Raw genomic sequence first — 72,089 nt, 5'->3', positions numbered from 1 at the left:
AGTAGGTTGTAGTTTTGGTACGATCTGAATCTTCAGATCCTCTCACACATCATTATTCAACTCCCAATGAGTTCTGAAATATCGTGTACATTGTCCAACATTAAAGGGAATCAAAGACTATTGTAATTTATCAAGCCAGAGCACTAGGAACTGGGTTTGGTTTAAGGACATCCTGAGATATCAACATTAAGGTCAGAATTTCTAAATCCAAATCTGTTTTAAGGTAATTCTTGGGTTGTACTATTGTTAGCTCCATCATACTGGATGGAAGCAGGGGCTACATGATTTCAGGTGTGCACAGGTAAGTTTTGACATTAAATACCACCATGTGCTATGGTTCCCATTAGAAATATAAATTGAACACTTGGTCTCTTTTGCATCTTTGAGCATATCAATCCATTTTTAAAAACTCATGCGTTTTACTGGAAGCCTCAGACTATCACTAACTTTTCAGTAGAAATGACAGCAAAATCTGGGATTTTGTGGATGCAAGCAACATAGTCTGAGTTTGCTGTTTATTGTCTTTAGAATGGACAGCATGCCTGTCTCAATAAAGCTGAAATAAAATGGATTTTAGATTCCCACTAGTGATTTAGAATCCATTTCTTTAGAATCCAGTGACTTTAATGAATTTCCAATGACTTTAATAAACTTTTCTGTTCTTCAGTCCATTTTTTAAAAAGTAGACAAATATTTACTTCATAGTATTTTAAGATGAGTAAAGAGGCATGTATAGGTATAAAAGCACAGGGTAAGTATTCTTATTAGAACTTTGCTATTAGCATGTAGCACCGCGCAGTCTGGTGGTAGAGATGTTAACCAAATATCAGCGGTGCAAACCCACCAGTAAATAACAAAGAATAAAGATGTCACAGTCTGCTTCCATAAAGATGAACAGCTTTGGAAATGAGCAGTCTCTTGTGAGGAAGTAGGGTAGTGGAACTGCCTTTGAGAGTCACACAGTGTCCTCAGGGTAAGGGGAGGCTGACATCACAGTTCAGAGTCACACTGGGCGACATGAGATGGCGTGCATTAGTTTCCTATGGAACAGTGGTATGCAGTTACTGGAGAAAGGATGGAAGATACTGAGAAGGCAAAAATAACACGTCCTCTGTAACATAAATATTTAATGTTTTTGTAAAACAATACCTTGGAAAATGTTATGTGACCCATTTCTCTCCTCTTGATAAAGGATAGTTTATGCAATAGTTGTCCTAGGAAGAAAGCATGCTGCTCGCTTTTTATGCTTGGCCTAGGATGAAGATAGCTGGCCCGACGGACACTCAGAAAATGTTAAATTTCCAGTTACCAGAAATCCTGTGGAAATGCAGCCAGCTCCTCAATGGCCCCTCTTCTCTGGCCCACTATGTGCGAGAGTTCATATATTTTCGGAACATTCTTCTAATGGCCGCCTTCACTTCCTTGTTCTGGAGGCTGTAGATGAGAGGATTCAGCATGGGCGTGACCACACTGTACTGTAAAGGGAAGATCATCTCCAGTGGGGTCCCTGAGTTGGGCAAGAGATAGCTGAGGAAGCCAGAGCCATAGAACAAGATCACAGTGGTGAGGTGGGAAGAACAGGTGGAGAAGGCCTTGCTTCGGCCGGAGGTGGAGCTGATGCTCATGATGGTGGAGACAATGCGGGTGTAAGAGGACACAATCAAAACGAAGGTTCCAAAGAAATGCCAGACGGAGGAGCAGAGCAGGAGCGTGAAGTTGACGGAGGTATCAGAGCAAGACAGCGGGAAGAGAGAAGACAGCTCGCAGCTGAAGTGGGGTATAGTTTGGTCCTCACAAAAATCTAGATTGGCAGCCAGGAGAATATTGATGAGAGCATCCACAAAGGCCAGGCCCCAGCAGCCCCATACCAGCCTGACGCAGAGCTGGCTGCTCATCACCTGGCCATAGAGCAAAGGAGAGCTGATGGCCACATAGCGATCATAGGCCATCACTGCCAGCAGACAGGCTTCAGTGCCCCCTGTGGTGAACACAAAGAAGGCCTGAGCCAGGCAGCTCTCCACAAAGATGGTTTTTCTTTCAGAGAGTAGGTTCTCCAGCATCTTGGGAACTGTGACAGAGGAGTGGCAGAGGTCCAGGAAGGACAGCTGTCCCAAAAAGAAGTACATGGGTGTGTGAAGGTGAGGATCAAGCCTGATCACTAGCAGCATTATCAGGTTCCCCATCAGGGTCAACAGGTAAATCACCAGAAACAGCACAAAGAGAAGAACCTGGCTCTGCAGGTTGGAAGACAGGCCGAGGAGGATGAATTCACTGAACATGCTGTGATTTCCCATCGTGATAAAAAGCAGCTTTGTCCTAGGAAGGCAAGAAAGAAGAGAAGTCAAAAGTCCCTTTTATACTCCTGGTGTGCACAGTGTGTTAGTTTCTAGTCCAAGAACATTGTGTTATGACTGTGCATAATCGCCATGATTACTTGCTAGCCTTGAATGACACTGCCCCTCCATCTAGTCCCTATGTAATTTTGTGGACAATTGTCTTATACTTTTAGGCATTTCTGTATTTTTATTTTAAGATGGATAGTAATTTAAGAATATTATACAGGCTTAACAGGAGTGGAGAATATAGGAAGTAATAGCAGAAACAAACTTCTTAAGAGGTGGAAAATTAATAGAATCCAGAGCATAGTGGAGTTTTATCCTTAGAGATAAGAGGAAGGATCCTTTATTTTATATATATATATATATATATATACATACATATAGTATATTTTATTATATATACTCTATATTATACATAATACCCTTTATTATACATATTATATATAGTAATGTGTACATTGCAGGTAACGGGAAGCACTGCATATTTTATGACTGGAGTTTCAGAGATATTCCAAGTGATTGCTCAAAATTTTTTTTAATAAAGTGTGAAGTGAAATCAAAAATAAACTTTCTCCATCTATAACTGCCTCCTAAACTTGGTGTAAGATTTATGGGTGGCTCATGTGGTGAACTATCAAAAGGTTGGATGTTTGAATCCATCCAGTGGCTTCCTGAAGGAAGGCCTGGCAATTTGCTTCCAGGAATTTACTCCCCAACCAGCTCTATGGAGTAGTGTTCTATGGCACAGGTGGGGTCACCATGATGTTGGATCTGCTTGAAAGCAAGTACAAACGGACCCAGCCTCTCTCCAAGCTTGTGGTGCAAGCATTCCTGGAAGTCCTGGTGAGAAACTCTGATGACCCAGGGAGACAAACTTAGTATTGGAAACGGAAGCCTAGTGGACAAAAAAAGGCAGTTGGATTAATGTTTTGCTCATTTCAGATTTGGGGACTAATCCAAACAAGTAGCCGACTAACCTCAGTAACACGTTGCAGCATAAATGCAAGTGCGGAGCAGGCAGAGGCTTGGTTTTAGCTGGGTTGGGGCTTTGCTAGGCATGAGGAGTGACAGAGAGAAGGAGAGATCAGCAAGTTGAGCAGGTGTGCAGAGTGAATGAATCTCAGAAACAAGGCTGGGCAAGGAACAAAATTGCAGAAGATAGGAAATGATTGGCAGAGTCTTTGGTTTGGGTGAGAAGAATTGCTTCTGTAGATATGGCAAACAATTAAAAAAATTAGGAGAGAGTGGGGTGGAATATTTAGTCCCTGATATGATGGAGAACAAAAAATTTACAGTTTTGAGTTAGGTTGGTGTGTATTTTCCCTGCTTTAAAAAAAATTTTATTCTATTTACTTCAAATTTAGGACAAAACAGATTTTAATCTAAGATAATCAGTTGAATGAGAACCCATTTATACTATTGGAAGATATACCCACCTGCACTTGTCCAGAGTAGCTCTTCCAGGATGACGTCTGCAGCAGGCTATCTGGGCACATGCTCCATGGCCAGCTTAACCCCTTTGAATAGTTTTGTGGTTAGCATACGTTCCTGTCAATATCTCAGCTACGGTTGAAGTCCTCATGTCAGTACAAAAGGCATTTTCACCCCAAACACACCGATATTTAAATACTTGTTCTGAAAACCAGTGATGTATAGGCTAACCCTTGATAAGGTAACTCTTCTACAATTTGCCCAAGTCTTGCGCATTTGACCTTCCTATTCTGATTAAAGCAAGTCTGTTCATTTAAGAAAAGGACACCGAGTTTCTCTTCCCTTCATCGTATGAAATGTGCAAATCCGGTTACCTGTCTGAATCACCAGTGGCATCAGGTGTGACAACAATATTTTCAGGTCCAGGCACAGTTATTCTGTTTGTGCAGTTCCTTTAAGAATCCTGTGTTTGAACAGAATTGGGAAGAACTGCTGAAAGTCAATGCTGCAGTGAACTATATGGAAACATATAAGAAATAATTGTGTTATTTTTTAAATGCCCATGGCTTTCTTTCTAATTATTTAAAGAATGGGTTATGAAAATAAGAGTTAAAACTTTCTCATTTCACTTTGGTTTTGATCAGACCGCTGTGTCCATTGGAGCTCCAGGCACTCAGTTCACATCATTATACTCAGAAAATATGGGAAAGGCAGGAGGTAGGGATTGAATGATCAAATTTTTTAAGTCCGGTAGAAGGTGTGCATTGTTTAGGGGTGTGGAAGGGGATGGGGTACCTCTGTCACATGATTTCAAGGAGATACTAAGAAACCTTTGTTACTTCCCACCTCTAAATATATTCCTATTTATGAGCTCCAAAAGCTTGTATGACTTCTGGGTAGAGTTATATCTTTATAACAAAGTGAAAGATAAATGTTCATAGTATATTTATACACAATAGTATAATACTAGGAAAAATTTTCAACCAAGGACTTGACTTTCATTAAAGCGGATAACTAGATTTCTTTTTAAGGCATTTGTAAATTTCTAGAAGGACTCTCTTTATATAAATAAATAGAAACATACCTTTTATCATGAGCGATGCATATATTGTCACCAGGTGATTTTTATTTTCTAGTGTTGCTAAGCATAAAACATCAATACTTCAGAAACATAAAACATTTCTAAGCATAAAACATCAACACTTCAGAAAGTCTAAAGCAGTAAATGTGTGGCCAGATATTTATATTAAAAACTGAGAGAGTTGATTGGATCCTGCCCAAAGGAAAAACAGCTCACGAGTGTTCATTGCTGAATAAAATAAGACTTTGTTTCATAATGTTGATCAGAAAGCATTATCAGAGAATGTGAACAAGCCTCTGATTGTAGGGGAATCCAAACAAGAAAGTATTTTACTTATTTGGCGAGCTAGGCCTAATCAGAAAGAATTTAAAGCTCTAGTTTTCTTAAGAGATCCCTGGAATTAAGAAAAATAAATACTGTCTGTGAAATAGATAAAATAGAAATAACCTTTAAAATAGCCACCAGGGTTGGGGCGGGGGAAGAAATATTAAAGTCAGAGTTAGAGGGTGCTCGAGATAAGCATCAAATATTATATATATATTTTTCAGATTACACCTTCATCTGACTCCATCTGCCTGGGTTGATTTTTATTGCCAATAAAGCAACTCTCTGAAAGTCTAAAGGTGTAGTTGATTTGGACAGAGAGCAAGGAGTGGAAAATCCTCCGGTGACACTAAATTTTCATCTGTGTTGATATCAGATATGAACAAAAGACTTCTAGGATAAAATTCAGACTTTATGATTGAGATTCAAGAAGTGCAGCTGAGTGTTAGCTATAATTCTACAATTTAGAGATACATATATCATTTAATTATGTCACTGATTAGCTGTTTGACTTTTGTCATCTCTTTGGCCTTTTAAAACTGTTTTAATTATAATTACCCTCCCTGTAAATTGAGTATCCGTGTGGGGAATAATGCATATCTTACAAATTTTGAAGAACTACATTACATAGCTTGCACACACAGAGATAGAAAAAAAGTGATGACCGACAGCAATTACTGAGGCTTCCCAGGGAGGGAAAGGAGCGTTTGGGGGGAGCAGAGGCAAGCATGGTAAGAAAGAGTTAAGAGGAGGCTGGTATCTCTCTAAAAACCTGGAGAGTAAAGTGGAGGAGGGCTTCAGAAGAAACCTCGATTTTTATAAAGCCAAAGAGAGATGGAGTCAGCGCAGGGAAGAAGGAAGAGCATGCAGACGCATGTTAGGAGGAAACAAGATATCAGAGCATTCAGGAGGACATTGTCAACCTCTTGGCTGCGTGGTGAGGACAGTATACTGGAGCTTTAAGGTGAGAGGTGAGTACATGAGGCATCATACAGTTGTCATTAAAAGAGGATGCACAACAGCTCCCTGATTGTAGCTATAGGCACACTGTTCTTTTGTGGAGGCTAGGGGTACAGGGGGTGGGGGATTCCAGATTCTAAAAAGCACTTTACCTAGAGAGAAAATCTTTGGCCTCTTATTTGAGCTCTTCCCAACCATGGCTTTGAAGCAAGGAAACATCTTGAAATTTCAAGTTCTCGTCAGATGATTTTTGAGCATTTTCTTCCATCCTGCCACAAGCTGGATCTGCATCTGTAGGTTGAACATACATCACTGGTTCTCACAATTTCCTCTATGACTCTAAATATTTTTATTGTAGCATCCTGATGTCTAGCCAATCATGGGGACGGTTTGAAGTAAGGAACACAAGGGATTGGCTCAATATTTTATATTCCTTAGAGTTACGGTCAGAAGCTGAGTTTTAGATTTGTTTGCTTAAAAAAACAAACAGGCTAAATAGTCATGTGGGAATTTTTGGTGTGAGACCTTAACTTGTGAATTGAAGCACTCAATTTAAACTCCTAGATGAGCTTGCTAGATGAGTCTGTTGGGAACTGAAGAGAAGCAGAGTAGGAGAAGGGAATATGGAACCTATGGAGAAAGCCAATTTTTATCTCTTGGGAATTTACAGGCCATATGGACACTTAAAGGATTCATTTGGGATGTGAACATTCACAGCTAACTCCTAGACCATATTTTCATGTGTGTGTGAGCTGGGTTTAAAAATAAATTCATTTAATATTAGGGTAATTACGTGAAGCTAATACTCAATTTTATTTATTTATTTATTTGTTATACAGTAAGTCAACACTCAAGTTAAAATGTGCAAGCAGAACACAAGGCTAAAGAGCTCCCATGGATATTGTAAAAGAGTAAAAAAACACCTGTAGAAAATGGTATAGTGCTTCTTGTCAGTTGGAAGCATTAATATCATAGGATCCAACAGCCTTAATAACAAACATATATCCTAGAAAAGTAAGAACCACCGGATATCTGCATACGCATGCTCATTGAAGCATTATTTGCAATAGCAAAATGATGGAAACAACTTAAGTGCTCATCGCTGGGTGAACAGATCAATTATGGTACAAACACAAAACGTTTGGTTCCTATTCCTGAGTCCGGTGGCCAGTCCCTCAGAAGGGAAAAGCCTATTTCTTCTTCATAGAAGAATTGATGCATTTAAGTTACGGTGTTGGCGAAGAATGCTCAAAGTACCGTGGACTGACCGAGGAACAAAACCATCTGTCTGTCTTGGAAGAAGTACATCCTCAATACTGCTTAGCCGTGAGGAAAGGGAGATTGTCTCTCATACGTGGGACATGTTGTCAGGAGAGGGCGGTCCCTGGGAAAACCTGTGGATAGTTTGCAACCGTGGCGTCTGTACACAGACAAATGCCCTCTGACAAACCTTTCTCTACTTGTGGGTATTCTCCTGCTCCTGCTCCCACACAGGTGCCACCTGCATGTCAACCCACAGTATTTGCTCGGCCATCACCCCTATTGCGGGATTGTGTACAGAACAGCAATTGCCTCAATTGTCCTGCACTCTTCCAAACCTCCCAGTGCTGTCCAACTTCCACCATTTTTTTGTCAAGTTTCTTCTTACTGTGCATTCCCTTCCCTTCACCCACATGATGGCTCTATCCCCTGACTGCCCCTCCCTCTGGCCCTTCTGCCCTTGGCAAACATCAAAGAATGTGTGCAAATCTTTTCTTTTTCAGTGTGCAAATCTTTTCTTTTTCAACTTTTTGTTGTCGTGATTTTGTGTAGTATTTGTCCTTTTGTGATTGAATCATTTACTTAGCATAATGCCGTCAGGCTCATGTGTGCTATGGGGTGTTTTGCAGATTCATCATTATCCTTTAACAGTGCAGCGCATTCCGCTGTGTGCATGTACCAACGATTATTTCTTCCATTGTGTGCAGACTATTGTTTGTATCCACCAACTGATGAACATATACGTTGTCGTCATCTTTTTGATGTTAGGAATTGTGCGGCCATGAGTGTGGGTGTGCAAATATCTCTTTGCACCGTGGCTCCCCGTTCTCTGGGGCGTGCGCATAGTAGAGGGATTGCAGGGTCCTGTGGATTTCTGGTTCAAGCACTCAGCGCAAGTGCTGTTCCGCTTTCCACAGGGCTCGCACCACTTTACTGTCCCACCAGCAGTGTGTGAGAGTCCCCGGCTCCGCACTCCGTCACCAGCATTTGTCACTTTCCCTTTTCCTATGATTTTGCTATCAGTGCTAGGGCGGAGTTAAACGACATTGCTGTTTTGATTTGTGTCTATCAAATGGCTAATAATAAAAAACATTTTCTTCATATGTTTGCTGCTTGAATGCCTTCTCATTTTTTTTCACTAGCATCTTTAATTTTGTTAAAGGACAAAATCACAAGGAAATAGGAAATGCAGGCATTTGGGTTATCAGAAAAAAATGACAGGTATCAGAAACCCACTCCTATACCATATGAAGATGGACATTAAATCCACTTGTTTGCATTATTGTCTGCACATTCTCTTCTTTTCCTATCTAGTTACATGACCTACTAGCAGAAATAAGCTGGTATATATCTCCCTAAAAATAAAATGAAATGTCCTCTTTTGTGAAGTGTGTATTCATGTCTTCTGTCCATTTTAAATGGTCATATTTGTCTTTCTTGTTGAGCTGTTGGAGTTTTCTATACATTTTAGACACTAGTTCCTCATCCAATATGGCATTGTCAAATTTCCCCCAGACTGTGTTCGCTTTTTATTCTTTTGGTGGAATCTTTTGATGCACACACACGTCTCCTTTTACAAAGGCACAGTCATCTATTTGTCCTCTCTTGTTACTGTGTTTTCATTAGGTTTTTTTTTTCTTTTTTTTATTTTAACAATTTATTGGGGCTCATATAATTCTTTTCACAGTTCATACATATACATACATCAATTGTATAAAGCACATCTGTACAGTCTTTGCCCTAATCATTTTTTTCTCTTTTCTTCTTTTACATTTTATTAGGGACTCAAACAACTCTAACCACAATCCATACATATACATACATCAATTGTATAAAGCACATCCATACATTCCCTGCCCCAATCATTCTCAAGGCATTTGCTCTCCACTTAAGCCCCTTGCATCAGGTCCTCTTTTTTTTCCCCTCCCTCCCCATTCCCCCCTCCCTCATATGCCCTTGGTAATTTATACATCGTTATTTTGTCATATCTTGCCCTATCCGGAGTCTCCCTTCCCCCCTTCTCTGCTGTCCCTCTCCCAGGGAAGCGGTCACATGTGGATCCTTGTAATCAGTTCCCCCTTTCCAACCCACTCACCCTCCACTCTCCCAGCATCGTCCCTCACACCCTTGGTCCTGAAGGTATCATCCACCCTGGATTCCCTGTACCTCCAACCCTCATATGCACCAGTGTACAGCCTCTGTCCTATCCAGCCCTGCAAGGTAGAATTCGGATCATGGTAGTTGTGGGGAGGAAGCATCCAGGATCTGGGGGAAAGCTGTGTTCTTCATCGATACTACCTCACACCCTAATTAACCCATCTCCTCTCCTAAACCCCTCTATGAGGGGATCTCCATTGGTCGACACTTGGGCCTTGGGTCTCCACTCTGCACTTCCCCCTTCATTTAATATGATATATATATATACATACATATATATATATACACATACATACACACACTTATATCTTTTTTTTTTGCATGATGCCTTATACCTGGTCCCTTGGGCACCTCGTGATCGCACTGGCCGGTGTGCTTCTTCCATGTGGGCTTATTTGCTTCTGAGCTAGATGGCCGCTTGTTCACCTTCAAGCCTTTAAGACCCCAGACACTATCTCTTTTGATAGCTGGGCACCATCAGCTTTCTTCACCACATTTGGTTTTATACCGTAGTTATGAATATGTTAGGGCTTGTTCAGTTGTGTCTATTTTTTACTGAAAATCTTTAAAGTTCTAGGTCTTGCATCGAGGTCAATGTCCCCTCTTCAGGCCCTTCTGTGTGTGTGGTGTCAGATATGTGTCTTTCTTGATTCTTCTGCAAGGGAATATCAAGTTTGCCATCATCATTGGCTAAAGATTAGCTCATGCCCACGTAGTGTGTTTCAGACCTTTGTCAAAGATCAGTTGTCTGTCGGTGAGTGGACTTACTTCCAAGTTCTCTATTTTGTTGAGTTTAGATGTTGGTTTGGTACTTTTTAATGTTATAAACTTTCCTCTGAGCACTGCTATGTCTCAAAGATTTTGCTATATTATTTTTTCAATATCACCTATATAATAAATCCCTTTCTTTTTTATAAATCATTTTATTGGAGGCTCTTACAACTCTTATAACAATCTATACATAAATTATATCAAGCACATGTACATATGTTACCATTATAATTTTCAAAACTTTTTTTTCTACTTGATCCCTAGGTATCAGCTCCTCTTTTTACCCTCCATCCCTCACCCTCCCACCTCATAACCCCTTGTTAAATTATAAATTATCATTGCTTTCATATCTTACACCATCCACTGTCTCCCTTCACTCACGTTTCTGTTGTTCATGCCCCGTGGTGGAGAGATTATACCTCAATCATTTTGATAGGTTCCTTCTTTCTCCTCTTTCTCCCCCCACCTTCCCCTATCCTCATGGTATCGCTACTCCCACTCTTGTTCCTGGGGAGTTTATCTGTCTTGAATTCCATATGTTGAGAGCTCTTATCTGTACCGGTGTACATGCTCCGGTCTAGTCAGATTCCTAAGGTATAACTGGGGTCACGAAAGGTGGGAGGTGGTGGGGGGAAGCATTTAAAAACTAGAGCACTGTTGTGTATTTTGTTGGTGCTATTCTGCACCCTATCTGACTCATCCCTTCCTTGTGACCCTTTTATGAGGGGATGTCCAGTGGTCTACAGATGGGCTTTGGGTCCACTCGGCCCACCCTCATTTGCATCAATATAATTGTTTGTTTGGGGTCCTCTGATGTTTGATACCTGATCCCGTTGCCACTTCATGATCACACATGCTGGTGGGCTTTTTCCATGTGGGCTTTTTTGCTTCCCTGCTAAATGGCCACTTATTTAACTTCAAGGCTTTAAGACCTCAGGCTTTAAGACCTCAGATGCTATAATTTTTAATAGCCAGGCTCCATCAGCTTTCTTCACCACATTTGCTTATACATCCACTTTGTCTTCAGTTATTGTGTTGGGACAGTGAGTGTCACAGAATGCCTAGTTGCTAGAACAAAGTGTTCTTCTGTTGAGGGAGGAATTGAGTAGAGGCCTAATGTCCATCTGCTTCCTTAATACTTAACATATAAATATATGTACATTGGCCTATATTTCTATTGTTATATATTAATATATTTCCATGTATAAATGCCTATATTTATCCCTTTATAAATGCCTTTTGCCTCCTAGTTCTATCCTCTATTTCCTTTTACATTCCTCTTGTCCCACTATCATGTTCTACCTTCAATTAGATCTCAGTAATTCCTCTCGGCTACATTGCACTTGATCTAACTCCACCAGACATTCTACATCCTCCTCTTCATCAATTTTATATCTGTTTTTGTTCCCTTGTCCTTGGGTTTGTTGGCTCCCTATCCCCCCTCCTCCCCTGTTCCCTTGGAACCATTTGTCACTTTGTTTTCTCCTTGGGATTGTTTATCTTACCTACCATATAAATAGACATGAAAAAAAAGGAGGAGGAGGAGGAAGAGGAAGACAAGGAGGACAAGGACAAGGAGAAGAAAGGGGCCAATAAATAGTTCCAAGTCTGTCCGCTGACCCTTACACATGTTTTCTGATAGAGTTTTATGAGGTGACAATCTCTGGCCTCTGAGTCTGAAGTCTATTCTTCAGATTCCTCAGGGACTTCTTGCTTTGCTCCCGTTACTGCTCTGTTGCACTCCCTTTGTGTTTCTCCATGGTGTGTGTGTGGGGGGCGGGGGGGAGGGGGGAGGGGGAGAGTCAGACTGGGCACAATACCTGCACTGTGTCTCCTGTGTTGTACCTGCAGCGCTGTGGGTCAGTGAGGGGAAGTCATGTCTCATGGTGGGGCAGGCCTTCTGGTCCTCTCCGTGCTTTGGCTGCACTGAGTATGAGTGTCATCTTCAGGGGTTCTCTTTCTCTCTCTCTCACTGTAGTGCACTCTTCTGGGGAGGGGGTCAACCTAGTGAAGATTGGGTCTTGTCCTTCATACCTCTCTGTTAGTTCACTGCTTTATGCCAGTATGTTGCCCTCAAGACTTGGCTACCAGTTTGAGGTCTGGTCTCTCTCCCTTCCCTGTGGAGACATAAACAATACCCTCCCTGTGGGTGGATTAGTGCCCTGTTCCCCCACTATTCACATTCTCCCCCCACCCCCCACTTTTAGTGGACTGCCATATGCATCCCTGGGTTGGGTCTGACTCCTCCCACAGTATGTGGGCCTCACCCGGGAAGTTAGGCATTTAGTGGCTTTTCCCCTATGTCTCCTGTGCTTCTTAAGCTTACCTCAGTGGACTCTTGTTGTATTTGTCCTTTTGTGCTTGGCTTACTTCACATAAATTCCTCCAACTCTTCCCATGAGTCGATGTGCTACATTCTACCATCAGTACTTTTCAGTGATGCGTAGTACTCCATTGTGTGTATGTGCCAGAGTTTTCTAATTCCATTCATCTATTGATGGAAATTTAGTTTTTTCCCAATTCTTTGCGATTGTGAATTGTGCCTCAATAAACATTGGACGGCAGACCACTGACCTTGGTCTACTTATTACCTATTTTGGGTATATGCCAGTAGAGGGATTGCTGGGTCATAAGATAACTCATATTCCATTTGCTTTGAATATCACCAGATGGATTTCCTCAGCAGCTGTCTGTATCTACATGACCATCAGCTGTGGAGGAGAGTTCCTGTCTCGCCACATTTTCTCTAACATTTGTTGGAGAACTTACCACCTTTCTGTACAATCCTTCTTAGCTCTTTTATTCTTTCCCCTGAAACTCCCGTTAGAGTTCCTGGATGGTGACTTAACTGATGACATAAAGTGTGTCAAGAAGATTCTGGAAAGTGAAGGGATTGGCTACTGGTAAATCCCATTTTATTTTTACCACCCTCTGCCCTCCTCTTCCTCACCCCTTTAGCACTGGCATCATTCACCTTTTTCTTTCTTTCAGTCTGTCCTTTGTTCTAGAATAAAGTCTCCAAAAGAGAACTCATTGAATAGAATTATATCTTCCTCATTGGGCCTCCACTCAAGTACTCCCTCAATGCAAAAAATACTTTGTTCAATTAAATTGACATTCCATGATGCTCACCTTCCCAACATAATCGCTGAAGACAAAGCGGGTGTATAAGCAAATGTGGTGAAGAAAGCTAATGGAACCAGGCTATCAAAAGATATAGCATCTAAGGTCTTAAAGACTTGAAGGTAATCAAGTGGCCATCTAGCTCATAAGCAACAAAGCCCACATGGAAGAAGCACAACAACCTGTGTGATCGTGAGGTATTGAAGGCATCAGGTACCAGTCATCAAAGAACAGAAAATCATATCATTGTGATTGAGGGGGAGTGTGGAGTGGAGACGCAAAGCACCTCTGTAGGCAACTGGACATCCCCTTACAGAAGGGTCACCAGGAGGAGACAAGACAGTCAGGGTGCCGTGTAGCAACAATGAAACATACAACTTTCCTCTAATTCTTAAATGCTTCCTTCCCCCACCCCCAACCCCACTTTCATGATCTCAGTTCTACCTTACAAATCTGGCTAGACCAGAGAATGTACACTGGTACAGAAAAGAACTGGAAACACAGGGAATTCAGGACAGATGATCCCTTCAGGACCAGTGGTGAGAGTGGCGATAACAGGAGGGTAATGGGAGGGTAGGGTAGAATGGGGGAACCAATTATAGGGATCTACATATAACCTCTTCCCTAGGGGACGGACAACAGAAAAGTGAGTGAAGGGAGATGTTGGGCAGTGTGAGATATTACAAAATAATAATTTATAAATGATCAAGGGTTCATGAGGGAGGGTGGAGTGGGAAGGGAGGAGGGAAAATGAGGAGCTGATGCCACGTACTTAAGTGGAGAGCAAATGTTTTTAATGAGGGCAACGAATGTACAAATGTGCTTTCCACAATTGATGTATGTATAGTGATAAGAGTTGTTTGATACCCCAATAAAATGATTTAAAAAAAGAATGATGTCTTCCTGTTTTCTTTTTAAAATGTAATTCATTTTATTGGGGGCTCTTGCAGATATTATAACAATCCACAATCAATTATATCAAGAAAACATGTACATATGTTGCTATCATCATTTTCAAAGCATTATCTTTCTACTTGAGTCCTTAATATCAAGATCTTTCTTCCTAAGTCTGCGCAGAACTCTTCTTGTCTAGGGACATTCTTAATAAGGGGTGTAGGAGGTGGTCGGCTGGTCAAGGTGTTTCTTGGTGGGTAAGGAATTAGTCCCCTGTACCTCTGCAACAACAAGCATTGTGAGATAACTCAGTTATTTATGAACTCTTTAAGATTCTTTTGAACCCTGCATGTCCTTGTGCTTATCTTAGAATACAGTGCTTTTACTATTCAAGTGTTTAGATAGTAAAGTAATGTTTGCATAGATAAGAGGTTCAGAATGTTTTTTAAAGCAAGTTCTTTGATGTTTGTTTTGTAACCATTCCCTTGTAAGAAGAGTATAAAAACCAAGCTTTGAATATGCTCGGCACTTCAGTCCATCAGACCATTGTCCTCCCAATCCCATGCTTTGTACATGTCTCTTTTTTTCCTTTCACCCACACACCTCATTTCAGATGCAGCTTGATGCGGCATAGCTGGTCTATCACCCGCAAAGGGTTCCCTAATGGAGGACTGGTATCCAGTTCTCTCTTCACCTGACCTTGAAAGTTTAATTCCACTTGTTTGGTTCTACACCCTGAAATAATCACACTTAAAAAAAAAATCCCTACAATTTTATTGACTTGAGTGTATGCCTATCACATTAGGTAAATCAAAGTCTCTTTATCATTTGTCTGGGAAAGTTTTTCTGTAATTTTTTCCCACACTCTGACCCACCTCCACCCCTAGTTCTCCAGGTGGCAAACATCGATGGAAGTTTGAGTTCAATGTCAGAGCCAACTAGTTTTGTCTCCTTTTCTGTGAATATGCCGAATGATAAACCTCTCTGCTCGGACAACTCGGAACAGTGGCTCTGCAAGTCAGAACGTCTGCTGCCCTGACTGCTGCTCTTGGACTTTATCTCTACCTCCCCAAAGCAGACTTGTTTCTGAGCCTTAGGCCCTATAGTGCCACCACTGGCCTTTGAGGACTCTTCTCCCGGGACTTAGGACTGGTGCAAGGGGGTTTAGGTCCTTCATCAAGGCCTTTGATGGAACTTTGTCTGCAGAAATGGATTCCACTCAAGATCTGAATAAAAGGTCTGATTTTGAGGGGCTGGCTGTATTTATTTATGAATTTATTTTCTGGAGGCAAAGTGAGTAAACAGAATGTATGAGTGGACACTGGGGCCATAGGTCATAGTCACCTCTTCTCTCTGCTGGAGGGAAAGTTGCTTTAATTATAATAGAAAATGGGAACTACTTTCACGAAAAAAATTAGTTTAACAAACTTTTAATGATCTTTTAATATAATAAGCAAAAAAAAAAATCAAGGAAAATCCAGTCAGCTAAAAGAGTCTCTTAAAAATTAGTAGTAAAAATAAACATTAATAGCTATTAGATAAGGAAGCTTTGTCCTTGAAAGAGGTTAAAAATGTGCCCTGCTCATTTGGAAGAGGAAAGGCCACTCACCTGTGGCATGCCGTGGGTGAAAGGGACCACAGAAGGCCCTCTGAAAGGGATGGTGGCACTTAACCCAGGTTTGGAAGGTGGGAGTTGGAAACAACTCTTGGGCAGGGCCCCCAAGGACTGAAATGAGTGACTAATGTGGGTGGAGAGATTTCTCTTACTTTTCTATAAGGTTATACCCTTTAACAAGGCGCTAGGAAAGGTACTATCCTGAAACCAGATATACGAGGGGGATTCTGCAGTTCCTTCAGCAATTTTCATGACTCTCAGAACCTCGGTCTTTGGATTGGGACCCTCAACTACATTCCTTCACCGTGGTGCTTTGCTTGTTTGAACAGGGAAGTTTGTGGGATTTTACTTATTTTAATGATTATTGGATATCAGAAAGCAGAAGAACCAGGATCGTTGTGTCCTAAAGTCTATTTCTGAGGGCATCTGTGTCCTTGCTTCAATTTACTCATCTTAAAATATGAGCTTTGGTCTACAAGATTCTCTGAGATCTCTCTCTTTCTCTTTGTTTTATTTTTTTAATGTAATTTATAGTCCAGAGGAGCTATCACTAGCCTGAAAGACAGGGGAAAAGGAATTAAAAAAATAGGTTTATTGGCATATAATTAAAATGTCATACAATTCAATAGCCTGTTCACATTAAAAAGACTTGTACAATCATCATCACAATCAGTTTTAGAACATTTTTTCTTTCTTGTACTCATTATTGTTAGCTCTCCATTTCCTCCAAACCTCCTCTGCCATACCCCCACGGATCCATTAATCCAGTCACTGTCTCTGTAGAGGTATCTATCCTGGCTTCATATACAGAAAAACATATCAACAACAACAAACACCAACAACAATAACAAATAAAACAGAAAAATCCCAATTAAAAAGAAAGCAGAAAATATTAAACATTAGAACACATTAAAATTGGTCAAAGTGAGATTTATTGATACGTTGTTAAAATTTAACTTAACTACATCTGCAACAATGCACTTTCCAACGCACTCTGCATGATAGAAAGGCTATTCATGTTCCTGGTCTATGGTGAGAGGGAATTCACCAGAAACTTAATCCACATGTATTTTCCCTGCATGGAAACAACTTTTAATGGAAATAACTTTAAAATGGGTCAGAGGAGTGATCAAATGATAGGGCATTACATACTTAGCTCAACGACACCTGCTGTAATCAAAATGAAGACGCCCTCTGCCTGATAAAGTTCTTCACATCCCTCGACTGTGGTCAGAGGGAATTCATCGGAGGCGTGATCTATGTTTGGATGCTCTAGAGGGATTTGGGGCTTCCACCATCATCCATAGCCTTCTGCAAAGAGTGTTCACTATTTAATTTCTGATACCATTCCCTTCTTCGGATTTGGATTACATTATTTACAGGCTGGTGTGCTTCATCCATGTGGACTTAGTTGACACCTTACTTAGATGGATGCTTGTTTAAAGATGAGCCTTTAAGAGCCCAGATGCTATTCTTTCAGATAGCTGAACACTATCTAGTTTCTTGACTTTGCAATAGCACCCATATCTTCAATGATCTCCTGATGAGGGTGAGCTCCAGCAGACCCATGTCAAAGAACTAATTGTTCTTAGATTGAGGCTAGAATTAAGCGTAAACCCCCAAACCATTCATATATCTATGGTTTATATATGTCTCTGGTTTCACATTAAAGACATCATTATACTTTTATGTTAGAGAACATAAATCATCCTCCTTGGGCATAAGAAATTATTGATAGTGTCATCAATTTAGTCTATGGTATAGAATTTAAAACTCTATTGAGAAGGAGATTGTACAAGTATAGATTGGCTAGGAAGCTGAATACAATGAGTTTTGGCCTTATACAGATGAAATCCTCAAGTGGCTGGGCACTATTTACACAAAAAAGGAGTGTTGGTGATAGGACAAAACATTCAATAACACTCTTTCTCAAATACCCTACCAAGTTAATGCATGTCATAATAAATCCAGGAGAACATTAAAATAGTAAGTATATGATAGTTTGGGATCACCATTCATTCGGTACCCTCAAAGCATGAGATCTGGACCAAAGCCCAATGACCTAAAGTTTTATAACCTTAGGATAGCCGTCATCTGCTCTGAGTTCTCTTTTTGCTCTAATGATTTATCATTCCAAAACTACAATTTAATTTATTAAATTTTAAAATTAATGGGGAATTAAATTTGCATCTTCTTTCTGACTTCCCTTGCTTCATAAGAGGTCTAATATTGTGAATCATACTCATCCCTCAAAACCACTGGTACTTTAAGTAGACAGACCAGGTTTCCCCCTCTTAAGAACCAGTGGCTCCCAAATGAGGCCTTATACATAGTGAAAATAAGCTCTCATGAAATAACATGGCATTAGTCATTACAATTTTGTGAAAATTTAAACACAATTTGATGCTTCTATCAGGGGTGTTGCATGTTGTTCCCTTCCTCATTATGAGACAAGAATATTTTCTTCAAGAGAGGTCACGACTGGATGATAATTCCTCCCACTGAACTCACACACATCTGTATCTTACCCATGAGCCTGCCTTCAGCTCTATGCCAGAGGAATCTGATGATAAGAGAGTATTTGTCGAGGTGATCTTAGTCTGAGGGGCAGAGGATCAAGAACAGAGAGAAGCCAAATTGCTGGCATAGAAGTTGTTTGACCAATGCAGATACCTTGGCTTTGAGTAGCAGCAGTACAAAGAACTGCTGTTGGTCTGTTTCTAAGGACTGTCTTGGGATCTGAGCTGTAGGTGGGGTGATAGCTGGAATTTCTCAGTTTTCTCCAACTCTTTCCCTCTATGCTTGAAACTACAAGTGGTCCAGGCAAAGATGAGAGGTGGGGAGGCTCAGGGTAGGAACAACTCATCCACTGAGTCCCATATGAGGAGAAGCCAGGACTGCTCCGTATTACGGATTCTCTTTCTATCGTACCCTGACTTCTGCCTTCTACTTGCCTCTGACTTGTTCCAAAGGCAGCAATTTTACATTATAAAATGAAAATGATCATTTTATACATTTCTATTTCCATTCTTTTGTTCTTACTTATTATTATTTTTAATTGAACTCTAACTGACAGCCTACTATGTTGTACTGTGTTAGACACGAGGGATACAGAAGCAATTACAGACACATGTTTTACTCTTAAAATGGTATTGTATCTTAGAATGGGATACTCACAATATTCCATTTCTTACGACCATTCAGGGGAAAGGATTCCTTTGATAAATCCATCATTTCTTCCTTCACTCCTTATTTTCTCAAAATATTTTTGAGGATTCATTAATTGATAGTTTTTACATTAGAAGATGGTTCTTAAGAATGAAGATAAATTGAAATATACTTAGTTTCTTTCTAAATTACTATGGAGCTGTGGATCTTCTGAGATGGGAACAAAGTCTTACAGTGACCAAGATGAGTCTTGTAGTGATCAAGCTGAGATTTTCCCAGAATGAGTGGGATATTTTATCTAAACTTTGTGCAAGTTCATAGACAAAATTGAAAAAGGAGAGAGAATGGTAGAAAGGGAGAAGTAGAAAAAAACACGGAGGAACAATCAATAGATGTAGAAAATGTTATTAAGTTGTAAAAAATCAAGTAAACATTTTCAAACTTAAAGAAACATTCTTTAATGATCTTATGAGTGGGATGGGAAGAGAGGGTTATTTACTGGCTATACTGTAAATACACTTTAACTAGGGTGAAGAGGAAAGCATCATACAATAAAGGGATCAGCCGAAGAGAATGGAAGTAGGGGAAGACAGTGGGAGGAGTGCCAGAGGCAACAGAGGTAAATACTGTTATACATAATTCAGTAGCGTGGTGATTCATGAGTAGGTGTATGGACAGGCACCCCGGCTGAGTGGGTATGGGAGGGAGAGAGTATAGCTCCTAAAGGTGTAGGTTGGACAGAGGTTATTCGTACAAGGCCATTTACCTTTGTGGTAAATAGATCCATAAATATGTGGAGCACATAGAGGGCAGGTTATGAAAACTTCTTAGACTCGACCAAACACCTGAGGGAATGACCTGCTGGACCTGGGAACCCAGAATTATAGTCTCAGGTGACACCAAGGTCAACTGGCAAAGCCATCCATAAAGACAATGTTCTACGTTCTACTGTGGTGAGGAGCAACAGGGGTCTTAAAAACAAATGAGTGGCCCTGTAAGGGGCAATTACTGGTCTCTCCCTATTCAGGGGAAAGGAGAGTGATGAAAATTAAAGAAAAAAACCCCACATTAAAACAATTAGTCAAATGGACTAAGGGACCACTTGAACAGCAGGCTCCACAACCCTAATTTCAGAATAACTAGGTGGTGCCTGGTAATCAATCAGGGATCGCATTAGACAGTCCTCGATAGAGTGGGAGAACAAAATGTGAAGAAAAAAAAACCCCTCACAAAATGACCAGGGCTACTGTTTGGATAGACCTGGTAGAACCTCAAGGATTCTGGTTTTATTCATCTTTCAGACCAAGAAGTGAGTTCACCTCTATGGCTCAATTTTTAGCCAAACAATAGCTCTATAAGCCGATACTAATACTAGGAAGCTCTGCACATCTTAGGCTAATGAAGCCTTTGAGGTCAAAAGGGCAGCATTTCCCCAAGGACAACATTCAGAAGGGTTAGGAAAGGAGGAAACAGGAAACACAGGGAGGAAGTGGGATAAAAGATATTGCTTTATGGAGACTGGAATCAAAGGCATGAAGTCAAATGTTTGTGAATTGTTGAATAGAAAACTAGTCTACTCTATGACCTCTCACCCAATTCACAACAAAGACTTTTTTAAAAATTAAAAGAAATATCCAGTGAGACCCCCGCCCCCACCCTCCATCGAGGTTTTCTTGTGTAGTGACTCTCAGCACCCTCTTGAGTGTCACTGGTTCTGTGGAAATTTACTCAGGGGACACTGGAAGCAGAGACATTACGGCTACAGTTTTTGGATAGGGATGGATGCTGAGACAGCGGAACGGTGATATCTCTTTTGCTTCATCTCCTCAGGACTTTTCTTCCTGGTAAGGCAATGTAACCTGATTTAGACGGTAGACCTGAACTTCCTGACCACCATCCTCCTCAGAGCTGCCTTCACTTCTTGGTTCTTCAGGCTGTAGATGAGGGGGTTTAGCATCGGGGTCACCACACTGTACTGCACAGAGACTACTTGCTCCAGGACTGAGCCAGACGATGGAGTCATGTACCTTGAAGGGAAGTGCACAGAGGGGCAAGCCAAGCTCAGGACAACAGCCACGATACTATTGCAGCAGTAGGCCATCCTACTTTGGAGACTCTAATAAGGGGGCCTCCAAACAGAGTCAGTTATCACTAGGGAATGTAGAAATGACCGACCAGTGAGAAGTCGTTATTTCTGCCTTTAAATTGCCTCCCAACACGAGTGACCTAATGCAGAAAGTGATAGAAATAACCCTGGGAAAGTGGAGCAGTGGGTTATGCATTGCGCTACTAACCACAAGGCCACTGGTCAGAACACACCCACGTCTCCGAAGTAGAAAGGCAAGGCTGCCGTCCTCTGTAAAGGTTTAAAGTTTGGAAGCCCTAATAAGCTGTTCTAATCTGCTCAATAGGGTTGCTATGAGTCAAATTTGACTCAATGGTAGTGAGAGAGTTAGCAAGGTATCAAAAGTTACACTTTAGAATAGGACTACCAGTAATTTACTGAATAGTTGTAACATTTCAGGAAGCTGACTTGAGCTACTAACAGCAAGGTCATCATTTTTAATCTACCAGCTGTTCCGGGGGGCAAGATGAGTCTGTCTGTCCCTGTAAAGACTTACAGCCTCGGAAACTAAGGAGCAGCTCTGCTCTATCTTTGAAGATCCCTCTGAGTTGGGATCAATTTTATTACAGTGGGGTTTGAAAATCATACTCTTCAAAGCATCTTTTCATAAATAGTTATAATGGTGATATGGGAATTCCCTGTTGTCACCCCATTACACAACCATACAGCGACATTGTGTCTTAAATTGTGATTATTATTCCTTGTAAATTTATATAATTGGTTTATTGATAATGCCATTGTCTCAAATATGTTGGCTCTAAAAATTACCTTAGAGTGATACTACATTACTTCTCAAATTCATACAAAGACCAATATTTGTTCTCTTATTTGGTTTGGTAAAGATCAATGATCATTTCAAGACTTTGATCAAACAATAATTTTTTGATCAAATGATAATTGATCAAAGCTGAAGTAAATTGGGAGCTAAAAGTGTGTTATACAAGATAAGACTCTAAAATCATGAGATAAATTTTTTTCATATTTTGTCAAGTCCCACAGAAAGTATTTAATAAAGAAGCATTATATCCTTGCAAGTATATTGTATTATATACTTGAAATTATGCCACAATCACTGGGAAAAATACAGACCCACCTCAGAATACTCCTTGGAGATTTGGGCATTTGGGGTCCAAAGAGATACTTATTTTACTCACATTCTTTATTATAAAATCTACTCTACTAGCATTTCTATGAAGCAGGTAGAAGCAATCTTATTGTCTTCTAATGACATATAAGGGAACTGAGACCAAGAGTGATGCAGAGAGTATTTGTGCCTGGGGAACTCTTCTCCCACGAAGCTTGGGTCATTTCTTACCAGCTCTTTCCACCTTCTGATGTCCCTCCTAGTCATCTTCCTATGATTGTTATGATGATAGTATGGAGACTTTTATCTCCCCTCCACACACATAACTAATGAAGGTGAGAACAATATTGAGCAGTTTATGCAAATCCACCTCTAGTTCACTAGTGGAGAGCAGAGCCATTAATTATCCACTCTCCTAGTTGGGAAGACTATTTAGCTAGAACTGTTTATGTCTGGGGAGAAAGATGAGGCCTTCTACTTCGTGATGATTTACAGCCTCAGTAACCCACAGGGGCAGTCCCACTCTGTCCTGTAGAGTCAGTGTGACTTAGAATTTACTCGATAGCAATGAGTTTGAGTTTATGTTTGAAGAAGTGTTTCCTCAAAGGACATGAGCTTTGAAGTAGGTGAGAACTTGGTTCAAATACTGATTTCATTACTGGCTTGTTGTGGGACCTTTGAGAAATTCCTGGACTCGTCTGAACCCCAAGTTTCTTACATGAAAATGGGGTTAATACTATCTCTTTTGTGTGTATTGCATACTAAACTTGAGCTTGACTGTGCAAAGCAGCTGGCATATGGTAGTTGCCTAATAAACAGTTATTACATAAATAAGCATTGGAGACATTATCTTCTAGTGGGAAATAAAGATGGCATTTCTTTCAAATGGTATATTTTATGTTTAACATTGAACAAAAATGTACTAAGAGGACTCTGATTTTCTCTTGAACTCACAAATCATAGGTTAAATTTGAGCAGACAACTACAACTGAGGAAGACAATAGAGTTGTTAATGGTCACACAGGTAGTTCATAGTTGAGCCAGGACTAGAATCCAAATGTTCTGAATTCCGGGATAATTGCAGTTGTTTTTAATGCTAGTTTGTAGTCCTCTTGTTTTAAAGATCAAGATAACTTTAGGGCAAAAAATACCTTACATTTACATTCGCGAAGTGTAGTATGACATACCTGAAAAATCCTGAACCATAAAAGATGGTGATCACAAGGAAATGAGACGAGCAGGTGGAGAAGATCTTGCTCCGACCCTTGGCAGAGTTGATCCCCAGAGCTGTCATGATGATGCGAGTGTAGGACCCCAGCAGTGGGACAAGGGTGGCCATACCCATGACCACCATGGTGGTCAAGATACAGGCAATGCTAGTGTAAGGGTCAGAACAGGTCAACAGGAGCATTGGGGGAAGCTCACAGGCAAAACTGCGAACAAGGTTGGGGCCACAGAAGTACTGCTGAGCCAAGAGGAGAGTGTTAATCAGGCTGATTCCTATTCCTAAGGCCCAGCATAGCCCAACCAGGCCAGTACATACCTTCTTGTTCATAGCCACAGTATACAGCAGTGGGTGACACACTGCCTGGAACCGGTCATAGGCCATGACTGAAAGCAGGCAAGATTCAGCAGTCCCAGAAAATATGACCAAGGAAATCTGGGCAAAACACTCAAGGAAAGACACGGTCTTCCACCTAAAAAGAAGGTTCTCCAGCAGTTTAGGTACAATGGTTGTGGAATAGAAAGTATCCAGGAAGGAGAGGTGACTCAAGAAGAAATACATGGGAGTGTGGAGGTGGGAATCAGTGTTGATCACCAGTATCATCATCAGGTTCCCGGTGAGGGTCAAAAGGTAAATTACCAGGAAGAGCCCAAAGAGTAGTACCTGGATTTGAGGGTTGTTGGATAGTCCCAGGAGAACAAAGGCAGTGACTGTGGTCACGTTTCTGACTTCCATGTAGGAGCCAAGCTTCCCCTTACTAGAACTGAGAGGCACATTTAACTGGGTCCCTCAATGCTTGGAGATGAGGCATCGTAAGTAAAGCTTCAGGTCTGACCCAGGCCAGTTTCTGTAGCAGAGGCACAATGTCACATCTCAACAGCCCTTCCTAGCTTAGGACAGCAATCTATTGGCCAAGCTGGAGAAGGTGGGCAGAGAGAGTGGAGAGAATGAGACCTAGAAAGCAAGAGAAAAGGACAGGGGTTATTGAGACTAAAGTAGGAAAGAAAGGAGTTGGGAATGAACTCCACAACAAAGAAAAGTGATGCTCTCCAGTTCTACATGGAAGTGACCGGAAAGCACAGCATCACAGATGATCAATACACTCTGGTCGGCTCTCTGGTAGATAGACCCTGGTGTTCAATGAAGGTTTGAATAATTGGTCGGAGAATTTATCGAGACATTTGATGGGGGTACAGGTCCTTTTCTGCCCTGTATGCCAGTGAGTAAGTCATTTGACCCTCTTATTTGTAGTGATCTCATTAAATAAACCTGGGCAATATAGATGATTTTAAAGCCTATTTTAACCTAACAATTCTAACTATGGGGGAACGTTTTCTCTGGCTATGTCTCATTCTACATAGCAACCCATTCTTTTTTTTCTGGCAGAAGTAGCACATGAGTCTGCGGTCTATGGAAGTGAGGCAGGGAAAGCCCTCAGTCTGAAGGTGAGGGGTGTGAACAATACAGTCATTCCAAGGTCATCTCCTTGGAATTTTTGAATCTCTGATGGGTTAATGAATCTCTGATGTCCACTGGTGTTTTTTTTTTTCCTAACCAACCTCCCCTATTAGGACGCCTGCAAGTGCCTGGGTCACTTCAGCCTAGAGTTATGCCCACACCATCCTGATCTGCAAACTCTCAGGTGGGCGGAAAGCCCGAGTTGTGTTTGCAAGAGCTGGCCTATAGGGAGCCTGATGCACTCATTTTGGATGAGCCAAGCAATAAGCTGGATATAGGGGCTCCTGATGATCTGGGGGAGACCATCAATGAATACAAGGTCGCTGTGATTGTTGTCAGGCACGATGCATGTCTCATCACAGAAACCAACTGCCATCTGTCGGTGCTGGAGGAGCAGAGGGTCAGCCAGATTGACGGCGACTTCGAGGACTACAAACAGGAGGTGCTGGAGGCCCTGGGCGAGGTCAACCAACCCCAGGATTGAGCTGCCCACTCATTTTATTATAATCTCAAGACCTAGCATGAGAGTCTATAAAACATCAATCTGGAAACGCTAGGTTGATTTAAGGCCCATTCCAGATTGGGAATTCTAAGAATGGGAGAAATGAACACAATGGATTATGCTCTGAATTGGGCTCAGGGGATTTGGATAAAATCAAGTAAGACTTGGATCTCTGCTGTGCACCCAGAGGGATATTAAAAGCCAGAATAGCAAGAAGAAGAAGAAGAAGAAGAAGAAGAAGAAGAAGAAGAAGAAGAAGAAGAAGAAGAAGAAGAAGAAGAAGAAGAAGAAGAAGAAGAAGAAGAAGAAAACACTTGGTAAAGTGCACGGATGTAGAGGAAGGTAAAGTAGTTATTGCTCCTGGATGGGTAGCCAAAAAAGATTATACAGGAGGATCTGATCTCAGTTCATGGCTTGTGTACTTACAGGTTCCCAGAGTGGATCATTTTGGGAAAGGATGCATTTGAATGAGAAGATTGGTCTTCATCTAGTTCCTTGGGCAACAAAAGATGTCCTCAGGGTGGGTTCCTTTATGGCATCCTTTCTAAAGCTGAGGCAAAAGGTACAGGTGGGGTTCTGTGGGCTTCCCCTGACTGTCCTTATTTTAGAAGATGCACGGGTGGAATTGCTGAGGGAGGGAATATTCTTATATCTTTTCGGTCCAAGGGGAAACTTTCTTTACTCAGCCTTCCAAATAACAATGACCAGAGGGACTTGCTCCCAGCTCTAGACCTTGGAGAGTAACGAAGGCCCCTGGAGAGGCCCTTAAGAGGGTGGCCTGTTCTAATGTAGAATGAGTTCTCCAGAGCCAACACCTCCTCCCCTCTATCATTCTTATTTTGGTGGTTGCATCATACAGCAAGAATCTTATAGTGGCTCATAATTTCCAAAGATAAAAATAAAAATTCAATTGTTTCTTAGTTCTAAAACTTGAAATGCTTTTCCCTTTCCCCCTGTCCTTTATGTTTTGTTGTATTTTATATCTCTGTTATGATGATATAATAGAAAAAATATATAGTAATACAAAAAAGGAAAAATATTTTCATTATGAAATTGAATGAATTCATTTGTTTAATGCACTTTAAGTTAAAATTGAAGTAAGTGAAAAATCTTTTTATTATGGAAAAATTTAAAGATATAGACAGATGTGTAAAGGACAGTATAATAAACCATTTTTTAGTTAATTATGGTTCTCTATGTGTTGACTCCCTTTATTATAGAGTATAACCGCACTCAAAGGTTTTTCATAGCTATGATCTTTCTGAATCAGATCTTCTGAGACACCTATAGGTGGGTACGAACTAATAGCCTTTTCTTTCATGGCTACCTGCTTAATTGATTTTGTCATCCAAGAAACCATGAAAACATTCACATAAGTATAAATAACAGCATAACAACCCCTCTGTGTCCATCATGCAGCTTCAACACTGATTAGGTCATTTGCTGTTACCTAGTTTAGACAACATGAGTTTTGGAAATGTAATATCTCTACATTATATGAACATCTTCATGTCTAAAATGTGGTAAAATTCTATTACTGAGAGGTAGAAGGGAAGGATGTACACTAGAGGGTAACTAATCTGTCTTTGCTCTGTAAGAGGATAGCATGGTAATTGAGTAAAAAAGCTCGTGGGAAATCACAAATAAGAATATTGAAGAAATTTGTGCTTTTCATTCTTACTAGCCACTTTTCTCTCATTTAAGAGCAGAACAAAATTTTATTTTGCTTGATTCACTCTATTTTTGGATCTTGTCCATTAGCAACTTCGTCTTCACCTTCCAAACCAGATCTGATTCATCTAGCTTGCTTATAACCCCCATACAAAGAATAAGTTTACAATAAATTTTCATACAGATTCCCTTAGGAAACTATACGATAATTTCTCATAAATTAGGAACCTATATGAAATATTATCTCATTTGATAAATGCATTGGTTGTACTTGTTTTCCCTATTAACATATGTACTTATGGGTTCCCTATGACTAAATACCCATAATAACTTAATATTTTGTTGCTTTCATGTGTGATAAGATTTTTTGCTGTTTCTATTTTAATTTACTTATGCTTAATAACTAATAAGTTTGAACATCTATATATAGAGAGAGACTGAGTTCTCCTTTCTATCCATTATTACTCCATATATTCTCCGTGTTTTGTTACTGATCTCCTAGCCCCCTGTTGTTTTGAAGGAGTTCCTTACACATTCTAGATTTAAAGAACTCATAACCATCGTGTTGGTGCCAACTCAAAACAACCCTACAGTTTCTGAGACTGTAACCCACAGATATATGTATACCTTAATAACAGTCTTATTGAAACACAATTTATATAATATACAATTCAATAGTTCAATCATATCAAGGAAAATTGTGCAATCATTACTATATCAATTTTAGAACACCCCCATGGTTATATTGCTGTAAAATTAGTTGTGCAATCACAGTCAGTTATAGTACCCCCACCCCTTCCTGCCTTTATTTTTCATTCCTGAAATCCCCTTTCCTTCCTATCCCCTACCCCTGTATTCCTATCAACCTTGCATTAGTTTATTATCACTATGCATCCACTCCTCCTGTGCATCACAAACTGGGAAACCCAACTGAAACAATAAAAAACAAACTCGAAATAGGGTGGTAGGGATAAAATAATAATAATATAAAGACCAAAATACAAATGAATAAGAAAGGAAAGACTCCAATCAACATTCAAAAGGCCAGGGAAGAAATTTCTGTAATGGAACAAGTAAGAGATACTTGCACCCAGAACAAATAAAGGTCGGGTCTATACAGAGGTCAACTGGCCAAGTATTGAGTATATTCATGATTCAGCATATTCACAATTACAGTGCCAGATAGTAAGGCTGCTTGAGACTCTTGCCTGTGCCCAGACTGGATCTGCTAACAGCTCATTCTGACTGGTTGCTCTGCAGATGGGTTTGGGGCTCCCACTGTTCCCTGTAGCCTTCTATAAACTGGATGTTCATAATTTTAGCTCTGCTCCTTTTCCCTTCACTATATTCAAAATTTTTCATTGTCATCATTGAATCACACAAGCTTGTGTGCTTCTTCCATGGGAACTTAGTTGACTCCTTGATTAGATGGCTGCTTGTTTGAATAAAAGCTTTAAAGACCCCCAAACACTATTCCAATTGATAGCTGGGCACCATCTACTTTCTTCACCACTTGTGGTAGTTACATAATCTGTTGTCAACTTGTGAAGGGGTGGAATCTAGCCTGTCAATCAGGTCACAGCTTAATGACATCATTTGGAGGCACCACGGAGATAAATAGTTCACTGTAGGTTAGAAACATAGACTCTCTGCTTGTCTCTCTGTGAGACATTCCTGTAGACTAGACTCATGCAGACACACTGATGGAGCCAGAGCCCTGGAGCTGGTGGAGCCATGTGGAGACCCCATGGAGTGCTGAGATGCTTCCACTGTCACTGGATCCACAAGACTTTACTATCATAAAGAGTTACAGTCACAGTTAAGGACCCAGAAAGTGCTTACCACAGTACACAAGCATCCACAGCTGGAGACAAAAAAAGAAAAGAGCTATAGTCACAATCATATCTATGTGAATGAGGGTGATCGGAGTGGCGACCCCAAGCCCATCTGCAGAAAATTGGACATCCCCTCAGAGAAGGGTCACAAAAAGGGACAAGTCAGCCCAGGTGCAGTATAATACCAACGAAACATACACCATTCCTCTAGTTCCATAATGTTCCCACACACACCCCACCACTATCATGACCCCAGTTCTAACTTACAAATCTGGCTAGACCAGAGCATGTATAGTGGTACACATAAGAGCTCTCAACATATGGAATCCAAGTCAGATAAACCCCTCAGGAACAGTAATGGGAGTAGTGATAGCATGAGGGTAGGGGAAGGTGGGGGCAGGAGGGGGAGAAAGGGGGAACCGATTACAATAATCAACATTCAACACCCTTTCCCCCTACCCCCCTGCAACATGGGTGAAGGGAGATAGCTGTCAGTGTAAGATATGAAAACAATAATAATTTATAATTTATCAAGGGGTCATGAGGGTCAGGTATGGAGGGCAAAAAGAGGAACTGATACCAAGGGCTCAAGTAGAAAGAAAATGTTTTGAAAATGATGATGGCAACATATGTACATGTGCTTGATATAAAGAGCTATAATCCTCAGGAACAATAATGGAAGTAGTGATACCATGAGGGTAGGGGGAAGGTAAGGGGAGAGAGAGAGAACCAATTGCAATTATCTATGTAAAATCCCACCCAGGGTCATGAACAACAGAAATATGGGTGAAGGGAGACAGCAGATGGTGTAAGATATGAAAATAATTTATAATTCATAAGGGTGGGAGGATGGGGAAGGGAAGAAAAATATAAGGAACTGATACCATAGCCAAAACTATAAGGGAAATATTTTGAATGGATGATGGCAACATATGTACAAATGTGATTGACACAATAGATGTATGGATTGTTAGAACTGTAAGAACCCCCAATAAAATGATTTTAAAAAAAGAGTTACAGTCCAATGAGTGTAGGGAAGCTAGGGGGTAATGGGCCAGATTTTAGATACCTGGGTAGACACTACAAATTCGTTTCTACCCAACCTTTGGTGAACCACACCATGGACTAAGTACCAGGATGAACACGGAAGCTTGCCTGGCAGGCAGCAAGGCATAACACAGGGGCTACACCAGAGGACTTAACATAGAGGTTCTGCTGAATGAACTGAACCCAAGCTACCTTCACCTTGGATTGAGGGCTGGGGGACTTGGATGGGGAAAAAAAAAGCAGATAGTGGACACCCAAGGAATGTGGAAGTGGTGGTAACTGGACCTGGCTCAATGGAAAGTGACCAAGGATCATCATACATGTAGTACCTCAATGCCCCCCCCCCTGCAGTAACATGACAGGTTGTGATCCATTGAGCAGGGATCTATACTTGGAATAATTGACCTGGGGAAGCTCCCAATGGCGTCAATCCCTATACTTATGGTTAACAGAGCCCATTCAAATGAGAGATCAAACTGTGCAAGACAAAACTCGTTGTTGGAGGGTCAAGGTGGAACTATACTCACACAGACTCCTCACACCATACAGTGTCTGGAGTGCTGGATCATTGGGAAAATTGATGATGATAATAGTCCAATATTGACATATACTCCAGGATAGGGTGATTGTGCTTCTTTTTTTTAATAAGGGTTTTTGCTTTCCTGCTTGTAGCTATCTTTTTTGTGTTTTGTTTTTATTTCTTTTTGGGGTGTGTTTGTGTGTTCTGTTTGTATGGTTGCTGGTTGACTTATGGCTGCTATTGATGCAGTTGATCTTATAGGGTAGTGATTTTGTCATATCAGGACCACCAAAGTAAACCTGAAGCATGTAAACCGCAGAAATGAGCAGATGGAGTCTGGGTTCTTATTTAACTTTAGTCCCAATTCAAGAACAATTAGTTTTGATCACATGACCCTGCTTGATATTCACCTTCATGAAAGGGTCTCTGAAGATAAGGGTGCTACAGCAAAGTGTGGTGTGTTAGTCCAGGTGGACCAGAGAAACAAATTCATATATTCTCATATGTGTATAAGAAAGAGATTTATATAGAGAGTAATTGTACATTAAGAAAACTTCCCAGCCCAGTCCAGATCAATCTACAAGTCCAATATTAGCTCATATGTTTGATGCCAATCTATAAATTCCTCTTCAGACCTATGCAAAACATTCAATGACTGAATATAGGAAGATCACAGATCAGTGGGTGGAAGGTCTTGTGGATCCAGTGGGAGGAGAGGCATTTCAGTCTTTTAAGACCACAAAAGCCTTTTCTCAATAGAAAATTCAGGATAAGGAGACAAGGTAAGTAACAGAAGAAAATCAGTTTAATACAGAATATAAATATTCCTTGGCAAACTTTATGTGTTTCTTCAACAAATCAATAGCAATAACAATTTCCAAATGTGCTCAGAAACTGTGCAGACTTTCGGGTTAGGACCTCCTAAATCTAGTCTCTTATTCTAGAAGCACTGATGGAAGCTATCCTTTGTTTGTAAGCAACTGAATCAGAAGTCTGGAGTCACAGGAGTCTTATAGATTTAATGGAGGGAGAAGTTCAATGATAAAGATCATAGACTCTGGATTCATGTCACCTGAGTTAAATTCCAGCTACATTAATCCCTTGCTTTGAACCCCTGGAAATGCATGTAATAAAATCATCATATACACCATTTCCTAATCAGCAAAGGGAAGCCAACAATAAAACTTACGTTGAATATTTGTTGATATGATTAAGATAATATTACTGCATGGATTTTTGTTTTTATCATATATATTATCACAAATTTAGTGACTCAGATAATAATAAACACAGGTTTATTACCTTTACTATCTGAACTTTAGTTCAGAAGTCTGGGTATGATCAACTGGTTCTCTTCTCCATATATCACAAGGTTGAAATCCAAGCCCTGGGGTATAAAGTAGGATAATCTCTCTGTTTTAAGGTCTATAATTTTCAATACATTTAACCAATCCTTTTTATTTTTCATATAACCTAAAATATTAACAGGTGCCAGAGATTATGATAATGACATTTTTGTAGAGGTATTCTGCCTACCACAGCTGCCCTCTCATCTCTAAAGATTCAAGTCGATACACATGCAAAATATATTCACCTCTTTTCAAAAAACCAAAGATCGTATCCCTTCACATGTCAACTCAAAGACCAAAAATGTATCATCTGAGTTAGATATGAATGGCCTTCTGGGTATAAATCACAAATCAAGTATTGGTTCCTTTCAGGAGCAACAGTTTTTCCCTTAATTTTTCTCTTTTGTTTTGAATTTTACTATAAGCAGCAAGAAGACATCAGATCGTATTTTTAATCCTTTGCTCGAAACTCTTCTCATCTACCTCTCCAGATTCATCCCTGCTTTCCATATAAATGCAGTGCACGATCCAGTAAGTTCCTGGACAATATAGAACAAGTCCTTTCCTCCAGTTTCTGATGTCTTTAACTTCCTTCTGAAGCATCACTGCCAATGTCTTAATGCCCACATTTCTGCTAACAAACTCTTTTTGGCACTCTAGACTCTTTCTATGATTCTCCTCAGTTTTTCCACCACCCATCCACCCACCCCCTGATTCCAAAGTCACATCCAAATTTTAAAATATTTGCAACAGCAGAATCCCACTCCCGACCCTAAAATCAGTATTAGTTTTATACAGCTACCATAACAACGACCACAAATTTAATCGGAATCTTTGACTCCAAAATGATTAGGTTTTGAATCTCTCTGATCTCACCTTCTGCACCACTTTTCCTGCTTCCAGTGGGGGGAAGTTACTTTATTTTCAAAGATTCATGTAATCAGATTAAGCTCATGATAATTCATGGGAATTTTCTTACTCTTAAAGTTTTTTTTTTAAATCTTAATTGTGTCTTCACATATCACAGGTTCCAGAGAAAAGGACATCTTCGGGAGGCCATTCTGCATAGCAAGGATACTTAGCATTATTCTTGGCACAAATTAAGAAATATAACACATTTACTACTATTACTCCCATTTAAAAATATGATCAGTTGTTGTTGAGCGCCATCATGTTGATTTGTCATTCACAACAATCTTACCTGATGGCCCCATAGCCTTTTTACGAAAATATTGCCAGGTGTTTCTCCTACAGGGCTACTGGGTGGGTTTGCATCACCACTCTTTGGGCTGGAAGATAACTGGTTAACCATTACACCAGCAGGGCTCCTTACAGCAATATATCATAGGGGAGACCCAAAGCCCATCTGTAGACAATTGGACATGCCCTCACAGAAAGGTCACAAGGGACGGACGAGCCAACCAGGGTGTAGTATAGTATTGAAGAAACACACAACATTCTTCTAGTTCTTTAGTGCTTCCCCCCACTTCCCCATTATCATGACCCCAGTCCTACCTTACAAATCCAGCGAGACAGGAACATGTACACTGGTAGAAATAAGAGCTCTTGACACATGGAATCTAGGACAGATAAACCCCTCAGGAACAATAATGGTAGTACTGATACCATAAGTGTAGGGAAGGTGGGGGGGGAGGAGAAGAAAGGGGGAGCCAATCCCACTGATTAACATATAACTGCCCCCCGTCACCCCAATAGGGGGATGAACAGAAAGATGATGAAGGCAGACAGTGGATGGTGTAAGATATGAAAATAATAATAATTTATCAAGGGTCCACAAGGATGGACAGGTGGGCGTGGGAGAGGAAAAAGAGGAGCTAATACCAGGGCTCAAGGAGAAAGAAAATGATCATGGTAAATGTACAAATGTGCTTGATACAATTGATGTATGAATTGCTATAAGAGCTGAAAGAGCCTCCAATAAAATGATTTATTTGAAAAAAAAAAGAGTTTTTATCTTCTAGGAAACATTTTCAAGGTAGTAAATATCACCACGTACCCTCTGTCACTGGCATCATAGTTAATCAGAAAATTCTCTTTAAAGGCCAGTTAGCTGATAGTTTCATTAGAACAAGTTCATTTCCTTTTATTCATGATTCGTGTCTGCTATATGAGAGAATAAAAATATTTTCAGAACATTCTATCCACAGCTGTCTTAACACATTGTTCTGGAGGCTATAGATGAAGGGATTTAGCATTGGGGTTATTACACTCTATTGCAGGGGGAAAAATCATTTCCTGAAGAGAACCTAAGATTGGCATGAGATATCTGATGAAATCTGAGCCATAGAAAAAGATCACAGTAGTGAGGTGGGAAGAGAAACCCTTGCTTCTGCTGGAGGTGGAGGTGATTCTCATGATGGTGGAGACAAGGCATGTAAATGAGAACATAATCATAATAAATGTTCCAAAGAAATACCAGACGGAGGAGGAGAGCAGAAGCGTGAAGTTGACTGAGGTATCAGAGCAAGACAGCGGGAAGAGAGAAGACAGCTCGCAGCTGAAGTGGGGTATAGTTTGGTCCTCACAAAAATCTAGATTGGCAGCCAGGAGAATATTGATAAGAGCATCCACAAAGGCCAGGCCCCAGCAGCCCCATACCAGCCTGACACAGAGCTGGCTGCTCATCACCTGGCCATAGAGCAAAGGAGAGCTGAAGGCCACGTAGCGATCATAGGCCATCACTGCCAGCAGGCAGGTTTTAGTGCCCCCTGTGGTGAACACAAAGAAGGCCTGAGCCAGGCAGCTCTCCACAAAGATGGTTTTTCTTTCAGAGAGTAGGTTTTCCAGCATCTTGGGAACTGTGACAGAGGAGTGGCAGAGGTCCAGGAAGGTGAGGATCAAGCCTGATCACTAGCAGCATTTAGATGTACCCTTTAGAGTGAATAGCTAAATGAGAAAGCAGCACAAATAGGACATCCTGGATGTAGAGGTCAGTCAACAGAATGAATTCACTGAGAGCACTCATTGAGATATAGAGACATGTTATCTCTGGATTACAAAATCATTTGAATGCCTCTCAGAAATATCTTTCCAATACTGTCCCCAAACCTGTCCCCAGATATTTAAAAATTGACTTCTTGATCATCATATTACCATAGATACTCTAAGTCTATTATATCGCTAACTTTTACTATCATTTTTTAAAAACTAGATTAGACTGATGGCGATAAGAGTGATTCGATTAAGCAGAGAGCTAGAGCGTGAGAGAGCACGAATGAGTGAGTGAGAGAGGAAGCAGAATACTGCAGGGGTTAATTATTTGACAAATGGAGAGGATTAAAGCTAGATCAAAAGGCCATGATCCAGCTAGGACAAAAATCTATTCTAGCTAGAAAAGTCATGCATGTTGAATCAGGTTCGAGAAAAAAAGAGATTTTCCATCAGTGTTAGTCTGGGTACATTAGAAAAACAAATCCACAGAAAATCTTATGTATATAAGAGAGTTTTATATAAAGGGTTAGTGTACATTAAGAAAGCATCCCAACCCAGTGCTGTCCAAGCCCATAAATCCAACATTGCCCATATGTCTCACACCAATCCACAAAGACCTCCATCTCACAAAACACATGCAATGATGCCGGCTGCAGGAGGAAAGCCGAATCAGTGAGAATGTAAGCATCTTAGCTCGGGCAGGGGTCTCCACACAGCTGCTCCAGCACCCAGGGCTGCATCGGGGTAGGTCCATGTGACTTCTCCTCAGGGATATCTTGCAGGAAGTGTGCCTTACCAGCTGAAGCAGGGAACTGGCTAAAGCAGCTGTACCCTGTTCTGGCCATCACAAAGCAAGAGACCCGAGAACTCGAAAGGTGGGGCTTACTGAGACATTTTATCGTTCCACCCTTCAATAAACCCCAGATGTGTTTATTGGCCAGGTTGACCCAATAAACCTTAACTACCTCACCACCTGATTGCTTTCATTTTTCCTTTAAAAGTATAAAGGAGATCACTGCACATTATATGAGTGTGTCTGTGTGGGAGAGAAATTAAGTGTGAAAGCATGTAATTAAGTATACAAAAGTGTACAATCAGAATAGGGCCTAATGTAAAGTGTAAGAAATTATTGTAGGAAAGAGGACAATAAAACATCAAGGAATTCATAGGTTGAAGAGTGGATTCCTATTGTTTGAGTTTAAAAGAAGTGTCCTGAATTTCATTTGGTGGCATCATTCACTACTTAACTGTAAAACACAGTCATATACTAATCCGCTGCCCACTGCCACTGAGCGGATTCTGAATTATAATGAACCTTCGTAGGAGATAGCCTTCGCTTTGTGCCACAGAGCTGCCTGGGCGATTGAGCCACCAACCTTGTGGTCAGCCGTTGAATGCTTATCCAACAGAGCCACTAGGGTACCTTCATAATAACAGTGACTTTAAACAATTATTTCCAAGTGATATTCCAGGTAGACTTCTGTGAGTAGTGGTATACATGTAATAGAGTCAGGAGAATTTGTTCACTATCACAGTACAAAGCCATATAGCATACCTATGCTACAAGCCAAATAGTCACGAGGTATGAGGTTGCCTGTCTTCCCCCAGCCCTCACCCATGGCTAAAAAGTTCCACATGCTGACCTGAACTATCTTCTCAAAATTTCAAGCGTGTGCATCTTTTTTCACATTGGCCTGATATTCTAGATTTTACCCGAATCGGAAGAGCTCCTCAACACTCTTGTAGCAATCTGTAGGCCCCTCGTTGCTCTAATTCAGCATTAGCCACTTAGATTTAGTTTAGCCACGGAGAATGAGGAAGCTGCTATTCGTCAACTGACCAGCTGAGTCTCACAGCCCTGTTGAAGGACAAAAGCCAATTCCCTGCATTCTCATTTGGTGACACACTTTCAGTTGTGGCAACACTATTTTAGATCCAGTAACCGACAAACGTTTCAGTTTGCAATAACAATGCTGAGAATACTGATATAGCAGAGAAGTAAAAAAAAAATCAAGTTGAACATTAACATTCCTGATGGGTCCCCACATTTATATGAATTAGTAAATTAATGGGCAATATTTGAGGAAAGAATAAAGCAAATCATTGCTTAAGTTCTTTCACTCTTCAGCTCAGAATAAGTACCATAATGCATGACGTCATCCTCAGAGCATCTCATCACCCTAAAAGAAAGCAGCTCAGAAAGGAGGAAATAGCTACTTTTTCAGGTCAGGCAGAGTGTTCACAGTAGCCAGACCTGTTTTATGAATTCAGAGCAGATCTCTCTCTCTCTCTCTCTCTCTCTCTCTCTCTCTCTCTCACACACACACACACACACACACACACACCTTTCTCCTTTGCCACCTCCAAACATCAGAGCTCCCATGAGCTGGGGAGAAAATTCCAAACTGCAAAAAGGCAAAGGCTTGCATCGAAGCTGTCAGTACAAGTCAATATGAGGAGCTTGGGGCTCCCCAGTAGGTTTCTTCTTTAAGGTTATTTAGAGATTCTTAGAATAACCTCTCTCTCTCTCTCTCTCTCTCTCTCTCTCTCTCTCTCTCTCTCTCTCTCTCTCTCTCTCTCTCTCTCTCTCTCTCTCTCTCTGTGTCTCTGTGTGTGAATTAAGTGAAGCGATACAGAGAAGATACAGTTTTGCATTCAACAATTCATAGAGTCTGCTTCAACTCATTCCTTGCGATCCTTTCCATGGAACATCACTTTTCCCGATTCCTCCCTGTGTTTTCTGTTTTCACTACTTCTTTCCTAGCCATTCTGAACTTTATCCTTTGGCTCTCAGATGGTTGATTATTCAAAGGCGTGCGGACCTACCCCATGCTGTTCTCCTTATAGACTCGTGTGCTGTTTGGCTGAAAATTGCGCAGCATGGATGAGTTCAGTTCCAAACCTGACGGATATCAGAGGTTCTACCACCTTCTGTTGAACCAGTGTGCCTGGTCTTACTCATGACTTTTGTTTCACATTTAAAAAACATTTTTTTTACTGTGGCTGATGCTTAAAATATCACCATTATTGAAAGTTTATTTTATATTTTAAAATGTCAAATAAACAGCCCTAGGAATATAATACAATAGGTTTGTTTCTAGATGTGGAAGAAATTGATTAGTTCCTCACCAAGGGAAAACCTCCTGAGAACTTTTCAGATTCAGTCAGACAGGGGCACCAAGTGTAATAAGTGGATTTTTAAAAATCCTCAAAATGTGGTAGCAGAAACAAAAATGAATACATGAATGAAAAAGACAGAGACATTGCTCTTGGGAGATAAGCCCGTGCAAAATGGGGACTTTTTAAAGACTGCATTAGATGGTACTGAACTCACCAGGGGGCATTTGGCACGAGGGAAATGAATTAAGTGAGAAGCACCAGTGATAAATATCATCTGATTCCTAAATGTGTCCTGAGGATCTTCTAACTGCTTCATGCTGATCTAGTTAGAGGTTTGAAGATGAGCTAACAAAAGTTTTAAGAGTTTTTTAAATGCAATTTCCCCTCTAAAAACCCAGGAAGTAAATACTATACAACTCTCTCTAGGGTTAATATAGCTCACTCACAGTGATTTCATTGTGCAATCCGTTGAGAGGAATTTGAATAGAAATAGGCACACCTGTGTTCATTGCAGCACTATTTATCAGAGCAAAAAAGATAGAAACAACCGAACGCCCACCTGTGGAAGAATGGAGACATACCATTTGGTACATGCACACAGTGGAACACTACAGCACAGGAAAGAGTAATGGTAGACTCTGGGGAGCAACTCATAACATGGATGAACCTGGAAGACATTCTGTTGAGTGACATTAGTCAATCACAAGAGGACAAATACTGTAAGAGACCATTACTATAAAAAGTCAAGTAAAGGTTTTTCATACCAAAAGAAATATATGTTGATGGCTACCAGGGATGGGAGGGGAACCTTGGGAGATTTGTGAGAGTTAAAGGCAGTGGAGACAAATACTGTTGTATACACAGTCCAGTCATAGTAGTGCTCTACAAGACAATGTTTAGAAAGACATGAAGGCTGAAGAGGTGTGGGATGGAGAGTGGAAATATAACATGAATATATAGATGTATATATATATACACATATATAGTGGTAGTTACATAATTTCATGTCAATTTGATACAGGGGTGTAGGGGTGGAGTGTAGCCTGGCAATCAGGTCACAGTCAGATGGTGACTCCTGTGCATGTGGCCTTTCCTTGAGGAGGGTCCTAGGAGCCTCCCCATCTCTCTGCTTTTACCTTCCTGTTGGTGAGCCACACGCTGAATCCTGTGAAGCCTCCCCGCCATTGGATTCACAAGGCTTTTCATCTACCAGCCTGTGATCTTCCTGCATTTTGCCTCGTTGTATGTGGTGGCATAAGCCTGAAGAGGAACTTCTGGGCTAGTATCAGACTTATGGACTGGCCTGGGATTTTTTTCTGATAGACAATTACTTCTTGATATAAACCTGTTTTTTACACATGCATGAGTGTCATGGGATTTGTTTCTCTAGTCAACCTGACCTAACACAGATATGAAGAGAGATAGAGATGCAAACACAAATATATTTGACAGAAGATATTTATGTGTGTGTGGGGGGGAGGGGGCCTATCTACCTTTGCTGCAAATATAGCTTTAAAAATAATGGACCATGCATGAGGCAAAGTAATGAATACATCTCCAAAAAACTCAACACAGTATCTATCGTCACGTTGATTCCAACTCTTCGTGACCCTATAGAAAGGGTAGAAAGAAATGTTCCTGTGGGTTTCTGAAACTATAACTCTTTTTAGGAGTAGAAAACCTCATCCTTCCCCTGAGGCACAGCTGGTGGTTTTGAGCCACTGAGTTAATCGTTATCTCCCTCCCACCTCAATGTGTAGCCCATGACACCAGATGTCTTAGACATAACCAACTCCTTGAGGGAATGAATCACTGGACCTGGAGGATCAGGACCATAGTCTTGATGAAACCAAGGACAACATTCTACATCTGGAAGCAGCTAGGATCAAGCGTAGAAATGGCAAATGAGACTCAAATTACTCAACTGGTTGGCTCTACTAATGATTTTTAGATTGACAGATATTCAAGAGTTTAATTTTAAGTATATATTTGCAGAATAAAGCAAAATGTTGAACCAGAAACAAAAGTAAATGATTGTGCAGTTATTTCTCTCTCTCTCTCTCTCTCTCTCTCTCTCTCTCTCTCTCTCTCTCTCTCTCTCTCACACACACACACACACACACACACACACACACACACTCACACACAAACGAGGTGGAGTTTTAGAGCACTGTGATGCCATGAAGTTTATATAGGTACTCTTTTGATCCCTGTGTCAAAACCATGTCAAATCATGGTATGCACATTGACAGCAATGGGTATGTTTATACTGACAAGGACTTAGAAGGAATTAGAAGTCTTTCGATGTAAATGTATTATATATTGCATACTCATTTTTTCATTTTACCTTCTTGCTTTATAAATACATATGTAGACAGGGTGGGAAGATTTGCACTTATAAAAAGGCATATGCATTCCAATAGTTTTCTTGTTGTAGCCTATGCATTTCTTTTTTTGTGTGTACACATTTAGTTTTATTGTAACAAAGCAACTTGTACACTTTTAACGTTTAAAATTGAGCATCTTTCCTTTCCAGTGAAACAAAAAAGAAAACTTAAAAATAAACAGGAACAAAATTACAATAGAGAATGTCAATTCCAAAGAAGATTCTACAGGTTCTGCTGATTCTCCCATCGAGTGGCAAGGCTCAAGTCATCATTAGGACAGAATTTTATTTTAAAAGTGTCATCTTAAACTGCAAGGATGTCCATTAAACATCACAATGAAACATGCCAAAAGAGAAGCCATGTTGTCAAAATGCCAACTTAACCCACCCATACATCTCAAACCCACCCTTTGCTGATCTTCTAAAACCCCCTTTTTAAAAGTTTTTTTTTCTTTTTTTAAACAAGAGAAGTAGACAGATACATGTTGGTAAATGCTAACTGTCCATATTCACACAGAGACACAGTGTAATCTCTGAGCCCAATGTACAGAGGAAGGAGGGAAGAAGCTACAGGGGCCGAGCACCCTCCAGCTGCCAGCAGGGCCAAGGGAGCAGAGCGTTTTGTTTTCCCACAGAGCACGGTGGTGTGTTGATTCCATAGTTTTTGTTGAGACAGGAAGGGACAAAAATTAATTTGAACACAAGGGGGTAGAGATTCTTTTCCACTGTATTCTGCACAAGGCATTATTTTCCCCACCCCCAAATAAGTTGAGAACCATGGTGTAGAGAAAAGAGACCTCAAGAACAGGGTGACTGAGCACAAGAGGAAGAAAACAAAACAAAAACAAAAAAAAGACTGAAACTTGCTCCCAGGGACTGAAGAAAATTAAAAGGTTGGAATCCATCAGTGTTCTGTTAGTCATCCTCTCCTTCATCCTCCTCTCCTTCCTCTCCCTCGTCACCATCTTCATCTTCTTCCCCTTCGTCTTCATCCCCTTCTTCATCAATATCTTCTAAACCTTCTTCTTCATCGTCGTCATCATCTTCTTCTCCTTCACCTTCCTCATCATCCATATCAGGAACCAAATAGTACTGTAATGGATTTGGCCAAATATCATCTTTGATGACCTCTCCTAATTCATCTGCGCCTGCATCAGAATGGTCGGTAAACCAGGTAAAGACACTCCCAGGTTCGTCATGCTGTCCCTTCCTGCTAGCTTTGCTCTGTGTTTGACTGGAACGTTTCGTCAAGTCCTTTCCAGATTTCCATTTGATTTCAGTTGATGTTGAAGATGGGTCACCACTCTCATTCAGATGAAATTCTTTGGAGAGAACTTTATTTTCGAAGTAAGGATTTTCATCAAAATAAAAATCTATTCTGTAACCTGATTTAATATCTTCAAATTCTGTCACTTCAACTCTGGTCAAATAATGCAGAGCCTCTTCATCCTCTTCCCCAAGCAATGCAGACACTTGTGGATGGTTGACAAATGTTGTTACCCCAAAATTTGGGATTTTGGTGATCAATTCTGACCTCTTCTGAAAGAATGGTTGGCGGAGTTTGTTATATTTCTGTTCTATTTTCAAAATCTCCTCCCTAGCTTGTTCATTAAGTCTGTCTATTTCATTTTGTACCTCATCAATATGTTCAATTGCTTCCTGCTGTTTTTTTTCTTTCTTCGGTGGGGGGGGAGGGTCGGGGTCTCCTGCACCTTAGGCTTCTTCATTTGCGGCAGGCTCGAAGGCTGGTGGTTAGGGGCCATGCTGCTTGCTGCCTGCCAGCAGAGCCCGAGGGACGCGCCAAAGAGCCGCTGGCCTCCGGCGAAAACCTGCCTATACATTTCTTAAAGGTATTTTGTAATTGATGTTTTTTAAAAATAAGGACCCCTGGAGGCATAATGGGTTGCATGTTTAGCTGCTAACTGAAAGGTCAGTGTTCGAGCCCATCTGTGTGTCTGTGAGAGAAAGTTCGGTCTGTCTGCTTCGATAAAGATTTGAAGTCTCAGGCACCCAAAGGGGAGGCTTTACTCTATCCTCTCAGATTTAAATGAGTCAGAATCGACTCAATGGCACTGAACTATTTTAAAAAATACCACCACCTCAAATTACATAAAATGCCGATAGATGGGGGCTAGACAGAAAAAAAAGCACTCTCCCCCACCCCCAACACACACCCATTAACCTTAGAACATTTACTTTAGAAAATTTATCATTGTCAAGGTTCCTTCTGCAGTTGTGAGATGGTTGCAAATCTTAAAAAAAAAAAAAAAAAAAGCCAAGACTTCCCATTTTTACAGCTCAGGAGTCTTATCATCATGGACCTAGCAGCGGTTTCTTGAACGTGCAATCAGTAACTGAGAGCACCTGTGCCAGCCTTCCTGCCAGCCACTCCTGTTCAAGTGACAACTGAGGCAGGCCCTGGTCCCACGTGCAACCCCCCATTGAATAAGCCCTCTATTAGTCATCTGGCTACCTCCGTCACCAGGCAAGTTGAAGAGAAACTCTCTGTGGCAAATGGTGCTATCCTCTTGGGGACTAGCTGTCCTTTTTCTTGGACACAGGAAATGGGCTGCATCTGCTTGGCTCTATTAAAGGGCCAGATTTCCTCCTGTTTTGGTCACCACTGTGGTGTATTTCCCGTGATAAGCTTCATGATTCTCTTTCTCTTTCAACTTTTTTGAAGAGGGTTTCTGACTTAGCAGGAGATTTTGCTTTTAATTAATTTTCCCAGCAGGCCATCTTGCATATTGGTTACTTTCTATCTACACAAGTTTCGAGAGAAAAAAAATTATCTTTCTATTTCAAGCTTCCTACCAGCAGAGTGGGGTAACTGTACTTACTTGGCAATTTGTGAGATTTTAATGGATGGCTTATGTAAAGTAAGATCTCTAATAAACTCACCGTAGTGTTTATTTCTAAATGATTGGTATTGCAAAGGAAGAGAGGCATATTCGAGAAGCAGATAAGAAATTTTGAGGGAGCAGATTAAAAGCTGGATCGCCTGAGGAAGTTGCCTTGCAGGAGAACTCGAGGACAGGAAAAGAGAAATGAGATGAAAGGACTCAGGAAAAATATGTCTTAGAAAGCCAGGGACAGAGAGAGGGAGAGGGAGAGAGAAGTAGGCTGGGGACTGGCCAGAAGGGACAAAAACATCAGCTGATTTAGGCAGGACATTATATGCTCTTCATTTGTATCCTAAAATTCAGAGATAAGATGAACACAGCATAAGTGGTTATCATTAAAATGGTGTGCTATACTTGCCCAGCTCTGGGAATAGGCAGAATTTTCTATCTTAGGAACCTAGGAGGGAAAAATAAGTATGTTTACCCAGGCTGCAAAAGCTTCTGTAGATGAAGCTTCAGAATTTCCTCCTAATTTCTGCTCCAGTCATCTTGAAAAATCCAAAATGTTGACTAACTTCTCTCATCTTTCTCAAACCTAGTCACACAATCATTTTTTCCACACACTGACCTCTTTGACTTAGATTTTGCTGCTATCATTACTCAAATAAAGGATATTCCAATGAGAATAAGACAGGTGTGCTGATATAGCCAATGGGCTGTCAGATGGGCTGTAGGAACTTAAGGCAGCTGACTCAATGCCAGCTGTCACACCACGGAGCTTGCTTTGGGATTCATGAACTAAAATAAACCGGAAGTGTTTCCCTTAGAGTTAGCAGGGGACTTCATTGTACATAGTCTTTGTAAATCTTGCTTGAAGCAATAGCTCAGAACTCTTCAATGAGAAATACTACTATCTGGTGAAAATTTCACCTGAATGGGAAGGGAGCAAGACATCTGGCACCTGTGTAGAAATTTCCCACGGGACAAATACAAGATGGATGAATCTTCTGGAGTTTACTATGGAAGCTGAGAAGTGACTCAGAGTTTACGTTCTCCTCATTTTCCCAAGTGCGTGTGAATAGATTTGTAAACACAACAGGGTTAGGTAGCAGGACAGTTAAGCTAGTAAGTGTAACACAAAACCTACTTCTTGTTATTTTATTATACAAGAGATTATAAATCTCAAAGAGCAGTAATTGAGTGAATCACATGCCACATAATAATACTATGCAACTACCTTTTGGTAATTAATAGGTGTTTAATTCAATTACAATTTCTCTACATCTATTGAGATAATGATATGGTTTTTCTAACTTGGTCTGTTAGCACACTGAATTACATTGATTGAAATTGAATAAGTAAGCCCCGCATTTCTGGGATAAATCCTGTTAGCACAGGCTGCATTATCTTTTTTGATAAGGTGTTTCTGTGTCTTATTTGATAATATTTTGTTGAAGGAATCTGTGTTTATGTTCAAGAGGAGTGAACACAATTTGTGGTTTGTTCTTTTTATGATAACTTTTTTCTATGTTGGGTGTTAAGATTATGCTGCTCTGAGAAAAAGAATGGAACCGTAGTTCCTTCTCTTCTGTTTTCTGAAAAAGAAGATGGAGAACGGATACTACTCTTTTTCTTAAATATCTGGTAGAATTCATCATAAACTACCCCTGGGCTGGCATTTTATATATTGGAAGATTTTTTAACTACAAATTCACCTTCTTTAATACATAGAGATTAATCAAACACAATTTCATGATTAAAAAAATAAAAATGTAACAAACTAGGACTAGGAGAGAAATTCCTCAGTATGTTGCAGGTAATTTATGAAAGACTTGAGTCTAATATTTCAGGACATCGGTATTGGACTGCTTACCTCAAGACTGGGGGTTTTAACCCAGCAGGAGAAAGATCTGCTCTGAGTCAGAACTGACTTTTAAGGTCAAGAGCAAGGCAAAAATGTCTACTTTCTATAGTCCTGTACAGCCTTAGAAGGAGCCCTGCTGGGGCGGATGGTGAAGCTATAGATTGCAAGGTAAGTGGGTCAAACCCACCATTTTTTCACATGAGAAAATGCAGCTGTCTGCTCCCAGAAAACTGCCATGATCTTACATAGAAAACTTCATTCCAGTAGAGAGCCTGACTGGTGCCAGTGAACCATCCACCATCCTCTGTAGGTATGCATCCTGAAGGCCACTCTGCTGGAGAGGGTGCCTCACATCAGCTAGGATAAAATGGTCAAGGGAGGGGAAGGGAATGTTGAATACTGCGTGGTTGCCAGGCAAAGCGATGATGAGGGTCCCCAGACATGTAGACAGCCCTATCAGAGGGAGGGGGATACTGGTGGGAAAAACGATTCAGGAGAGTGGAAAGGGAGCAAATACGTCTGGAAGAACACAAATGCATGACTGTTGGTAGGAAAAAGGGAGGACTAACCTCCAGTTTGGGGGAAGAAATGACTAAAAATGCTTTTGAGGACCCTTTTGGGGGCTGTCCTTGATGGTATACACCACGGGCCACAGTGACCTGGGTTTCTGGGCACCTCCTGGGGACCCAGGCTGGGAGTTGTAGAATGCTGGTACATTGAATCCTGGATCCTCAAGGTGCAAGGCATGCTGCAGAGGCAGCATCAGTGATATCTGATGTGGAAAATCCAGTGAGTGACCTGAACTTGACCTTAGACATACATGTAACCTGAAGACTGAAGATGAGAAATTCCTGGTGTCTGAGGAAGTGGAAGAGCTATACCAAGATTGTTGAACTGTTCTAGGTGGGCAAACATGAACTTGTTACATCAATGCCCTATATGCTGTATGAAGATGAATATTATCCCAGTAAACCTATGACTGACATTCTCAGTGAAAGTTGTTGTAAAATTTCCCTGACAATTAACCCCCATTGTTTGTGGAAATAACATCCAGCCACGAAAGGATTGATTCTGTACAATCAGGTGAATAAGTCGGGTACTGTGATATGGAATTAGACTCCACTGGCCCAATGGCCCTCTCTCGACAGGCCTTTAAAAAATTAGTAGCAGGGACTAATCAAAGACAATCTTAATGGACGGTTGTTAAGCCCCAGGGGGAAGATTGACAAGACTCTTGACCATAAATTAACAAGGAGGTTTTGAAAGGGAGTCAAAGGCAGATTAAAACAAAAACATAGATCCAGGAATGGGTTTGGGGAATTCCTCTAAATTCTAGCTCCAATTTAAGAATAATTAGTTCTTATACCATGGCCCTGCTCAATACTCACCCCCAAGAAGGGAACACAGAAGACATGGGTGTTATAGCAAAATGTTGTAAAGAAATTAGATGGTGCCCAGCTATCCGATAAAATGACGTCTGGGGTCTTATAGGCTTGTCTTCAAACAAGCAGTCATATAATTGAAAAGTCAACTAAATCCACGTGGAAAAAGCACACCAACACCAGTCACCCAGGAATTGTAAATCACATAATCCCAAGTTAAAGGAAGCAATAGCATCAGAGCCTAAATTGTGAGATTTGGGGTTGACAGTGGGAGCCCAACACATATTTGTGGGATCTACATAAGAAATACGTCTCCAATGGTTTCGCTCTGTCCATGACAGCAGGATGGGAGGAAAGTGGCCATAAACAGAGCGCGTTAGAGAGATGACTATAGGAGGTCCAAGGCTAAGCCTGACTTGGATGATTAACACCTTGTCAGTTGATCCCCTCTCTCTGAGGCACATTATGCCTGATTTGCTTTTCAACATTTTCTGGTTGTTTTTTCTTCTTCTGTTTTTTTTTGTTTGTACATATTGGGGTTTATCTCAGATGTGTTATATCAGTGGGGTGTGTGTGTCACTGTGTTAGGAGGTATTCTCTAGAGAAACAAAACCAGAACACCAGGACACTTATGATTTTATATATATAGCTTTATACAGCAAGAGGGAATATAACAGCTAATTAGTCCACGCAGCAGTAGAGGACTCAGTTCAACTCACTTCTGTGGAACAGTTAATACAGTGAAAGTTCTTCAAGTCACGTGGGTCATGGAAGCAGACAGTGGAGTCCTCCTCCGGGTAAGGCAGGCAGAGTCTGCCCAGAAGCAGCAAACACCACGGTGGGTCAGCAACAGTCAGTAAGTAGCTCAGGAGCTTAGCAAAGCAGACTTGGGCGGGATATCAACCTCCAGCAATGCAAGGCGACAGGACCCACCAGCCTCAAGCTCAAGTTTATTATGATCATTTTCTAAGAAGAGTTCCTTTTGCTGCCCTCAGGGAGGAACCCTGTGGGAGAAGTTCTATTCTTTTATAAATGATTTTTAAACACTAAACAAAAACAACAACAACTAAACAGTCCTTTCCCGCTCCTGTCGCACAATAAATAGCTGTTCCCTCATGGGGTGGGGTGGGGGCCATCCTGCTGCTTGGGCAAGGGGAGATCTGGGGCTGCCCAGGGGCTGCATACGAGCAACCCGGTCAGTGGTCCTCGCGGTCTTCTGTCGACTCTTCCACCGACTCTTCCGCACTCTGGCAGGTCATCGGCCATCTACGCAAACCTTCCAGACTGTACGTCTCACATGCACCTGCTGGTCACCTTGAATTCAGCCACCTCATAGCCTAAAAGCTTCAGGACGCGGGCCTGCTGCTGGGTCAGCACGTCGCCTTCCTTGCACATCTCATAGTCAGACAGCAGGGTGACCGCACCTTTCTTGAGGGCTGTGGGCAGGCCCTGCTGCCTCAGCTGCAGCTCCATGGAGTGCGGGAACTGCTCCAGGGGCTCATGATCCAGGGTCACCGTGAAGGCTTCTTTGTTATCTTCAGGAACTTGTATGCACCAGCATGGTAGAAGCACATTTCAAAGGACCCTCAAGCTCTATTTGACAGGATTCACGGGTTGGCTTGGCCCACAGGTGGTGTAACTCACAGGCTGTGGCAGAGAATTAGCTAAAGCAGCAGCATGCTGTTCAGACCACCGGGGAGCAAGATGTGTGTGTGGTTGGCGGGGAGGGTGGGGAGATGCGCTTAGAGAGGTGCAAGAATTTGTCTCTATTTGTTTACTTGGAGCACAGAAGAAGAAGTAGAAGAGGAATAGATGGGGATGAAATGTTTGGCTAAGTGCCCTTTACCATGAAATCAAAGGAGCTGGATAGTATCTGATTACCATTACTGACTTTTTGGTCAAAGATTCTGTAGCAGGATATTGATTAAAAGGGGAAAAATTGAAAACATATTTTCGTGTAATCCAGACATTCTGAATTCATGGAGGCTGGATGAACTTTTAAAAACTATTGCCTTAGATCATCTTGAAAGATTAAACTAAAAAATCCTCTAAAAATGTTAAATCCATAGTAAAGATTATCTGTCTTGAGCTTTGGTCTCTTTCAAGACCTGCCTATATAGTATCCAAACAACAAATTCAAACTTTCTAGCAGTGTTTCAATTTTGAATAGCAACCCAATAGCCACTTGACTGTTGATTTGTTGTTCTGCGGTGGCTTACATATCGCAGTGACACTGGGAGCTATATCACTGATTACCAAAGACAAGCAGGGTCACCAAGGTTTCAACAGAGCATCCAGACTAAAAGCAAAGAAGGAATAGCCTGTCCACTTCTGAGGAATTGGCCACTGAAAACTTTATGAAGAGCAGCACAACATGGTCAGATATACCAGACGATGAACCCCTCAGGTCTGAAGGCATTCAAAACATGACTGAGGAAGAGTTGCCTCTCGCTGTAGTTGTTGTTAGGTTGGTTGTAGTTGGTTCCAACTCATAGTTACCCCACACACAACAGAATGAAATACTGTCCGGTCCTGTGCCATCCTCACAATTGTTCCTATATTTGAACTCATCGATGCAGCCACTGTGTCAACCCATCGTGTTGAAGGTCTTCCTCTTTTTCAATGTCCTCCTAGTTTACTCAGCATTGTGTGCTTCTGCAGGGGCTAATTCCTCCTGACAGATATCCAAGGTAGTGAGATGAAATCTTGCCACCCTTGCCTCTAAGGGGCACTCTGGTCATATTTCTTCCAAGACAGATATGTTTCTTGTTTTAGCAGTCCATGGTATTTTCAATATTCTTCACCAGCACCATAACTCAGATACATGAATGCTTCTTCAGTCTTTCTTTCAATGTCCAACTTTCACATGTATATGTGGCAATTGAAAAATACCATGGCTTCAGTCAGGCGCAGCTTAGTCCTGAAACTAACATCTTTTCAAAATGTCTTGTGCTGCAAATTTACCCAGAGCACTGTGTCATTTGATCTCTTGATTGTTGTTTCATTGGGCAATGATTATGGAGCCAAGCAAGACAAAAGCCTTGACAACCTCAATCTTTTCTCCATTTATCATGATGTTACCTATTGGTTCAGTTGGAGGGATTTGGCTCTTACTTAAAATGACTTATAACCCATACTGTAGGCTCAAGTCCTCCTCACTTTCAGCATGCAATGTTGTATCATCTGCATGTCACTGGTTGCTAATAAGCCTTCCTCCAATCCAATTCCACATTCTTCTTGTATAATCTTTTATAATTCTTGTATAATCTAGCTTCTCTGATTATTTGCTTATCATACAGTTCGATGATTCAACCCTAATGCACATTCCTGATTTTAAACCACATAGTATTCCCTTGTTCTTTTCCCACAACTGACTCTTGATCTATGTACAGTTTCCACATCAGCTCTATGTAGTGTTCTGGGATTCCCATTCTTCTCAAAACTATCCATAGGTCTCTATGGTCCATAGAGTTGAATACCTTAGCATAGGCAATAAAATACAAGTAAACATCTGGTGTTCTCTACTTTCAGTTAGGATTCACCTACCATCAACAATGATATCTGTAGTTCCACATCCTCTTGTGAATCTGGCCTGAACCACTGCTCCCTGTCAATTTAGTGCTGCAACCATTGTTAGATGATCTTCAGCAAAATGTTACTTACATGTGATATTAGGGGTACTGTTCTATAATCTGAGCATTCTAACGTGCCTCCTTTCCATAGAATGGACACAAATGTGGTCTCCTCCTGTCAGCTGACCAAGTAGCTTACTTCCAAATGTCCTCGCATTGGTGAGTGAGTGCCTCCAGTGCTTCACCAGCCTGTTAAAACATTTCAACAATGGAACTGGTATTCCATAAGTTCACAGAGACATGTTTATGAATATTGCTTTCAGTGTAGCTTGAACTTCTTCCTTCATTACCATTGGTTCTTGATCATATGCTACCTCTTGAAATACTTAAATGTTGACTAGTTTTTCTTTAGTTTTTTGTAAAGTGACTCTGGGTATTTTTCCATCTTCTTTTGATGCTTTTTACATTGTTCAGTGTTTTCCCCACAGAATATGTCGATATTGAAACTTGACTTTTTCCTTGATTTATTTCAGTTTAATATATGCTGAGTAGGTGTTTCCCTTTTATTTTTATTTTGTGCTCTTTCAATATTTATCTATATAACATAAAACTGGCAACAAAGTAGAGTAGACCATAATGATGTGGATGGAGTAAAGCCACCTGGCCAATTGACTGGAAAAGATCCATATTTGTAGCCATTCCAAAGAAAGGTGATCCAAAAATGATCAAATTATAGAACAATTCATTGATGTCACATGCAAGTGAAATTTTGCTCAAGATCATCCAATAACAGTTGCAGCAGTACACTGAGATACCAGCAATTCAGAATTCAGAAAATATTGAAGAAGAAGGGATATAAGTGCTGATGTCAGATGAATGTTGACTGAAATCAGAGAATACCAGAAAGATAGTTACTTGTGTTTTATTTATTGTCTGTGCAAAGGCATTTGATTGTGTGGATCATAAAAAATTATGCATAGCATTGAGAAGAATGGGAATTCCAGATCACTTTATTTGTTCATGCAGAGCCTGTATATAGATTAAGATGCATTTGTGTGGACAGAACAAGGAAATACTTATTGGTTTAAAATCAGTAAGTGCATGTCAGGATTGATGTAATCCAGAAATTATACCAAGATTACTCCTTGGAAGTCCCATAAGACAGTTAACCATAACCTGTTGAACTGACCTGCCTGCCTAGAATGTAACTGCTCCAGCAGGTCCCTTTGGTGTTGTGGTGAAGTGTTGGGCTGTGGTCTTATTGGCTGGCAGTTCAAGATCATCAGCAGCTCCACAGGAGAAAGACTGGGTTTTCTCCTCCCGCAAACAATTACAGAGTGTCACTGTGAGTCAGCCTGGACTTGATGGCAGTGAGAGTCAGTGAGAGTAGGTCTCTTTGAAACTATTGCTTTGATAGGACCTTGTGTTGAGGCATCCTAACCAATCGAGACAAGTGTATTACCGAGATGGATCTGTAGCCATCCACTTACCACAGAGACATACTTAAACACATTTTTGTTTAGAATAATACTGTGCATGCAGGAACCCTACTAGAAATAGTCTATGACTTATGTTTGTTTATGTCAGAAATGCAAGATTGTCTTGACATTAAAAATTAATCAAGATTATTTATCATAACAACATATTCAAAAAGGAATAAAACATGTAATTCCTTACATGTATTCAGAAAAACATATTTGACAGAATTCAACAACAAAAAGCAAAACAGAACATGGGACTAAAAGCTCAGTAAAGCTACATGATACGAATTCATTAAAAAATATAATCCATTTCCAGGCAGTAGGATGAATGAAAAAAAAATTAAAACCACTATTGACCAATTTATAGCATGAAGGTTGAAGCAAGAATGACTAGATTGAGTCAAGCGAATATTTTCTTGGGTAGTGACAATGCATGACACCAGATAAAGAATTTAAATTTTATAGAAATTTGCAAATGATACTTTTAAAATTTTGCATATAGATTTACTTCAAAAGAAAAAGTAAAACTATAATCAAATATTAAACTCTGATTAATGATGTGCATCCCAAAGTATTTAGGGTGATGCTTACTATTGTTTTTTACTTAATTTGAAATGCATAACCCTAAAATGTGAACTGAGAGTGGATAAATGGATAGGTATATGATAAGGCACATTGAATAAAACATTAATAGTGAAATTTAGATGTAGTTATATGTGTGTTCACTATAAAGCTCTCAACTTTGCTGCTTTTTAAAAAATTTTCCAAATGAAGTGTTGAAAAATTGATAAAGAACATGTAAATCCTTAATAAAATGATTACAAAATAAAATAAAAACTTGCTATATAAAATAGAACATGTAAGCAACAGAATACCAATGAAATTAAAAACATTGAAAGGATAATACCAATCATAAAATCTTATTCATGCACAAATATAAAATTTAAATGCACCAATCATCATTAAAGGAGTGAAATTGGTAATAAAAATTTTCTTAAAAAAAACGACAAAGTTCCAATAATTTTAAAGTCAAGTATCACAATACCTTTTTTTAAGTTCACATTTTAATGCAAAAGTTAAAAATAATGCAAACAAGTATGCTATTGATAACAAGAGCAGATGTTTAGAATAGGCAACTCTAAAAAGACAAAGTAGATTAGTTGTTGCCTGGAATCAGGGAGCCACTAGCGACGGGGAGTAGAAAGTGACTGCTGAAGGGTCTGGGTCTTATAGGGGACAATGAAACTATTCTGGGACAGGCTTATAGTAATGGCTGAAAAATTCTATGACTCTAGAGACCATTGAATAAGGTGTGTGAATTCTATCTCAAGCTATTCTTTGTTTTCTTGTAAAATTGTGATTTGGGTGAATTTTTATAGAGCAAATTGGTTGTCAGTTCAACAATTTATACACATTTTGTTTTATGACAATGATTGCAATCCTTATAATTTAACAGAATTCTTCAGTGTTAGACCAGGTTGATTAGAAAAACAAATCCAGGGACACTCATATATGTGTAAGAAAGAGCTTTATATCAAGGAGTAATTAGATAAAAGGAAACATCCCAGCCAAGTCCAAATCAAGTCTATAAGTCCAATATTAACCCATAAGTCCGATACCAATCCATAAATCCCTCTTCAGGCTCCCGCAGTTACATGCAATGATGCAAAATATAGGAAGATCACAGGCCAGTGGGTGCAAAGTCTTGTGGATCCAATGGTGGTGAAAGGGTCTCCATGTGGCTCCTCCAGCTCTCTGAGTGTGGCTCTTCAACAGGAAGGTGAAGTAGAGAGGGAGTGAGAAAGTCCCCAGAATTCTCATGTAAGGTCATATTAACAAGGAGGCACCATTGAGCTGTGACCTGATTGACAGACTAGGCTCCACCCCTACACTTATTTATCAAATTGATGTAAAATTATATAACGACCACACTTTCCTACTTTTTCCATGTTTACTATTTCCATTTCTCCTTTCCTATGCCTCCCTTTCTACTGAGCGTTACCCCCATACAAACGCTACCCTTTTGGTAATTGTTCTAATGAATACATACTTCTCTCATGTTGTTGTCCAACTTATTGACTTTTCTATCACTTAACACGTTGAACCAAAGGAGTGAGTTCAGTTCCAGGCTTGAAGGGTGCCTAAGGGCCATAGTCTCTGGGATTCCACCAAATGAATGTCTTTTTATGATTTTGACTTTTATCCCATTCTATGCCGGACCAAGAAAGGAGCCTTGGCAATGCAATGATCACATGTTGGGCTGCAATTGGCATAGTCGGCAGTCAGATACCACCAGCAATTCCACAGGAGAAAGACTGGGCTTTCTATTCTCATCAACAGTTACAGTTTTGGAAACCCACAAGGGGTCACTATGAGTTATGGCAGTGAGTTTGGTATCCAGGATCAAGAAGCCCTGGTGGAAGTGAATGGGGCGGGAGGGCATGGAGTAGAGACCCAATGACCATCTTTAGACAATTGGACATCCCTTCATAGAGGGGTCACAGGGAAGTGATGAGCCAGTCAGGGTGCAGTATAGCACTATGAAACACATGACTTTCCTCCAGCTCTTTGTTGTTTTCTTCCCTCCACTACCATAACCTCAATTCTCCTTAAAACCAGATTACACCAGAGCATACACACTGCTACAGATAAGAGCCCAAAGCACAGGGAATCCAGGATAGATAAACCCCTCAGGGCCAACAAGGAGAGTAGAGATACCAGGAGGATTAGGGAAGGGTGGGGGGAGATAGGGGAAGTGATCACAATGATCAATCTAGAACCCCCTCCCAGGGGGACAAATAACGGGAAAAGTGGGTGAGGGGTAACGGAGGATGATGTAAGATATGGAAAAAATAATCTTTAACTTATCAAGGATTCAGGAGGGAGGGTAGGCAGGAGTGGGAGGGGGGAAATGGGGAGCTGATATCAGGGGCTCAAGTGGAAAGAGAACGCTTTGAAAATAAAGATGGTCGCATATGTGCAAATGTGCTTGACACATTGGAGTAATGTAAGGATTGTGATAAGAGATGTAAGAGCCCCAAATAAAAGTATTGAAGAAGAAGAAGAAGAAACAGCCACCGCCGCCCTGGTGATGTAGTGGTTATTCATTGGGTTGCTAAGCTCAAGAGCAGCAGTTCAAAACCACTAGTCACAACAAGGAGAAAGATGAAGGTATCTACTCCCTGTAAAGAGCTACAGTCTCAGAAACTGACAGGGCGGTTCTTCCCAGTCCTACAGGGTTGCTGTGAGTCAGAATCAACCTGATGCAGTGAGTTCTATTTGGGACGATTGTGATCCTTTCCAAGCCTGCAGTGCTACTTCTTCTGCTCCCGAAGTCAGGGAGGCTGGAGTTCACATGATCCACTAGTCTTTTTAAACTCATTGTTTTCTTATCTTTTTTTATTTCTTTCACTCCTCTTTGCTCTAGACAGAGACTAATTGCTGCACCTTAGATGGCTGTTCACAAGCCTTTAAGATCTCAGCCGCTACTGCCCAAAGTAGGATCTAGAATGTTGTCTTTGTAGACTATATTATTCCCATTGACCTTTGCATTTCCTGAGTCTGAGCCTGAAGGCACGACAACTTATTTCCTCAAGGTGTTTGGCTATGGGAAGAAGTTTTTATATCCTCACTTAATCCCCTGTATGCTCGATTATATTCATGGGTATGTTTGCAACACATGTTAATACACATGTAGAAATGTCTTCTATTAAACTTATGACTGTATCTTCATGACTGTAGTCCCATTTGTCTTCCCACCCATTTTCAATGTATCTACTCACAGTTTTTACTATTACTCTTATTGCAGGATTGCCTATGTAATGGTGTTTATCTTTACTTCCTTTCCCACTTGTGCTCCTCTCCGCACCTCCTTTGCCTTGATCATTTTGTGATGCCCTTCCCTTTATTGCATATCGCCTTTCCCTTCACCTAAGTCAGTGTTTCTCAACCTTCCTAATGTCACGATCCTGTCATACAGTTCCCCAGGTTGTGGTGACCCCCCCCCCAACCATAACATTATTTTCATTGCTACTTCATAACTGTAATTTTGCTACTGTTATAAATTGGGCAACCTCTGTGAAAAGGTCATTTGACCTCCAAAGGGGTCACAACCCACAGGTTGAGAACCATTAGCCTAAGTGAATACATGTCTACCTCTAGTTAGTCATGCACCCTCCTTTCCTTTCCCACCCCAGCAACCTTCAAAGAAAGTTTCTTCCTTGTAGAAACATTTAAAAAAATATTTTTCCTTTTTACAGTAGTGGTCTCACACAGCATTTGTCCATTGGCTCAATAAAGCAGTCTAAAAGATCAAACGAATTAAATTCCAGAAAAGAAGGTATGCTAATCACATTTATGAATATAGACAGGATATTCTTAAGTTAAATATTGATATTTTAAAATTCTACTTAAGTTAGGTGATTACAATATGTAATAATTCTTAGCACTAGAATAATTATTATTATTACCAAATGAAGCAATAAAAACAGCAATATTTTAATATTATTATTCAACATATATTTACTATGCATTTACTATGTAGCAGCGACTACATTTAGTAATGATAAAAGCAGTAGTTCTGGTCAGCAATAGAAGTAGACAAGTTGCCACACAAATTCTTAGTAAAATGTAATTAGAACTCTTTCAACTAGCCAAGGCAATGAAAAACAAAGCAAATGCAGTATTAAGTGCTAAGGGATGAGTAGGTTTCTCATTAACCCTCATTAAGAATATATCTATGTTTTGAGAATGATGAGGCCAACAAATGTACAAATGTGCTAGACACAATGGGTGTATATATGGATTGTGATAAGAGTTATACGAGCCCCAATAAAATAATTTAAATTAAAAAAAATTTTTTAAAGAAGATGTCTGTAATATAGGTCCTGGCCACTGCACTAACTTCAATAGTGATATTTATAAAAAGTAATTAGGACTTTTTTCTTTGTTTGAAAGTGAACAAATAAAGCACTATTTACAAATTTAACAAATCTACAAATGACTAATTTGAACAAAGAAGATGGTTCAACATAGTTAATAAGCATAAGATCAAAGTATGAAATTAACAGTGTTCCTATATATTAGAAATAATCATGTCATTAATGTAATAGAATTTTTAAAATTCCAATTAAAATAGAAATTAAAAATAGTTATCTAATGCATGTGACCTTTACCAAAATAATTTCCACTAATGGAAAATCAAATCAGCCTGAATGAATGAAAATGATCTTGTTGAATTTTTGTATAATTGCCACTATTATTTTGAACTGCTTTAGCAGTAGAACCCCTCTGGTGAGAATTCATTCTAAATATATACTTACATTATTTGCTCATTCTCATACTTGAAACTATTTTAAACTATTGAAAAAGCAGTGGGGATATCAGAATATGCCCTTCCTTTCTTTGAATTTCTATTCTCTGTCGCTAGGGAGTGGGCATAAAGGAGAGCCTTGCCAGTGAAAACTTATGAGATAATTAAAGTTTATGGTGCCAACCTGGCCAATAAACACATATGGGGATAATGGAAGGGCAGAGAGATAAATGGCTCCATGAGCCTCGCCTTTCTAGTTCTCAGGTCTCTTGCTTTCTGATGGTCAGACCAGGGTACAGCTGCCTTAGCCAGTTCCCTGCATCAACTGGCAAGGCTCACTTCCTTCAAGACATCCCTGAGGAGAAGCCACATGGTCCTACCCCGATGCAGCCCTGGGTGCTTGAGCAGCTGTGTGGAGACCCCTGCCAGTGCTGAGATGCTTACAGGATCACTGATTCGGCTTTCCTCCTGCAGCCGGCATCATTGCATGTGTTTTGTGAGATGGAGGAGGACTTTGTGGATTGGTATCAGACATATGGGTTAATGTTGGACTTGTGGGCTGGGGCAGCACTGGGTTGGAATGTTTTCTTGATGTTCACTTACCCTTTATATAAAACTCTCTCTTATACATGAGTTTCTGTGGATTTGTTTCTCTAATGTACCCAGACTAACACAATTTATATGATTGAAATATATGTATATAATTTCAGAAATTGATAGTAAATCATTTTCTGACAGTAATAGTATTAATCAACATGACTTTGAGTTGGAATCAGCTCTAAGCAGTGGATTTGGCTGTTCTTTCCCTTATCTCCTCACCACTCAGCCTCTGTTAGTGTTCCATAATCTAAGAGGTCTTTGCAGTTGTTTTTTTGTTTTCCTCTTGGAGTTTGCCACAGGACTTGCTCGGACATTGACTCATACATCTGGCCTCTTTGGAACAGTATTAGGGTTGAGGAGCAGAGGGAGAAACTTCGCGATAAGTGCGTGCAACCTCGGAAATCTTCCCTCGTCATGGGTCTCTTAAGAGTTAGAGATGATCGGCCGCCAGGCAAATGGTTTGAAGTGGCATAAACAACTTGTTAGTTCTTATCTCTTTTGGGCATTTCTAGGTCAACTTAATAATTTTAAACATTCCAGTTGTCCCTGATGTCTATAATTTCTTTTTGATAGCAATGTATATCTTCAGGATCATTTGTATGTATTTTAGACCTATTCCTTGCAGAAAATTCACTCTGGTTTACTTAAGTAAAGCAAAACAAAGTAAAACAGAAGAGCAACACTCAACATTAAAAAGGAAATTTATGAACATGATCCACATAACTGACAGCATTGAGGGGTGTGTCAAGGTGGCGTTAAAATGGTAGGAAAAGTAAGCTCTTAGGACACATTAACTGGTACAGGAGGTAGAACCTCAATGCTTATTTTGTGGGTGGACACAATTTAACTCATAGCAATCTGTTAGAAACACTGACGACTTCCCCTGAACCTTTCTTCACAACAATTTTCTAACATGGTAAGTGGCTGGGTATTGACCATTTGTTCATGCCTAGAAAGGTATAATAACAACCTGTGGTGAGGGACATTGGCACACCATGATTAAGTCTCTTCTGTCATCATACTGAGCATGCAGAGTTTCACTCCCTCCCTCCCTGCCATTGAGTCAATGCTGACGCTATGGACACCTGGGAACCGGACATGGTAAACTGACTCTGTATGTTTCCAAGACTGCAACTCTTTATGGGAGTAGAAAGCCCCATCTTTCTTCAAGAAGCTGGCTTGTGGTTTCACGCTGCTGACCTTGTGAAGCACAGCTCGATGCATAACCGCTATACCACCAGGGTTCCTTATAAAGTTTTGTAACTGAGGATATGGTCAAAGTAGGCTGATTATGGAATAACAACATCTATTGCACTGTGTATAAAAAATATCTTGGCAAGAAAATTTGCTAGGCAAGAGCTTTATCTTGTTTATGCACCGTACTCTGACTAGGACTAAATTTGTGTCATCTCAAGACAACATTTAGCTACTCTTTAAGGAAAAGCACATTTAAGAAAAAATATATAAAGAAGGTATAATAAGATATCTTGCAGATACCTGATATCAGGAATTCCTCAAATAATATTCAGGCACTGTATCTTTCAGTTTGATCCAATTTTCTCATTACCCAGATGTTGTAGTCTATAACTAGAAACATTAGGACAATTTTTTCAATATCCTTCTCATGGCTGCCTTCACCTCCTTGTTCTTCAGACTGTAGATGAGTGGGTTGAGCATTGGAGTGATCACACTGTACTGCAAGGAGAAGATTAATTCTTGAGTGGATCCTGAATTTGGCATGAGATAACGGAGCAACCCTGAACCATAAAAGAAGATGACTGCAATGAGATGGGACGAGCAAGTGGAGAAGGCCTTATTTCTACCTGTGGTGGAACTGATGCTCAGGATGGTCGAGATAATGCGGACATAGGAGAAAAAGATCAGCAGGAAATTTCCAAAGAAATGCACAAGGCTAGAGCAGAGCAGGGCAGTAAAACTGGCAGATACATCAGAGCAAGACAAAGGATAGAGGGAAGGTAGCTCACAGCTGAAGTGGTGAATATTTTGACCATCACAGAAGTCTAAATTAAGAGCTACAAGGATATTTATAAAAGCATCCAGAAAAGCCAAGCCCCACGAACCCCACACTAGCCCCACACAGATCTGTGTGCTCATCTTTTGGCCATAGAGCAGAGGGGAGCTGATGGCAATGTAACGGTCATAGGCCATCACAGCCAATAGGCAGGACTCAGTGCCCCCCGTGGCAAACACAAAGAAGACCTGAGCCAGGCAACCCTCTACTGAGATGGTTTTCTTCTCAGAGAGCAGATTCTCTAGCAGCTTGGGCACAGTGACAGAGGAGTGACAGAGATCCAGGAAGGACAGTTGTCCCAGGAAAAAGTACATGGGTGTGTGGAGGTGAGAATCAGCCTTAATCACCACCAACATCATCATGTTCCCTATCATGGTCAAGAGGTAAATTACCAGGAACAACACAAAAAGCAGAGCTTGGATCTGGGAATCAGCAGACAGCCCAAGGAGGATGAACTCAGAAATAGCACTGTGGTTTCTCATGGTCTTCATTTGTTCTCTGAAATGTAAGAAAGACGTTAGATCATGCCTATTTCTATACCTACTACATCTTAAAGTGATTCATCTCTCTTCTTCATTCACAAAGCTTCTTTACTCAAAAATTCATAAACAGAAACGATAAACTTCCCCAAACCTCCAGATTTTCCTAATACCTTTAATAATCTTTTCTGTGGGACTCTAACCTTCAGTCAACTTCATGTCAACTTTTATTTTTTCTTGCTTTAGTACCCTAGAGCTTGCAATTGTTATTTTACTATAAAAGCTATTAGATGAGGTTTGTAGACTATTGATAATGATCGAGCAGAGTGGGAGAACTTGTAGGAAGAATAAGAAAACGTTGAAGAAATGCTGTCTCTGAGAGTGAGAACAGTCCAATTTCAGTCAAGAAGCAAAACATGACCTTGTACCGGAGTAGATTTACTTATCAACCTTGATGAGCTCTCTAGATTTGGTGTTGGGAAGAAAGTAGTTCCCATCCAATTGTCTTTAGCTTTGCAATAAATGTTTAAATGAGTTCTCAAGAAGTAAAATAGGATTCTATGTCAATGTTCATTGCTCATTTGAGATTCAATGCACATTCAATGGCTTTCTCTAGCAACTTTTACCTACTTTGGGAGAGGATGGAGTGGGTGGGCAACTGAAGTTAACAGAACTAAAATTGGTCAGAAAAATGAGAAGATAGAATAAAATTTTAAAGTGTAGGTCTATTGCCCTTTGGGTGACTATAATGATGCGTCATTGAACACCGGCTTCTTACAAGAAGGGGATGAGGGCTTAAGGAAGGTGGATGGGTCTGAAGCGGTGGAGTGGTTAAAATATTTCTTGAGTTGTCATACTAGAAGGAAATTACTGGGAAATAGATGAGATGGTAGTGAGATATATTTCCATCCAGACTTTGAAAGTATTATTGCAGGAATAAACATGTCAAAGATATGAACGTGAATGAGTGGGAGAAGGAAGTCAAGGATTTGGGGGGTCACTGTTGAACAGCTGAGTTAATTAGAGTGGTGAGGAATTTCATCTTTCAGGCATTTATTTTTCATCCATTTCCTGAATGTTTCATATTGATTTGAAAATTTAAATAGAATATTATTTTAAAGGGTAAAGGAAAAGTCGTACATACATAATTTACATGCTGCACAATTGACGATGAAGAAATGCTTATTAATACAGGAACACAGCCTGGCCATATTCTCCATACCCAGATTAAATATAATCCACAGGCGAAACATTCAGATTCTGCTCTTGCTCATGGCAATTGTAAACATGAAATATTGTCACTGTGAAACGTGGCCTTCTTTTCCACTGTGAACTGACAAGCCAGACTGCAGTCAATGCTATTGACCCTACTATCTTGATCCTTCTTCAACTACTTCCTTGAAGCTATTACCACAAATCTGGACAATTCTGTCTCTCTAAGGAGTTATAATCTCTTTCCCATTGTCTATCCCAATAGCCTTTAGTATAAAAGCTATACTTGGGAATAAAGTCAATATTCCCTGTATTTCTCACCCTGTTGATCATGAAGTAGCACAGAATTCACCAACCCAATTTTAAATTCAGTGATTCAGTTGAAAGTCAGTGTGACATCTGGTATGAGGTTGAAAGTTCCTGTTGGATACAGATGTCTTCCTTGATTTCTAAGAGAAAAAAATAAAAACCTAAATACTTCAAGTCATATGAGGATTAAATTTTCTATATTAGTGTCTGACTTTTTCTTCTTTTACTCACTGAGTAGCTCTGGGCACGGTAACCAGAAGGATTGCAGCCTCCATCTTGAGAATATCGCTCCATCCGCAGGAGATGCTAAAAAAGCAGGGAAACAGACCATGAAATGCCAATAGCAAATCTACATCCTTCATTCTAATTTGAGAGGTCCAGCAAAAGGAAGCTCCCTCCCTTCAACCTACCTCAATCCCACTCGCACAACAAAACAAAATAAAACAAAAACTTCACTGCCATGGAGCCAATGCAGACTCATGGTAATCCTATAGGACAGGATAGAACAGCCCTTGTGGATTTCAGAGGCTGTAACTCTTTATAGGAGTAGCAAGCCCAACTTTCTCCCTCGAAGTGACCGATGTTTTAAAGCTTCTGGCCTTGTGGATCACAGCCTAACGTGTAACCACTATGCCACCAAGGCATCTTCCCACTTATGAGCCAGTGTTAATTTCGAAAGACTGCGCCTGGACATTTTCCCTCAGCACCATGTGTGAAGTTTGGAGAGGGAAAATCTTGCAAAGGACATTTTCGCCAGGGATGAGACTAGACATTGTCTCTTGTAAGGGGCCAGACTTCCTTCCCGGGAGAGGAAGTAGAGGTATGTTGTTAGAGCTGTTCGAAGGGATCATAGCAATAATCCCTTTTCATAAAATAATCGTCCTTTAAATACACAGTGCTTCAATTTCACTTGTTTCATTTAGTCAAACTTTGGGATTTGATTTAGAATGGGAACAGCTCTGAGAAATCTACCATTGTAAACTGCCAGTTCACATTGAAGTAGCATCAGTGAATTATTGAATCTCCTGGAAGGGATACCTGCCGCAGAAGAGCTCATTTTTTAAATAAGACGTACAAAAAATAACACTGTTGCCGGCTACAGGGGTGTTTTTGAAAATGTGAAAGGATAAATGAATGAGAGAATGAATGCACAAGGCAGCTCAGCCTACTGCTATTGAGGCTACTCCGACTCATAGATCTTCTAGCCATGGAGTCTGAGACACGAGCTAGGGGAGCAGACAGCTCCATCGTTCTCCCGAAGAGTGGCTGCAGATTTGAACTCAACTTTAGTTTAGCAGAGGAATGCCTAACCCACAGCGCCAACAAGGTTCCTTAAATGAGATCCAGGAGAAGAATATCCCAGGGTTTCATCACTCCCAGAGGACAGAACTGCTAAGGGACCAGTTAGCGATTCTGACCACAGTGGGTTTGCATGAAACCCGATGTAAGACGGGCACTGGAGGAGAGGTCTGCTCCTGTAGACTAACTATCTCATGCCTTGCTTTTAATTTCCTCACACACCAGATCAGGGATACTGTGAGCTTCCACACATACTATATTTGGAGTGCCAGGTTCAGGTTATTTTTTAGTTACAAGGTGCCCTAAATCTGTCATTGATGTTCATAGACATCACCTTATACTTAGCTCTCAGAGATCAGCTTCCCTGCCCTTCTAGGCTTCTAGGATAGTGTAGGCTTTTTAGCAACAAGAGAATATAGTAGGAAGAAGGGGAAAGGCCTTATATCAATTATGCCGTATGCAAAATGAAACCTAAATTAGCTAACTTGTAAGGTTATGAGAGCTTAATTTAGAAATTTAATTCTCAAGATAATTTGAAGCACTAGAGATCCGTTGAATTTCTCCTTTTCCACCATGAATCTAGTGTTTAATTTTCCTAACAAGAGGAAGAGAGGTGATCTGAGGAGTAAACCAAAAATATCTTAAGTAACTGAAGTAAAAACCAGATCAGAGAGAAAAGTGGTGTCCTACCTGCAGTCCTGAGGGGTCAACATTGGCTTGCTAACCACAAGGTCCGAGCTTCAAACCTACCAGCCACTCTGTGGGAGGAAGATGAAGCTGTCCATTCCCATAATGATTTCCAGCTTGGGAAACTCGACAGAGGCCACTGTAAACTGGAACTGACTTGATGGCAGTGGCTGTGGTTGGTATGCCCCCTCCAGCACAGGGGACCAAAGGTAAGATGAGAGGATTGCGAGGGAAAGGAGTGCTTGATGGGAGAAGAGGAGGAAGGAGGGGAAAGGTCCTGGGATGCAGGAACTCAGCAGCAGAGAAAACCAACAGCGTCAAGGGACATTACCATTTCCTGCCTTTTTCTGGTACCCGCAGCTTCTTGTTTTTCCGGTTCTGAGCCCAACAGACAGTCACACAAAGAGAAAACGTTTCACAACTGTCCAATCATGTCCCTTGATGTTGCCTTTTCTGTTTAAGACTTTTTGTTTTTCCTAAGGAGAGACAAGCTGGGCCCTCAAAAGCCTCAGCAAATAAAGACTTCAGCAAATAAAGATTCTCTGAATGTTGACAGCATACCCATTAAAAAACAAAGAAGAAAAATGTGAAAACTTCAAATTCTAAAGGAGAAATAGCACACTTATTTCATACAATCCATAGCATAATTACACAAGCCATTCTTTCACCAAGTCCCCTCTGTTACTGATTTTATAGTGGCAAAAGGGCTATTCTAACAAAGAGGTTGTGCCATTCAGAAGGACTGCTGGCTTAAGGTGGCCAATAGGATGGCTCTGTGTCACCTGGAAGCCCAGAGGACAGCTGGGTCTACTCTGATTGCTAGAAGACTCAGCCTGAAGCAAAGTCTGGACTCATTAACTAAAAAAGGTTACTGGCTGAGTCCTTTGGGGTTTTTCATTGAAGCTAAGTGACTAATAGTTTACCTATGAGTAAACTACAGTTGCTGAGTATTTATGAGATAAGCTTAAAAAACATTAACTGGGCTGCAGAGTGAACTAATGAAGCAAGTAAAAATTGGGTACACAAATTTCAAAAAATAGTATCTTACTTCGGTGCTCATGGAAATATTCCATTATAGTTTAATTCTATTCTCCACAAACTTTTAGATGCCCCCTTGAGAAAGCAGTGTGAGCCATATAAGCAATATGCAGACATAAAATTTAAAAATTCTAGCCAGATTCCTAAACATTCAAATTCAAACCCCTACAGAGGCAACTACTTCTATAATTTGGCCTCTCATGGCATGCATATTTTATTCTGCATTTTTTTAGTTAAAAATCATTTCATTGGGGGCTCGTCCAACTTTTATCACAATCCATACATCCATCCATTGTGTCAAGCATATTTGTACATTTGTTGCCATCATCCTCCTCAAAATATTTTCTTTCTATTTGAGCCCTTGGTATCAGCTCCTCATTTTCCCCTACTTTCCCACTCCCACCTCCCTCATGAAGCCTTGATAATTTATCAATTATTATTATTTTGTCATACCTTACACTGTCTGACATCTCCCTTAATCCACTTTTCTGTTGTGCATCCGCCAGGGAGGGGGTTACATGTAGATCATTATGATCAGATCCCTCTTTCTCCCCCAACCTTCCCCTTACCCTCCTGGTATTGCTACTCTTATTATTGGTCCTGAGGGGTTTATCTGTCCTGGATTCCCTGTATTTCCAGCTATGATCTGTACTTCCTCTGGTCTAGCCAGATTTTTAAGGTAGAATTGGGATCATGACAGTGGGGGTGGGGGCGGGAAGCATTAAAGAACTAGAGGAAAGTTGTATGTTTCATCTTTGCTATACTCTGCAGTTTGTTTTTGACAGAAAAGTTCAGAGATTTTTTCATAAAAACCTAACTTAAGTTTTGAATGTCTGCAAAAGCCAAAATGCAAACCAAACTCACTGACATCGTTAATGCTGATTTATCGTGACATCTCCAACCCCCATGCCCAGGAGCTGCTGGTGGTTTGGATCATAGCCCAACATGTAATCACTACACCATCAGGGCTGTGTAGATAGTATGTATTGAACCCTGGTAGCATCGTGGTTCCATGTTGGGCTGTGATCTGAAAAGTCAGCAGTTAAAAACCACCTGCCGCTCTGAGAGAGAAAGATGGGGCTTTCTGCTCTGGTCAAGAATTGTAGTCTCAGAACTCAGAGGGGACAGTTTTACTGTGTTCTGCTGAGTCACTATGAGCCGGCATCGGCTGGACAGCAGGGAGTGAGAACCATAATTCGTTGATGGGCATTTAGATTCTTTGCCTTTTGCTTTCAATTTTCTCATTATTACTCATAGTAAGAGTAAAATGTAACTCTCTGCAAAAGTAAAATGCTACCCATTCCTCCCAGGAAACTCCTGGTGATTGCCAACTGCTGACCTTGTGATTAGCAGCTCACTGCCACCAAGATTCCTTAATTCGTGTACCGATGTCTTTGTCCACATTTGCACACAGGGGTTTTCTTTTATCTTGTCTTCTTTGAAGGGTTCAATGACTTCACGTTTCAAGAACATTTAAGCTTTCCCTCTAATTTATTGCAATTTCATTGTGGGAGTACATCATGGAGGATATGCCACCTCTTCTTTAATGTTTGTTGAGATCTACTTTATAGAGCAATGTCATTGCTATTACATGCAGGTAAGTAAGATTTTACTGAAGATTATTCAATGATAGTTGCAGCAGTGCATTGACAGAGAACTGCCAGAGGCTCAGACTGTATTCAGAAGAGGGTGTAGAAAAGGGGACATCATTGTTGATGTCAGATGGATCTTGGCTGAAAGTAGAGAATACCAGAAAGAGGTTTACTTGTATTTTATTGGCTACGCAAAGGCATCTAACTGTGTAAATTATAACAACTACGAATAACATTGAGAAGAATAGGAATTCTAGAACACTTAATGGCGCTCCTTCAGAACTTGTGCATGGATCAAGAGGCAGCTGTGGAAACAGAACAAAGCGATACTGCCTGATTTAAAATCAGGAAAGGTGTGTGCGAGGGTTGTGTCCTCTCATCATGGTTATTCAGTCTGTATGCTGAGCAAATCATCAGAGAAACTAGATTATATGAAGAAGAATGCTGCATCAGCATTAAAGGAAGGCTTGTCAATAACCTGCAATATGCAGGTGACAACTTTGCTTACTGAAAATGAGGGATTTCCCATGAGGATCATGGATTGCAGTCTTCAGTATGGATTGCAACTCTTTGTAAAGAAATGCAAAAGCTTCACAACTGGACCAGTAAATAATACCGTGGTTGTCAAGGATTTTGTCTTGCTTGGATCCACAACCGGTGCTCTTGGAAGCAGCAATCAAGAAATCAAAAGACACATTGCATTGAGTAAATCTGCTTCCCAAAACTTTTTCTAGTCGATGTTATTTTGAGGACTAAGGTGCACCTGACCCTAGTCATGTATTTTTCCACAGCCTTATATGCACTCAAAAGTTGGTCATTGGTTAAGAAAGACAGAGAAGAATCCATGCAATTGAATTGGGCGCTGGCAAAGAATATTGAAAATACCATGACTGCCAAAAGAGCAGACAAGTCTGTCGTGGAAGAAGTACTGTCAGAGTGCTCTCAGGACAAGGACGGTGAGACTTTGTCTTACATACTTTGGACATGTTGTCCAGAGAGCCTAGTTCCCGGAAAGAGCATCATGCTTGGTAATGTAGAGGGGCAGCAAAAAGGGGAAGGATTGACACAGTAGCTGCAACGATGGTACCGGGCATGGAACAATTGTGAGGATGACACAGGATCCAGGCACTGTCTGGTTCTGTTTTACATAGGATTACTAAGGGTTGGAACTGGCTCGATTACACCTAACAAGAAACAACATTTTATGACAGTGTAATTGACAAGTTATCATTATCACTTGTCTCTTCAAGTATAAGTATATCATTCACTACACAGGAGAACGATGAGACTGTCTGTTCCCATAAAGATTTACAATCTCTAGACCCTAAGGTTCATTTCTATTCTGGATCATTATTAGCAAGACCCAGGAGCGGGCTCATTCTGTGGACCCAAGATCCATGAGCAGTGAACCTCCTGGGTCTAGATGACAGCTACAATATCAAAGGAGCAGCATCCGAACCAGGAGTCAGAGCATGGAACAGAGTGATGGATGTCCCAACCCTTGGGGTAAGTAAAGCTGAGTGCTTTTGTGCAGAAGGCTGGCTTGCTGAGCGGGTGCCTCTGGGAACTTAATTGGGGAGGTTGGCCTTGCTGACTCATAAACTGGACCTGAGTGCTTTCAGGCTGAGGCTTATTCAAGTGGGTGCCTTTGGACATTTAATTCCGGGAGCTAAGTTTGCTGACCCACAGGGCCTGAGCTGAATGCCTTTGGGCTAAGACTTGCAGCAGAGTACTATGCCCTTTGGGAATTTATTAGTAGACCTGAAGTTTTGTAATATGTCCTGGGAAACAACTGCTCTGAGCATTTCTCACTGGAATCACAATTTGTTAACTTCATAAATAAACCCTTTAATCATGAATTTTGCCTGTGAGTTCTATGTAGTCATTGCAATGAATATTAGAAACTAGAGAGGTAATACAGAGATTAATTAAGACATTACACTGGACAATTCAAATCTGTCAACCCCTACACAGGCAAAAGATGAGACTGCCTGTTCTCATAAAGATTTATAGTCTCTAATGTCTCTATTCTCTACTCACCTTCATGAAGAGATCACTGAAGATATGGGTGCTGCAGCACAGTGTAGTGAAGAAAGCAGACGGTGCCTGGCTTTCAATTGGAATAATATCTTGGATCTTAAAACAAGAAGCTGTCTGAGTGAGGCATCAACTAAGTCCACACAGGAGAAACACACCGGACTGTGTGATCCAAAGATGACTAATAAAAAATCTGAATATGATGAAGGGAAAGGTATCAGAATGTGAGTTGTGAAAACCCAATTTGTAGAAGGCTTTGGAGAACAGTTGGAGCCCAGAATTCATCTGTACAGTATCCATTCAGATTAAGCTTCTTGCGCATCCCTTTGGCCACAGCTAAGTGATGGAAACAGCTTTTTATTATCAGAAAGAGACTACTGTAAACTTGGTTATGGTGGATGGAACTATGGTGTAATATGATACCTGGTCAATTGACCTCCCTCTTAACCCATTCTGAATTTTCTCTGGGTTTAAATATCTCTTGCTTGTTCCTAGACAGAAAATTTCTCTCTGGCTTATTTTAATATTTCCAATGATCTTTTCTTTCTTCATTTTTAATGTTGTTTTTATATTTTATTGTTTCTGTTATATTTCTCAATTGGTGAATTCTAGAAGGAGTGGATGTATAGAGACAATAACTGACTTAATAGGTTATCAGGGATTGGGAAGCAGGTTGAGGAGAATTGGGGAGCAAATAATGAATGCAGGAGGATTCACTGGAATTGATTATGATGATGTATATACAACTCTTTTTAAAGTTGACTTAATTATGGAAGCATAAGAAATGTGAGTTTTATATCAATAAAACTATTGGGGGGTGGGAAACGGTTTACAGTCTCTAGAAACTTGAGAAATAAGTCTATTTTGTCTCACTAGGGTTGCTATGTGTCAGAATTGACTCTATCATTGTGGGATTTTTTTTCTTTTCCTATCAAAAATTGACCTGTGAGGGGGAAGCAGAGTGACTAAGATGGGTGGAGAGAGAGTGAGAGATAATATTGAAGAGGTAATTGTGAGGACCTTATCGATAGAGCTTATAGGACATTTCAATAACCTTGACTTCTACTGATAAGATAGGAACCTTTACCAAGATCACCCTGGCTGTTTGCTAGAGGCAGAAGATCAATGAGGGGACCACTGTAATCAATTCACATGAGAGGAGTAGTGCCCGAAAAGTAAGAACTAGCCAAATGCTGGATTATTTTGAATGCATTTTGATTTACAATTAAGATGATTCACAAGTTAACATATGAACAATTAAAAATGTCTTATTGAAGCTTTAAAAATGTGTATTCCTCAACTGCTGGGTGCAGGAGTTAAAATATGCCTATTAGGTCAGTTTCACTAACTGTGTTGTTCTTTATCTTTATTGAATTTTAACTATTGCCAACTAGAAATGCACTAACGTCTACCTCTTTGAAGGTTGTTGTGAGGTGCCCTTGAATTGGGTCCAGTTCATTTCATTACATACAACAGACTGAAACCCTGCGCCATCCTCACTCACTCTCATAGCTGTTTGAGCCATTGCTGCGCCCACTATTGAAGCATTTCACTGAGGTCTTCTACCTGACCAAGCATGACGCCTGCTCCAAGGTCTGGTCCCCCTAGCAACATGTCGAAAACACACAAGATGGCATCTCACCATCCTTCCTTGAAAGAAGCATTCTAGCTATACTTGTTACAAACAAATTTAATAATTCTTCTGGCAGTCTATTCAATATTCTTCATCAACACTGTAATTCAAAGCCAGTCGTTTTTTCTTCAGTCTTCCCCTCTTCATTGTCCAGCTTTTTCATGCATATGAGGTAGTTGAAAATACCATGGCTAGGGTCAGGGACACCTTAGCCTTTAAAGTGACATCGTTCCTTCCTAAAACTATATTTTATTTTAAACTTTTTATTGTGAATCTGGCAAAGGTTTACATAACCTGTTAAACATCTTGAAGAGATCTTAGACAGCAGATTTGCCCAATGCAATATGTTGTTTGATTTTCCGACTGCTGATTCCAGCAGGGGATTCATGCTGAATGAAATCTTGGCTAACGTCAATTTTTGTTGTTTATTTTTGGGTACCGGTCCAGGTGTAAGCATCTTTGTCTTCTTTACGTTGAAGTGTAATCCAGACTGAAAGCAATTGGATTTGATCCTCATCAGTAAGTGCTTCAAGTCCTTTATTTTCATCAAACAAGGTTGCCTCATCTGCATATAGAAGGTTGTAAATGAGTCTTCCTCCAACTCTGATGTCACATTCACAGCCCAGTTTCTTGGATTATTTTCCCAGCATACAGATTGAATGACTGTGAAGAATGAAGACAATGCAGACAGACACTTTACTGTGACACACACCCAATATCCCTTTGTTTTACTAAAACAACTGCCTTAAAGTCTCTCCACAGATTCTGCATGAGAACAATGACGGGTTCTGGAATTCCTACTCCATGTATTCTGCATAACCATGTATCATCCATGTATTCTGCATAACCATGTATTCTGCATAACCATCCATGTATTTTATCATCCATGTATTCTGCATAACCAATAAACTACAAGTTAACTCTTTTTTTGCAGAGGGGTTATCCTTTGATTTTAGCCAAGGAGTATGTGACATTAGCAATATTATCCTCCATTCCATTTCCTCTTCTGAATTCACACAGAATTTTTGGCAGTTCCTTGACAAAGTGCTGCTGCAACTAATATTGAATTATCTTCTGCAAAATGTTACCCAGGTGTGATGTTGATGCTATTGTCCACTGATTTCCTTTCTTGAGAATGAGCACAAATACAGACCTCTTTCTGTCAGTAGACCAGACGGCTGATTTCTAAATTTCTTGGCATAAGAATTGCATGAGTTTGTTGAAACATTTCAATTGGCATCCAGCAACTTTGCTAATGCCTTCAATTCAACTTGTACTTCTTCCTTTAATACCATCCAATGCTACTTCTTGAAATTGTTGAACGCCAGTGAATTCCTTTTGGTAAGTGACTCGATATTCCTTCCATCTTCTCTTGATGGAATATTTTGACCAAAGACTGTTTCACTATCTCAAATCAAGGCTTGAAATTTTTCTTCAGTTTTTCATCTTGAGAAATGCTGAGCATGCTTTTGACATGCCCGATCCCCCAGTATTCTAATTCTAGTTCTTTGTTTATTTTGTTTAAGATTTTACTTTGTTATCTCAAATTTAACTACACTATCTTCAAGAGAAAGTGTTAGGTCTCTTTTGACATCCATTTTGGTCTTTTCTTTCTCTCTTGTGTGATGCTGAGCATTGAAAGCAAATGAGAGTTCTTTGTAAATAAAAAGAGGAAATGAAAATACAATAGGCAAGCAAAAGTGTATACTCATATGGAATGTTTCTTTCCTAAATTTTGCTTATTGTAAAAATATAAGGAAATGTTTGTAATGCATAATTTCTGGGGTAAAAATTTTAATTCTATAAATTATATAAATCACATTGTGCAGCCATTACCCATAACCATGAACAGATTTCACAAGACCATAAACTAGCAAGGTTTCTTAAACAATGGGTCCCTTTCCACTCTCCACTGTGAAACTCACTAATAAGCTTAGCTTTTTATACACTTTCTATATTTGTGTTATTTTATATAAGTGAGACCATACAATATCTGTGATTGATCTAATTCACTTTTAGGATTGAGTTATTTCATTGAGTGTGTTAGACAGGGTGTTGGCATAATAAACCTACCTATCACACTGAGCATAAGGTTCTTGGAGTTCATCCATGTTGTTCATAGATCAGGACTCATACAGTATTGTTACTAGGATTCCAATTTATACTGGCACAAGTTTATTTATGACCAAAATGTACTTAAGCATGTCTGCAATCAGTAGAAGACTGCAGACAAGTTCTCACACTAATTCACTTGTTGTAGCTTTATGAGGGTGTCTTCAAAACTAAGGTCCAATCAAAACAGTAGTTTCTGATGGGGCCTA

The 72,089-nt window shown here is 40.3% G+C and overlaps 3 protein-coding genes and 2 pseudogenes across 3 annotated transcripts; all 5 read right to left on the bottom strand.

Moving 5' to 3' along the window:
* Positions 1 to 1,364: 1,364 nt before the first annotated feature.
* Positions 1,365 to 2,327, bottom strand: LOC142451075 (olfactory receptor 8S1-like). Its single transcript, XM_075553009.1, has one exon. The coding sequence runs from the start codon at positions 2,292 to 2,294 to the stop codon at positions 1,365 to 1,367; it is 930 nt and encodes a 309-aa protein (XP_075409124.1). The 5' UTR covers positions 2,295 to 2,327.
* Positions 2,328 to 20,987: 18,660 nt separating this feature from the next.
* LOC142451074 (olfactory receptor 5BS1-like) lies at positions 20,988 to 24,292 on the bottom strand. The gene is made up of 2 exons (XM_075553008.1): positions 23,520 to 24,292; positions 20,988 to 21,150 (listed from the first exon to the last, which is right to left on the bottom strand). The coding sequence occupies exons 1-2, from the start codon at positions 24,290 to 24,292 to the stop codon at positions 20,988 to 20,990; spliced, it is 936 nt and encodes a 311-aa protein (XP_075409123.1).
* A 9,771-nt stretch (positions 24,293 to 34,063) lies between these two features.
* LOC142451527 (olfactory receptor 8S1-like) lies at positions 34,064 to 34,925 on the bottom strand (annotated as a pseudogene).
* Positions 34,926 to 41,269: 6,344 nt separating this feature from the next.
* Positions 41,270 to 42,160, bottom strand: LOC142451073 (protein SET-like; annotated as a pseudogene).
* A 10,552-nt stretch (positions 42,161 to 52,712) lies between these two features.
* Positions 52,713 to 61,790, bottom strand: LOC142450173 (olfactory receptor 8S1-like). The gene is made up of 2 exons (XM_075551800.1): positions 61,714 to 61,790; positions 52,713 to 61,622 (listed from the first exon to the last, which is right to left on the bottom strand). Exon 2 carries the CDS (start codon positions 59,971 to 59,973, stop codon positions 59,047 to 59,049), a length of 927 nt encoding a protein of 308 aa, XP_075407915.1. The 5' UTR covers positions 59,974 to 61,622; positions 61,714 to 61,790; the 3' UTR covers positions 52,713 to 59,046.
* Positions 61,791 to 72,089: the final 10,299 nt, after the last annotated feature.

This window comes from Tenrec ecaudatus, chromosome 6 (genome assembly GCF_050624435.1).
Source record: "Tenrec ecaudatus isolate mTenEca1 chromosome 6, mTenEca1.hap1, whole genome shotgun sequence".
Lineage (NCBI taxonomy): Eukaryota > Metazoa > Chordata > Mammalia > Afrosoricida > Tenrecidae > Tenrec > Tenrec ecaudatus.
Note: the sequence above shows the minus strand (reverse complement) of the source record. Positions and strands in the feature narration are given on the sequence as shown.

What these genes read in the sequence shown, in the direction of transcription:
- LOC142451075 (XM_075553009.1), bottom strand. Translation starts at nt 2,294, where the DNA reads ATGGGAAATCACAGCATGTTCAGTGAATTCATCCTCCTCGGCCTGTCT.
- LOC142451074 (XM_075553008.1), bottom strand. Translation starts at nt 24,292, where the DNA reads ATGGAAGTCAGAAACGTGACCACAGTCACTGCCTTTGTTCTCCTGGGA. An exon ending in TATGGTTCAGGATTTTTCAG is followed by an intron (nt 21,151 to 23,519) that starts GTATGTCATACT and finishes CTTCCCTTCAAG; the next exon opens with GTACATGACTCCATCGTCTG.
- LOC142450173 (XM_075551800.1), bottom strand. Translation starts at nt 59,973, where the DNA reads ATGAAGACCATGAGAAACCACAGTGCTATTTCTGAGTTCATCCTCCTT.